This window comes from Pseudochaenichthys georgianus, chromosome 23 (assembly GCF_902827115.2).
Source record: "Pseudochaenichthys georgianus chromosome 23, fPseGeo1.2, whole genome shotgun sequence".
Classification (NCBI taxonomy): Eukaryota; Metazoa; Chordata; class Actinopteri; order Perciformes; family Channichthyidae; genus Pseudochaenichthys; species Pseudochaenichthys georgianus.
This window is the reverse complement of record NC_047525.1, coordinates 5,025,109-5,076,707: the sequence shown is the minus strand read 5'-3', so window position 1 is coordinate 5,076,707 and position 51,599 is coordinate 5,025,109. Positions and strand designations below refer to the sequence as shown.

The following is a 51,599-nucleotide window of genomic DNA, read 5'->3' as shown; positions in this document are numbered from 1 at the left end:
GACCGGTTCTGGAGTCGGAACCATTGCTGCTGGGCGCGGAGCGGAAGCCTGGACCCTGGACCCTGGCTGTGTAAGCCAGGTAATGGAGAATGGAAGCATGGCTACGTGGGCCGGTTCTGGAGCCTGAACTGGGGCTGGAACCCTGGCCTTGCGTCTCTTAGGAGTATTTTGGAGGCTTCGTGGACCTCCAAACGCCAGACCAGACCCCAAGAAAGGGTCAGAACATGAAGACTGGCACTCAGGGCTACGTGAGAAAACCCTAAGCCACTCGGACAACAAGCTCCAGAGCCAGGGCTTGCGAGCAACCTCCTGACGTGCCTCCTTCAAAGCAGCCTCTCTACCCCGTCTAGATGAGGCGCCTTTCCACGTATAAAAAATGTACTCCAGAGAGTATCCAAGACATTCCGCCTGTAGCATCAAATGGGCTGAGTCTGCTGGGTCCATAATGGTCGGTTCGTAATGTTACGGTGTGTGAAGCAGGCAGGACCCAAATGCAGAATAAAGTGAAAATTCCTTTATTTCAAGGCTAGGTGATAAACAAAGACAAAACAGAACACTCACCGACGAACTAGTCGTGACTTTTTTTTTTTTTTTTTTAAATAGAAAAATATAAACAAAGTTACATTTTAAAAACATAATAGTCCACCTTACTGATCCCCAAAAAGAAAGGACCCCAAGGCTTTCAAACAAATCAATTTCAACACAATCTCAGCTTTCATGAAGCATTCTCAAATATAGCAGAAACATGTTCAAACCATCACACACTTTTGTCACACATCACAATCATCAATTACTCTATATCCCATCTTCCATTTCCCACATCTTTCACAGTCTCAGTAATCGCCCATTCCCTTCTCTTTTCCCACATCATTCATCTCAACATCATTCCCAATACTTTTAACACATCATATTGTTTTCAATTCACCATCCCCAATTCCCTTCATCCACGTCTACCCGAGTGACAGCTACCGCCTTTACTTTCCTCTTTTCCCACATGTCCCTCCATATCGCCACGGTTTCCCCCTCCCTCCCCCCAAACGCCCTTTGCCTAACCCTGAGGTGATGCACGTCCTCCTTGCACTCCACCCAGACACCTTTATCATGTATGTTAACTGAGATGCGCTTCCAGCCCTTGAGCTCCCCCCTCCTCGCTCTTGTGGCTGCTTTCTCTTTTCCCCCCTCATCTCCCTCTCAAAGAGAAGGTCCTTTTCCTTCTGTCTCTGCACCTCCTGTTCCTCATTCCCACTCTCCTCCCTCTCCCTATCCTCACTATTCCAAACATCACTCATATTCCCCTCATCGCTCGAAGGTCCTTCACTATCTTCCACCTCCTCTTCCTCCTCTTCCTCCTCCCTCACGTCATCATTCCTCTTACTCCCCGCCAACTCAACTTCGTCCTTTTTATGCCTCAAAATCTTCATTTTCATAAGCTCCTCCTCTCTCTGTCTCTGCTCCTCCTCTTCCTCATCCATCCTATCCCCCCATCCCTTCCCCCCCTCCTCTGACTCAACCTCCTCATCCTTTCCCCCTTCCGCCCTCTTGTCTTCCGCTCTCCCTTCCTCCCTTACTTCACCACCTCCTCCCCCCCATCTCAACCTCTACATCATTCCCCCCCCCAGTTCCAATATCTTCAGCTTCTTCTTCCTCCTCTTTTTATCCTTCCTCTCAACAGCACACTCCACACTCCCCACTCCTTCCCCCCCGCATTGGCCGCACCCTCTTTTCCTTCATTTGACATCACATCCTCATCATCATCATTTATCAACTTGAACTTTTCCCCCCTGTATTCACACTGTACTCCAATCATTCTCCCTCACCATCATCCTCAACCTCCCTTGCATTCCTTACCTCCCCTGAGTTGATAAGTATCGCCACCCCCCTAGCATGTACACTTCACCCATCCACTCCTTTTTACCTCCTCCTCCACACACTCCCCATCCCATTGTGTTCCCTGCAGACATGTGATGCTGGCCCCACATAGACTTAGCGCCCGTTCTCTTCTGATCCTACTTGCCGTTAAAGGAGGAGATGGTTGCCATCAGAAGGGATGTTATTATAATATGTGTCCTTAACATCGTTACCTTAAGCTGATTCCTTTCCCGAGCTCCCCCTCTGTTGAGCTCGCTCTCCTTATCTCCATCTCCCTCTCCTTGTCCTCTTTGCGTCTAGCACTCCGCCCGGCGTTCTCCGCTGAGGTCTTCTTCTCATCCCCACGTTCTTTTCTCCTCGTGCCGCGGCCCCTCTGCTTATCCTTAGGGTGCCCGAAGACCATGGCGCCCACAGGGTCCTCCTCCAGCACTGCCTCCTCCATCTCTGATGCCTCCGAGATGTCCTCCACCACTCCAGGACTCCAACACTTCTTTCCCCCGCCGCTGCTCCCTTCGGCGCTCTGCCTTGCACTTTTCTTAGCTCCATCCTCACCTCCCGCCGCTCCTCCCCCACTCAGGCCTTCATCCTCCTCGCTGACCTCCTCAAAGGGTCTTTTCTTCGCTCCTTCCGCCCCTTCCCCGTCCTCCTCGTCGTCCTCCTCCTCGTCTTCCTCCTCGTCATCTTGCTCCTCGTCTTCCTCCTTGTCCTCCTTCTCTTCCTCCTCTCTCTCCGCCCTGAACCTGCACTCTCTGGCATAATGTCCTGTCTGGCCACACTTGTGGGCTGGATGCACAGCCGGCAGACAGGAACCTGGCGATTGTGCAACACTCTGAAGTCCTCCGCCCCCCTCACTGTGTCTAACTTTGTGGAATAGGGGAGGGAGCTGACCTTGTCATTGAACCTTACTCTCAGGAATCTGGTGCCGTCTGTGATCTCTGTGCCCGGCCACACTCTTTTTTTGATTGCCGAGATGGGCTCGACCCCCCACTCTCCCAGTCTCTTGAGTATCATCCCATCAGGTACATATACCGGCAGATTTAGGAACGAGACAGTCAGATCTTTGTTCAAGAGGTCCTGTGCGTGCACCATGACCCCGTTCACCCTCAGCCCCTCTCACTCTGCACCCGTCCACAACCCCACACTTTTGTTGTATTCCCTTTAATAAGTCCATCATTGTTACTGCGGCTCCTGCAGTTACCTCCACAGTTAGTTCTACACTGTACCTCTCACTCCCCTTCTCTTTTCTTGTTTCCTCCTCTCCTGTTTTCTTGTTTTGTCCTTGTTCTTCGTCGGTATCCTCCTTTCCGTCCGTTTTGCCCCCCTCTTTCTCGTTGTCCATGATCCGCGTTGCCGTGGTCTTGTCCATTCCTGGCTCAGTTGCCATTGAATCAGGGGAAGAACCCCCAGGGGGGCGTTCAAAGAAACCCCACACCCGTTCACCAAAGCAACGAATATGTAGGCTCCGGGAAGAAAACCTCACAGACGCTTTAAATCGTACTCTGTACACCACTTCTCCGTTCTCTACCACTCGTCAGCCGTTGGATCGCAGACCAAGCCAAATCACAAGACGAACCGACAAAGACAGATAGAAAAACCAGAACTTAAATACACACAAGACTAATCATACAAACAAGACACAGGTGAGGAGGGAGGAGAAAACACAGGGACACCAGGTGAACACATTCCGGTAAATTAGACACACCAGGGAAACTAACGACAGGGAACCACAGACAGATTTAAACAAGACACAACGCAGACAGAAACAGGCAAGACAGGGGGTGAAGACCTTTCAAAATAAAACATGAAACAAAGGACAGAAAAAGACAAGACAAAATACAATACAGACAGATCGTGACAGAACTGATCTTTTTAATAAGTTGTACTTACAATGTAGTGAGAAACATGGGCTTGTGCTTCACTGAGGATCTTTGTCATTCTGACAGGGAGGCAAACTGCAGTTATTACACTTTGCGTTTTGAAATATGTGTAACTCTGTTCATATAAAACCCACACTGCTCAAACTTCGTTACTATTCCTAAAATTGGAATATTTATTTATTTGTGGGCGTGGGGAATGAAGAGAAAAAAATATATGAGCATTTTATGAGCATGGGATTTTAACCCCTCATATAAACATATGCATAATGCTGCGCTATACTTTGCGGCCACACGCTTATTGTTAAGGTGTCCTTTGATAAGCAGGCAGTCATATCATTAGCTAGAACTAGCTAGATCTGGACATAAACGCGAGTGAAGTATAACCGGACGCGAGAGAGATCAGAGATCAGATCGGAGAACACGCAGCTCTGCATGATCACAGCTCCGCCGCGGACCGTTGAGTGGAGCAACATTAAATACACTAAGAGTTAGACCTAACACACTTACTCTGGAACTAGCTACACTAGTTATAAATATGTGTATTCTTTACTGTCGGGTCACTTATTACAGGTTCAGCGAGCTGCACGAGACTGACGGGCTGTCAGGAGAGGGAGAGGAAAAGAGAGCACACCGTTTATTTTTCCCATTTTATTATCCAGAATTACTGTAAACCTTTGAATAAAGTAGTTAATCTACTATTAGTAGTTTGTTTAAATGCATTACTTATGTTGTTTAATAAATAAATCAAAAAAAATCACGTACCCCCTGCAGTACTCCAACGTACCCCTAGGGGTCCACGTACCCCCATTTGAAAACCACTGGTATAACAGACCTACTCTCTTTATTTGCTTTAGTTTAGTAGATAACTACAAACAAAGAGTCGATATCTTTCTAAGACCATTTAGTGCTTCACATAATAACATACACAACGGCTGTATCCTGATTATGCTTTAGGAGCTGTAGGTGTGTGTGTGTGTGTGTGTGTGTGTGTGTGTGTGTGTGTGTGTGTGTGTGTGTGTGTGTGTGTGTGTGTGTGTGTGTGTGTGTGTGTGTTGTACAGTGCGTAGATGCGGCGGACTGACGGGTCTCAGTTGGTTTGGTGTCCTCTGCTTACTTTTAATACTTGTAAATACAACTTTTGGCCCGTAATTTCAATTCCCCATTTCAGCGACCATAGAGAGGGGGGGGGGGGGGGGGTTACGTTATTATGAGAGTGCTCTCATACTTTAAATTGTATATTTATATAAATAGATATATGTGTGTGTGTGTGTGTGTGTGTGTGTGTGTGTGTGTGTGTGTGTGTGTGTGTGTGTGTGTGTGTGTGTGTGTGTGTGTCTGTAGCCTGTTATTGTCTCATTATACCGCACTGTGAATGAATCAAAGTACATATATAAGTCGTCATGAACACATCTGTCCATCAGACAGAGTGCTGCTGTGCCACCTGTCATCATTAATGGACGTCTCTTTAAAATGACCGCTCAGAGGAGAGGAGTTCTCATTTCTCTAACCGCCTGCTGCTTCCCCTCCTCTCTCCTCGGTTCCCCTCCTCAGTCCTCCGCTCGCATCTCCTGTGGGCGGGACTAAGTCTCGAAGATAGGAGTCGAGGAGGGGAAATTTAAGAATTGAGAAGCCTCTACTACTGTGTCATATGAATATGACTGATATGAAAACAGCACGGCATGTGGTCATAATCCTTCAACGCCCTCCAGAGGAGGAGTGCAGCATTACATCATTAATTCCCGCTGGCTGAAAATAGTTAAGTTTCGGTTTCCAATCCTCAGAAATGATACCGAGCATTCCTACTGCAGTGAACACAGCAGCTGCTCAGAGCTGCAGTTGCTGTCTGGTTGGTCTGGTTCAGCTGGGAGCAGGACAACAGGAAGAGGGTGAACAATGGAGCTAGAGTCCGAAATATTAAAGTTGATCTGCGCTAGTCAGGGATCAGTGAACACTGAGGAGCTGCTGTGTAACCTCGGCTCAGGCGACGCTACGGCTGACATCATCAGTAACCGAGAGAAATTCGCCTTCGTTTGTCCGTTCGGTCAGCCGAAGGTGGTGGCGCGGACCTGGCTGAGGCTGTGCCTCGTGAAGGACTGTCCGGGCGCATGCACTGGGCTGCACCTGTGTAAAAAGTTCCTCCTTACCGGATCCTGTCCGTTCACCCGCACGAGGTAAACACAGTCGACCGGGTGTGTCATATGACTGCTGGGCAGACACTTGGAGAGGCCTTCCCTGCACCCCCACATACATGTCTCAGTGTTTTTAATTGTTGATTTCCTAATAACATTATTTCCCAGTGTTGTTAAAGAGATTCAACAGAGAAACGACCACAGGGTTGTTCAGGGTTATTATTAATGTGATGTGTTCGCATAATGTAATTACCTGTTTTTAAAGGACTGGAGGCAAGTGGTGCGTTCAGGCACTCTTCGCTTTTTTCCCCTTCTTCCCTTTATTCAAGAATAGTCAATTGATATCAAGTTAGAATACTAAAACTCAAGTCTTATCTGAGATTTCGTGAAAATAGCTTATAAGGTTAATGATATGTCTACAAGCTAAATATGGTGCGTAGCTAATTCCATCTGCAGTTTAGTTTAGCTCACATTTTTTCAGGGGGGAATAAGCTAGCTAGCTACCAAATCCATGTTCCAGCACTTCTAAAGAGCAATAATTGCAGCTTATCTATACTTTAATAAAGTAACATTAAAGATCAAGTGTTTAGATATATTGGCATGCATAGGGAATGGGAAGCGCCGTACATTCTGGGCAGGGGCGTAGCACAAAACTCCGGGACCTACTGTATACGTAAACTGTCTCTGTGGTCCTCCTTTCTCTCTTGATCCATGTCTCTCATGCATCTTATGAAATGTATTTACAAATGATTGAGCCAACAACTGTACACATTGATCTGAAGTGGTTATTAGGGTAGAGGTAAAGTGCTATTTTTTTACAAGTGGGGGGTGGACTGAACATCCTTTTAGATTTTTTTTTTTAAATATTGAAGTTAAAAGCTTCAATCTGGTGCACTTGGAAAGCAACATTAACCCTACCTTAAAGCGGACAAAAGGCACTGGAGAACACTTATTCATTAACACCATTTAATGAAGCAAACTAATGCCTTAACTCACTCAAATACAGTCGTTTACTTATTTCGGTGAAACGAATGTACGTAGAGGATGCGGATAGTCTCACCTTAATTCTGGCGCATTGCTTATCGTTTTATAGATCTATTCTCATCCACCATCTTTGTTTGTGACGTAAAGAGTGTAAGAGTCACCTTTCTGACTGTTGCCTGTCAGTTCCGTTGCTATGGTTCCGTTGTTATGTGTACTGAAACGAGAGCCGGTATGATTCCACAAGCGAAAACAAAATACAAATTGGAATACGTTATTTTAGTGTCTTAAAAGTAGACTGAGGTATGAAGGCTTAACGTTACATCTTAGAATAATTTTTAGTCATGTTCTGTATACATACTAACATATAAGGGTATACTTATTGTGGTTACTCCATGTTTACTAGCTATAACATTAACGTTACATCACTCTTTTTCAGCCAGAGTGCAGATATCACCATTAGATTCACAAACCTGAAACATCATCCATTTCTTCACTGCTGGTGATGACATTGTTGTCAGCTGCTGATATTGCTGCTGCTGCAGCTTGTGGCGCCTGCTTCGATGACAATAACTTTCTAATATCCATAACTTTATAGGCGATTAGCTTAAAACTCGCCAGGCACTAGGAAGGATCACTTCTTCTTCAGGGCAGCGGCTGCCTCTCTGATGGACTCCGGTACTGCACATTACTCCCGTTACCATTACCATTTTTTTTTTTTTAAGTGAAACATCCGAGGCTTTTCAGAAAACATCCGGGGCTTGAGCCCAAGTAGCCACCCCCTAGCGCCGCCACTGGTGAAGACCAGGCAGATGTTTTCCTGTTGTTTTGTATTATAGCAGCTATCGGATGGAATCAATACATGGGCTGCACAGGTTGTCATGTCCGACTATCACAAGTAGAATCATAAAGAAAAATACGCCGGCAAAAATGGCTGTAGAAAAACAGGTGATATTTTGTCAGATGGTGGATATAATGTCAATTTAATGTGAACTCTGACCCTTCTGCACTAGCCAGACAATGCAACAATAATATGTCCTTTTGGTCTAATTAAATGCATTGTTGTTACATTTTTAATATTTTCCATAACAAATCTATATTTAACAAATAATTGAACTGAAAGGTGTATTGTGTTTTTTGATGACAGGACTGGATGCAGATTCTCCCATTGCCTGGACTCTTTCCACAATGCAGCGAAGCTGACTGAGCATGGTCTGGAGAGCCTGAGCCGGAGTGAGCTTTGCACCCTGCTGCTGCAGAGCGACACCAGGCTCCTGCCTCAGGTACGTCCAGGGGCGGACTGGCCATCTGTGAGTTCTGGACAATCACAGAACGGCCAGCACGGCCCATTTTGTTTTTTAAACATCATCACTTGAGTTGCGCTGACAGGCGACATAGGTCGACAGTTTCCCCGCAGCGAGGCTCCCCCCCCCCCCTTGGCAGTCCACGAGCGTGCTCTAACAATTGGTGTGGGCTGGGTCAGAGTCCAGGGCTGATTTTCATTCCCAGTCCACCCCTGGGTACGTCTGACTTCATTCAGAAGATTCAGACGTTTGTCCAGCCAGGTGTGGAAAAAAGGTTATTTGTAACACTGATCAACAGGTCCCAAGATGTAGTGCCAACATTGAAATTGTCCCTAACTTTAGTCTGTCTGCACCCTCGCAAAGGTTCATGAGTCGATTCATCCATTTACAACAACAACAAAAAAAGTCACTGCTTTATGTTTAGTATCAAGCAGAGAGAGTGTTCGCTAAAAGAATTCACATTGTAACTTATATTTGTGTCAATCATAACACAAGCCCCTCCCAACAGGGGGGAGGGCACAGCGAGAAATAAGTCCACAGTCCCAGGAAGTGACAAAGTCCAGATAAAGGCTGTTATAACCCCCCCACCCGGTCCTCCCAAGCCCATCTTCCACTGCTGCATTAGGAAATACAATTACCAGGGACAATAAGCATCGTGGAGGAATCCACGTCAACTGCCCACTGAGCTGAAAAAAGAAAATAACAAATTGTAAATTCTTCGTAATGAAAGGCCAAATCTGATTTGTATAAAAAATAACAGAATCAGGTTCAACCCTAACATCAAGCTAATTCTGGATCAGCTTTCTATAGACTTACATTTGATCCTTGATATTAAAATAATTAAATGTATTGTTATTGTTTTATAGCATTTGTCCTAGAATTTTCTTCTTTGCATGTTTGTAACCATGTTTGTAATCATGCAACCTTTCCTCGTTACACCAGATATGTCATAATTACAACAATGGTGGTGGGCAGCTGGGCCTGTGTCAAGAGGGCGATAATTGCACAAGATTGCACATCTGCGAGAAGTACCTGAACAGCGTCTGCAGCTGCACCAAGAACCATGATTTTAGCGCTCCCCAGCCACAAAAGAGCCTGTCTGACAGAGGCGTGCCGGACCAACTCTTTCCCTCGTTGATGTCTGTCTATGCCAACCTGCTGGCTCTGAAGTACGCCGACAGACAGGCCGACTCTGATGCCAGCAGCGCCAATGGTCTGATTCCACCACAGAGAGAGAGGCAAAGAGGGAGAGGGAGAGCTGGTTTCCGGGGCAACCCAGGCAACATGGGCAACAGAGGAAACATGGGCAACCGTGGCAACAGGGGCTTCAGGGGGAACAGAGGCAACCGGGGCAACAGAGGAAATCAAGGCAACCAGCCAACCCGTTCCACTGATGAAGTCGTTGCTGACTTTGAAATCTTAGATCTGTACACCGAAGATGGCCTGAGCCAAGATCGGAGACCTACCTCCCCGTACAGCAACGTCTCTGCTGCTGCCAACGACACCGATGCCAGCAGTGACGATGGAAAGAGCAGAAAGCCAAATCTGAATAAAACCTCAGTAGCTGTCCAAGGGAGAGGCGGCGACAGGGGCAACCACCAACCGCTGAACAGGAGTCGGGCTACTGCTGCCCCTGAGTCAGTCATCGACAACGCAAACAGTGAGGATGGAGCCGGAAGAAGACCGAGGCCTGTCAAAGGTAAACTACGCCCGCTTTCATTGAGTGCTTTTGAAAGAGCTGTGTGAAATGAAACGGCTTTATAACGCGCCTCTGTCTGTTTCCTTTAGATAAAACTGAGATATGCATGTTCTTCATCAAAGGACACTGTAAACATGAGGGTGAGTAATCATTGATACATCATAGAGCATTATCAGAAACAGTAATCATTATACTGATTATTATGAAAATGTCAGAAATGGACTCTGTATCCTCAATTACCCACAAAACCACATTTTGTAACTATTATTTACATAGGCTATAATGTTAATCCATGCTAATTAATGCAACGTATGCTAATTGTGCAAATTGCCCAACATATGCAGGTTAGCATTCAGCAGTTTCCATGTGCTGGAGACCCGTACTATACATTTCTAACACAAAACTCTGGGGTACTTAAGATTTCCAGATTCACAATAGGACTCTGAGCTGATAGACTAACTCTGTAACATGGCTACCTATTCTGACAGTGTTGTGTCAGCGATTTGAAATAAACATGAGCAAATCCTGCTGGAAATGCACGTGTTTTTTTCTTTTGTTGTACTAACAGAAATTGTGATTATATATATTTTTTTTACTTTATATTGCACTGACTAAAGTAAGGCTATTATTTATATGTTCACTTTTAAACCTGCAACACTCAAAAACATTGTTCCCTTCATTTTGAAAGCGTTTTGGTTTGACTGGTTTGAGCCTTTAGCTTTTAAGTTGTGGCGTCTTGTGTGAGGAAAAGAAAAGAAGAAAATAACACAATGTGAGGAAGTACAGTTATGGTTACAGAACAATTGCTCTATCTTGATATATACTGTTACCATGATACGAAAAAATCAAAGCGTTAAACATTATTTTGGCCATATTGCCCAACCCTTGACCATGTCTTCTCAGACGAGCGATGTTATAAAGCCCACACCAAGATGCCGTACAGCTGGCAGGTGCTGCTGGATGATCAGTGGACTGCCCTACCTAATAATGAGACCATTGAGAAGGACTACTGTGACCCAAAGAACACGTACAGGTACTCTCCACTGACATCAATGGTTTCTGTAGTTTTAGGAGATGTTATTCCGTGGTGTAAATAAATGAAATCGTAGAAATGAAATGATTATTTTGCTGTTTCCAGTAGCAGCAACCCGCCTGTAGACTTCGACACGATGACCCAAGGAGCGAACAAAGTACGCCGACTCTCCACCTCAAACTCTCTGGTGGACGTCAGCTTCCTCCACACCACCGAGTGGGTTTGGTACTGGGAGGATGAGCATGCGTCCTGGACCATGTACGCTTCACGTGTGAGTAACTGGAGTCCTTTTTAGTTTGACATAGAGGTTATAATTCAGACATACGTTTAAATACTGTGACATCAGAACACATTGCACCTGTCGATTGACGCGAAGTGATGAGCTTTACATTTCTTATTTCTGTTAAAGATCCTCTTATCAGTATGTTTACAGAAATTCTGCCTGTTTTATTTTTCCATATGGAAAATATTCTGCAATAAGGATGTTCAGTCTCCCCAGCCAGCAACATTAGATAGCAGCCAATGGAGGTGTACATTTTATTTATTTTTTATTTATTTATCCTTTATTTATCCAGGAATGTCCCATTGAGATACAAGATCTCTTCTTCCAGGGAGTCCTGACCAACACGGCACACAACAAGTTTCAACATAAAACAAAGGCGTTAAACAAAAAAACATACAATTCAAATATAAATACAGAAGGCCATTTGTGCAGTGGCAAGAAGCATAATCACATCAGCAATAGCATCAGGTAAAACAGTTACATGTTTCATGAAGGGCTAATCGTAGCATACCTTTAAAAGCATTTACAGTAGGAAGTGCCTCTAGACAAAGTTTTACTTGCAGCGTATTCCATAAAAAGGGAGCATAGTGGGAGAATGCAGCTTTACCAAGCTCTGACTGCATCAAAGGAACATTTAAAAGCATCCCATTTGCTGCTCGTCTAGTATTAAAAAAGCAAGTATAAAAGGACAGAAGTCTGGAGATATATAAGGGCAGCTTACCTAGCAATGACTTAAGGATAAAAATCAACATGTGTGATTGTCTTCTTTGGTACAGAGAGGACCATCCTAAGGACTGATACAAAGTGCAGTGGTGGGTGCGAGAGCCTGCACCCGTTACAAAACGTATAGCAGTATGGTACGCAGAGTCCAGCTTTTTAAGCAGGGAGGAAGAAGCATGCATATAGATCACATCGCCATAGTCTAATACAGACAGAAAGGAACTCTGCACAATTCTCTTCCTGGCTTCAGACGGGAAACATTTCCTTAAACGAAAGAAAAAGCCCAGTTTAGGTCTAAGTTTTCTCAGTAGGTTCCCAATATGAACATCAAAGGCCATCTTTTCATCAATCCATATGCCCAGATATTTGTAGGATGCTACTTTATCAAGGCATGTCCCTTCCAGTGTAAGAATCGGAGGGACAGCTGTATTAGCTCGAGAGCGAGAGAAGGTCATGTACTTGGTCTTTTTTGCATTAAGGACCAGTCTTAGACTTAGCAAGGAGTGTTGCAGTGTATTAAAAGCATCCTGTAGAAGCTCTATGGCCTGAGTTAAAGAGGAAGCCACTGTGTAAACAACTGTATCATCGGCGTATAAATGAAACCGTGCTGGGTTTATCCCATTTCCTAGTTCATTTATAAAGATGGAGAATAAGACAGGGGCCAAAATAGAGCCTTGTGGAACACCTTTGTTTATAGTAAGAGCAGCTGAGGTATCATCTTCTACTGAGACACACTGAGTTCTTTCAGATAGATAGTTTTTAAACCAGCTCAAAGCCATTTTGCCAAGACCTCTGCAGCCAAGCCTCTGCAGTAGCAATGCATGATCCACAGAATCAAAAGCTTTAGACAGATCAACAAACAATGCTGCACAGTGTTTTTTCTTGTCTAGTGCTTCAATGATGTCATTTGAGACTAGCATAGCCGCTGAAGTAGTACTATGGCCTGATCTGAAGCCTGACTGAGACTCGCTAAGAATATTATGGTCAGTTAGAAACTTTTTCAGTTGTTCGTTTACAAGAGATTCAAAGACTTTGGCCATTACAGACAGTCTGGAAATAGGGCGATAATTATTTAGGTCAGAGGGGTCTCTGCCCTTTAACAAGGGGAGAACCATGGCCGACTTCCATGAGCTAGGTCATTCACCAGCATAAAGACTGAGATTCAGAATAGAGGTTATGGGTTCTGCAATCAGACCTGCAGCAACTTTGAAGAAGAACGGCTCTATCTTGTCTGGGCCTGAAGATTTCTTTACATCTAGGCTCATTAAAGCTTTGTGAACCTGAGAGGTCAAGATGGGGGCAAAGGTGAACAGTTGATCAGGGTCAAGTGGCGGAGGACCTGGCTCTCCTTCTGCAGCGATCATCCCTGAGTTGCTAGAATCAAAGATTGAGCCAGCAGAAATAAAATGATTATTAAAGCTGTCTGCAATATCCATTTTGCCCTTGATTTCACTCTGATTTACCCTTAAGAGATCAGGAAGGCTGTTTGGAGTGATAGAACCTGAGGAGGATTTAACAAGTTTCCAAAACTTTGCAGGGTTATTCAAAATAAATGATGTGACCAAAGGTTAAAGTCATGACTCTGTCATAAGAACCCTGTGAACATAGGAACAGTTCCTCATAGATAACAGTGAGTTAGCAAACAGAGAGAAAGGGAAGCCAATGGTTAACTGAGGATATGCATACTGACAACATGCCTCTGAAAGCTAGTAAAGCTGATATGGGCAAAGAATTGCCACTTTACCTCTATTTCAGTGACATTTTGCAAGCGTACAACAACCCTTTCCAATACAAATATTAAAACAGTAACACAACATAATTCACAAATTAAAAGCTAGTCTGAAGAGGTGTATTTTGGTCAGTGTGTTGAAGGTGGGGGGGTCGGTGCAGTCTCTGATGTGTTGTGGAAGGGAGTTCCAGAGGGTGGGGGCAGGGGCGCCGCCAGGGATTTTGGGCCCCATGAAAAGATATCACAATGGGTCCCACCACCAGGCACAGGACACGCCAACCAAGCACATTGCTGTAACCACACCTCCAGAATGCGGGATGTGGGTCCAATTATGATGTCTGATTTGTTGTTGTTCAGTTAAAGGTAGTTTTTTTGCATTTCTGAGAGACAGTTGGTGAGTGTGGAGTGAGTTGTGGCAGTGATGGTTTCTGTGGAAATGTAGAGTTGGATGTCATCCGCGTAGCAGTGATACTGAAGGTTGTGGCGGCGGATGATTTTTACAAGGGGGAGCATATAGAGGATGAAGAGGAGGGGACCAAGCACCGAACCCTGGGGGACGCCTTGGGACAGAGGAATGGAGTGGAGGAAGTGCAGTTATTGATATGGATGAACTTGTGTCTGTCGGTGAGGTAGGATTTCCGCCAGGAGAGTGCAGTGTCGGTGATGTTGAGTGATGATTCCAGGCGGGACAGCAGGATGGAGTCGAACACTGCTGTGAGGTCGAGGAGGATGAGGATGTTGAGGTTGCCGGAGGAGAGGAGGAGGTCGTTAGTGATTCTGAGGAGAGCTGTTTCTGTGCTATGTTTTGTGCGGAATCCTAATTGAAAGGGTTCAAACAGGTTATTGGAGCTGAGGTGGGATTTTAGTTGGGAGGCTACAACACGTTAGAGTAGTTTTGGGGGAGATTCGAGATGGGCCGGAAGCTGGACATGATGTCAGGTGTGAGTTCAGGTATTTTCAGTATGGGTGTGACAGCAGCCAGTTTGAGTGAGGGGGGGGGGACTGATCCAGAGCAGAGGGAGGAGTTCATGATTGTGGTTATGAGTTGGGAGATGGGAGGGAGGAATTCCCTGACAAATGGTATTGGTATGGGTCCAGAGTGCAGGTGGAGTTCATTCCAGCCATGAGGGCGGACAGTTGCATTGGGGTCACAGGGGAGAACCGGGATAGGGCTGTGAGGTGAAGGGAGGGAGCCAGCAGGGGAGATGGGGAGGGCTGCTGAGGAGGTCAGGTTTCTATAAATGCTGCCGGTTTTGCATTGAAAGAATGAGAGGAAAGGATTGCACTGTGCGGTTGTGAAGGATGGGGTGGCGTTGTCACCGGGTTTAAGGAGTGCGCTGGTGGTGGAGAACAGAGCCTTGGGGTTGCTGGAGCTGAAGTGTATCAGTTGTGAGTAGTAGGTGGACCGGGCTGCTGTGAGTGCGTTATTGTACTGATGTAGGTAGTCGGTGTCGGCATGGAGATGGACTGTTAGTGGTTTTCTCGTGAAGGCGTTCCAGTTGGTGTTTTTGTGATTTCATTTGGCGGAGTTCGGGGTGTACCAGGGAGCTGAATGTGGGAAAAAGACAGTTTTGGTTTTTTGGGGGGCCAGTTTATTAAGATAGGAGGAGAGGGTGGTGTTGTAGTAGTCCACCAGACATGGAAGGTCAGAAAGGGGGGGGGGGAAGGCAGACATCTTGCAGGTAATGCAGGCTGAGGGGGACAGGGATTTGAGGTTTCTGAAGGTTACATTTATAACTTGTTATTAGCCTTCTTAATATTGTACTTCCAACTCACGGTCTCTTCATGTGTTAACTACCTTCTTTGTCCTGTTTTTGGTTTATAGAAGATGTTCCTTTTTTCTCTTGAATAGCTTAGCTTGAGATGCTACCCTTCACATTCATTCACTTGTAATCTCTTGTGTTATGGCTCCACGTGCAGCATCTCTGAGGAAAGAGGTTAGCATAGCATAGATTGTAGCAAAATGCTACAATTAACTTTCATGAACTCAAAACCAGCAGACTTGAATCTCTCCGATTGAGACCATAATCTCATGTTTGCAATATTTACAGAGAGGTAATGAATCCAGTCAGAATTAAGGTCTGATATAATAGACTTATTTTTGTTAGCAATGGAGTCGCTGGCTGTTAGAATGAACGCAGATTTCAACATTTGCTTCACTTTTTATACCCTGAGGTTGGTCCTTGCTTGTAACTAGGGTTGGGTATCGTTTGAATTTCCACGATTCTGATTCCGATTCTACTTTTCGATTCTGGTTCTTAACGGTTCTCAATTCCGATTCTTTGAGGGGCAGGGTAAAACAATGATACATGCTTCTTCCACCAAAAAAATTACATTTATTCGAGAAACTTTTACACAGGTTAGTTTACAGTAATATTCACATTAATCAGTCTGTTTATATTCACTGTTATGTAACTGTAACCTGAAAACCACTGAAGCTACAACAGTGCAACAGTCCAACTTTTAAAGGAACCCCCCCCACATTTAAAAACAGTTGTTGTTGAGAAAAACAAGCATATCTGCCTTCTCAGGCATACTGGGAAGAAATGTTTGAACATTTGAAAGTAAAATGCTTCAATCTGGTGCACTTTACGCAGAATGACTAGAGACTAGATCTAGGGGGTACAACTCCAAACACCCATATGAAAAAGATCGGTTTACATTTGAATAATTAAATAAGTATGAACATAACCAATAACCCATAGCCAATAACAAATACATGTAACGTATTTTATATTTGTTGTTCATTCATATCTTATTTTACCATTTTATTTATGCATATTTTTTTATCTCTCCAGTTTAAAACGATATGTCTGGTTTACTGTCCTATAGTATACATTGGAATGATTTCAAACCTGTTTTATCCCAATCATTATAAAAGAGTGCCTTGGAAATATGTGTTTCCATAAATTGTGATCAAAACGTTTGAGACCCACTGAGATAACTTAGACTAAAGTGAACTATCTAAACACTCGGAGTCCTTTACCTCACTGAGCTGAAGTTATCAGCCTCTCAGTCTGACTGGAGAGGACTCTCCTCCACATCATTGTAGAAACATCTTCTTCTTCCGTTAGAGCAGCTAGCACCAGATGCTAATAACAACAGCGCGTACCTGTGCACCCTCCCTTTCTCCCTCGCTTGCTCCCACGCTCACTCGCACTTTGGCTGTGAGCTGCGGGTGCCAGATAAGCCAACATTCCCCATGTTCATCACTTGCAGCGCCCATCGTACAGGGCGAATGAAACGTGTAACCGGGAGGTAAAGGGTGTTACATTTACTTAATTATGAATCTTGTTACATCAAGGCCGAAAATTAGGATGAGCCCCAACGGTCAAAACATTTATTTTTTCTCCCAGAGCTGTCAGCGCAGCGCCTCCACAGATCTGGTGCCCTAGGCGAACATGGTTACGCTGTAGGAAGTGTAGGTACAACGCTACATTTCCCGCCCCGCCGCAGTCATACAGTAGGCTACGGAGAGCGGCGAGAAACATTTCCTCAGGCATCGAAAAGCGGAACCGAAATTCACATTTCTAAATGATACCGTTGGAATCGAAATGTTGGAACCGGTTCCGAACCGGAACCGGTTCTCTGTACCCAACCCTACTTCTCATGCTAAGCTAAGCTAACTGGCTGCTGGTACTAGCTTTAGAGTTGGTGTGTGATGTTCCCACACTGTTCTTTATAAACACCCCTATCTCCCTCCCCCCATTGCACCTCATAATGTAATTTGACGTTGACAGTATATATTTGATCAATTGTTGTTGGTGATTAGGCAGTAGTCTTTTTGCATACCATACCATCTGGCTCCTGATTGGTCACCTACCCCTTCAGCAGAGTTGTGAGGAATGGACTGTTCTGTGTTTCAGTCTGGTGGGCACAGCGCAGCAGACACTGGCAGCGCTGAGCTGGAGCAGAAGTTCCTGGACAACGCCAAAGATGTGGTGGAGTTCAGCGCTGGCTCACAGGCATACTCCCTCAGTTTCCAGGGTAAACAAATATTGCGCAATGGAGTTTTTTGAATTTTCAAACATGAAAGCAGTACAATAATCGTTTCACTGTTCCTCAGACTTGATCCAAACAAACAAGCAGTACGGCACAAAGAGGGTTGTGAAAAGACGGCCCCGGTTCGTCTCTGCAACTGATGTTAAGGCAAAGAACACAAGGTGCGTTATCCAAACTAAAATATGTTTCCAACTTATGGAACATTGTTCAAACCACCATAAGATGAAACTAACCCTTATTCTTTTTTGCTTTATAACAACAGAAGGCCTCTCGCTCAATCAGGCACTGTACCGGATCACTGGGACAAGACACAGATTGCTCAAACAGGATACAAGGTATTCATAATGTTCAGCAACATCAATCATATTAGACTATATAAAAGAATATGAAAAGTTCTCCTTTTAGGTCACAGGTCTTTGAAGGGTAAGGATCTGAGATGCAAGCACACAAAAACACCAACAAGTTTACTTCTAGTTACTTACACATGTATATCTAATACTACAGGTACTACAGGCAATTGTTTGGCCATAAAGAATACTTTCATACACAGATTACACCTTGTTTAATTCGAATCACACTAGAAATAGCAAGCTTCCTAGACAGCAACAAAACAGAAGTCAGAAAAAGCCAGTCTGGTTACTCAGATGAAAACGTATTTTGGTAAGTTTCATGCTGCATGCCCAAGGGATGCGTCCTGGCCAATCACTTATTAGTTCACAGTTCTGTATGATAAAGCCTTTATAGACTCCCATTTTGTTTACCTTGCTTTGTGGCTGTAATTTCTTTGGTGTACTATCACCTTTTACAAAGACCAAAATAAAATGGATTGGGATTACATCCATAATTACTTCATACCCCCTGCAGAGCCACAGATCCCCTCCAACCTGCCCCCTCTGCTGACATGAACCACACCTGAGACAGCTCCCTCTGCTGGACAAACTGCTTCCTGTTAGTGTTGGAATTAAAGAGGCCATATAATGCTCATGTTCAGGTGTATATCAGTATGTAGTGTCTCAACTTTAAAGAGTCCTCTCCTGCTGATGTTCAGGTGTATATCAGTATGTAGTGTCTCTACTTTAAAGAGTCCTCTCCTGCTCATGTTCAGTATATCAGTATGTAGTGTCTCAACTTTAAAGAGTCCTCTCCTGCTGATGTTCAGGTGTATATCAGTATGTAGTATCTCTACTTTAAAGAGTCCTCTCCTGCTCATGTTCAGGTGTATATCAGTATGTAGTATCTCTACTTTAAAGAGTCCTCTCCTGCTGATGTTCAGGTGTATATCAGTATGTAGTGTCTCTACTTTAAAGAGTCCTCTCCTGCTGATGTTCAGGTGTATATCAGTATGTCGTGTCTCTACTTTAAAGAGTCCTCTCCTGCTGATGTTCAGGTGTTTATCAGTATGTAGTGTATCTACTTTAAAGAGTCCTCTCCTGCTGATGTTCAGGTGTTTATCAGTATGTAGTGTCTCTACTTTAAAGAGTCCTCTCCTGCTGATGTTCAGGTGTATATCAGTATGTAGTGTCTCTACTTTAAAGAGTCCTCTCCTGCTGATGTTCAGGTGTATATCAGTATGTAGTGTCTCAACTTTAAAGAGTCCTCTCCTGCTGATGTTCAGGTGTATATCAGTATGTAGTGTCTCTACTTTAAAGAGTCCTCTCCTGCTGATGTTCAGGTGTATATCAGTATGTAGTGTCTCAACTTTAAAGAGTCCTCTCCTGCTGATGTTCAGGTGTATATCAGTATGTAGTGTCTCTACTTTAAAGAGTCCTCTCCTGCTGATGTTCAGGTATATATCATTATGTAGTGTCTCTACTTTAAAGAGTCCTCTCCTGCTGATGTTCAAGTGTTTATCAGTATGTAGTGTCTCTACTTTAAAGAGTCCTCTCCTGCTGATGTTCAGGTGTATATCAGTATGTAGTGTCTCTACTTTAAAGAGTCCTCTCCTGCTGATGTTCAGGTGTATATCAGTATGTAGTGTCTCAACTTTAAAGAGTCCTCTCCTGCTGATGTTCAGGTGTATATCAGTATGTAGTGTCTCTACTTTAAAGAGTCCTCTCCTGCTGATGTTCAGGTGTATATCAGTATGTAGTGTCTCTACTTTAAAGAGTCCTCTCCTGCTGATGTTCAGGTGTATATCAGTATGTAGTGTCTCTACTTTAAAGAGTCCTCTCCTGCTGATGTTCAGGTGTATATCAGTATGTAGTGTCTCTACTTTAAAGAGTCCTCTCCTGCTGATGTTCAGATGTATATCAGTATGTAGTGTCTCTACTTTAAAGAGTCCTCTCCTGCTGATGTTCAGGTGTATATCAGTATGTAGTGTCTCAACTTTAAAGAGTCCTCTCCTGCTCATGTTCAGGTGTATATCAGTATGTAGTGTCTCTACTTTAAAGAGTCCTCTCTTGCTCATGTTCAGGTGTATATCAGTATGTAGTGTCTCAACTTTAAAGAGTCCTCTCCTGCTCATGTTCAGGTGTATATCAGTATGTAGTGTCTCTACTTTAAAGAGTCCTCTCTTGCTCATGTTCAGGTGTATATCAGTATGTAGTGTCTCTACTTTAAAGAGTCCTCTCCTGCTGATGTTCAGGTGTATATCAGTATGTACTACTCGCGCATCAAAGCTCCGCCCCCAGCTACACAGCCTCTGCTCACTGCAGCTGTTCTGACTGTTAAAGGAGGATCAGTCATTAAATGTTTAAAGTGCTTCAATAAGAGTAAAATATATAAATCTCTTAAACGAATGAGGAGATCATACTCTATAAAAACATTAAAGTGTGTGAAATATATTTACAAGTTCAATAATAATCTTTTGATTATAAAATAATAACTAACAGTTCTTACTTGCGGTTTTTGAGGCAGGTGTGGATAAAAACCAACGGAACGTCAAACATTAAGGATATATACAAATACGGGTAGCACACCTAACTAGTCCTATTAGTGATTTGTGTCTCACTTCTGTAGGAGAAATGAAATAACACCATCCAATATGAAAGTTCATCTGAAACAAGCTCTAATGCCATCATTATCCCTACTCCTTTACGCTCAATGGTGTGTTTACAGAGACATGTTTTGTTAACAATTATTATACATTAAGTTTTGCATACCATGAACGGAACAAATACAAATGAAATGAATCCATCAATTATTATTCTTGTTATGATTGCTTTTATAACTTTAAATGACATTTTATACCTGGAAAAACAAATACAGGACCGACAATAATACATAGAAAACTATAATAAAAGAGATGGATAGAAGAGATAGACGAAATCATTTCAATGTGAAACTAAATCCCAGGTGTGAAGGCATTGATGTGGAGGGGAGTCCAGTGACAGGAGATAAAACCGCACGCACCAGAAGTAAAGGGTGTTGTTTATGATGACGCTGGAGTGAACGAGGACATCCCAACTCATCCTCGTGTCTCTCGCTCGCGTCTTACGGGGGCAGAGCTAAGACGCGAGGAAGGGACACGAGTGAGGGAAAGGAGGAGGTGAAATAATGAATTGGGATGAACCTAATGTGTTGGAGCGCTACACACTACACGAGAAAGAAAACCCCCAAAAGCATGATGGAGCCTCTTAAGATATACACGGGTGGTAACAACACATTTCACGGTAAAATACTGAAACGTGCAAGCAAAGGTAGGACCCTCATTTTGGACGTTATAAACGAGAAGACCCATACAAGGCAAGGCAAGAAAGAGAACACAAAGGCTTGAGACACTGATAGGCTGAGCTGTTTATTAGGATCCGGAGTACATTTGACATTTACATGTTTGTATTGCTCATCAAGATAGCTCCTACAATACTGGTCTATGCACATGTTTGCCATAGGTAATAACCATTTATTTTCCCTTTGTGTTTACAGACAGCCTCCCTCCATCGCACCTCAGGCGAATATATGGAGATTGAAACCCTCTTCTGTAACACCATGCGAGGCTTTGACATCGTGGCAATAGAAAGGATTCAGAACAAAGCTCTTTGGGAAGCCTTTCAGTTGTACGTATATGATTTGAGAAGATTTGTGTTTGGCAGCTGCACTTATTATCCAGCTGTGTGATTGTGTGTGTGATAGCTGGGTTTATCATGTATGTGCTCTCTGGTTGTTAAAGCCAGGCATTATAAAGAAATAAAGACACATGTGAGCGTTCCAGCGCACAATAGAGATACAATTTACGGATGAAAAAGGTCGGTTTGGAAAACAAGCAACGTTTATTTCAAACTGAGGGCGTCAACACAAAAGGGGTTCACATGAACACCGGTCTGCTCCTCTATTTCCGGACGTGGCGTGGAGTGTGATGGTCCTCCTATCAGGACCCAGTCTCCTGCAAGAGCCCAGAACCAGGTTAACAGCATGCTTCTTACTGAGAGCCTGATTACCTGATTCTGATCAGCTGTCTGGTCTCCGGCTGAGCCACTCCCATCACTCCAACTACACCCCGCTGCCACAACAGATGTTCTGGCTGCAGTCGAATAGTCCAACAATCAGCTCCTAACGTCTAACCCTATCGCCTATTCCTTGACCTCTGAGTGAAACATCACGGGGTTAAGGGATAGTGGATAGGAGAATTCAGAAGGACTTAGGAGAAGAGACTGCAGTGCTTTAGAGAATCTGACTGCACTTTCACTATCCAACGTGTTTATGATGCGCCAGCGGACGTCATTGTGTGCGTCTGCTGCTGTGGGGAAACCATGGAAACTACAGTTTTCAATACAGCGGACGACAACATGGATGTTCAATAAGAACGAGGGACTGCTGTGAACTCATCTAGAGACTCTGCTCCGTGCTCTGATGCTGCTGCTTTATGCTTCATGAACGTGGACAACAGAGAAACAGATTCTTCAGGACCAAAGTTGGAATTGAAATAAAAAAGGAAAGTGAAACTTATGCTCGTCGTCACCCTCTCCCTCCGGTCCACATTAATACCAATGATCCCAATACGTATGATTGTATGAACTAAAGATCTTAAAATCAATACAGATGTATTTATTATAAATGTTAGTCCTTAACATCTATCACTGTGTATATCACCATTCAAACATATTTTAAAAGTTGAACAAACTCCACACAGCTCAGTAAAGACTGAAATGTTGACTTTCTTTGATAATTTCAGTAAAAACTAACGTTGATATTTCTCTGTTTGATTATAATACTGATGAACGTTCAAAACAAAGCACTTTGGCAACTTACCACCTATGTTTTAAAATGCTTAATAATCACCGTAACTTTCATGATATCATTTCTCGGTCATAATCGGTTGTTTTCGTGAACGGCCGACTGTTGTGTGACGGCAAATGCTGCGGCTGCAATGCATTGTGGGGCAGCATTTTCTCCTCTCCTTTCGGTGAGGGAGGTCCAGTGGTTCCTAAGCTAAAGGAGGTTATAAAGGAAGTTTGAAACCTCCTTTCCTATCATCTAGAGAATTTGAACGGCACTTATCATGGCTGCCACTGAGGGACTTCCGGGTCATTTCACTCCCTTAGGAAGGTGAATGGACTGTTCGACCGCAACCTCTGTGTAGTGGTACAAAGAGTAACGACCTGTGTCCACACATTCTTTCCACACCCCCAACGTTACTCAGTCTCGCTTTTTACGTTAGCATGCATTCCTCAATGTGTCAACTAGATTTAAATTCAAAGTCTTGAACTTGTTTTTTTTTAATAAAGGAAGAACAAACAGATGAAGGACAGCAACAACGGGCACAACGTGACAGAGAAGAAGCTTTTTCATGGCACTAAATCTGAATATGTAGCCGTCATCTGCCACAAAAACTTTGACTGGAGAGTGTGTGGAGTTAATGGAACTGCTTTTGGCCAAGGTGAGATGAAGAACTAATCATTCCTGACTTGATAACATAACGTGCAGTTGTATTAAATAAAAAAGTGTTTGCTCTTAAGAGGATGGGAGTGTAACTCACAGTAGGTTATCCTAACACCCTACCATCACAGTCAACATGCAGACACATTTAAAGGCACAGACTATTTTGGACCCCATATCCCTTGTTATAGCTGCCCATTAGTTTTATTAAAGAGTGTTTGTTTTTGTCTCTGGTTTGGTAGTACATTTAATATCATTATATAGACCAGGGGTGGAGAACCTTTTTCCTCTCAAGGGCCATTTCAATTTTTTCAACATCCTCCGAGGGCCGTACAAATTATTGACCTCTGCTTAAAAATACTAAAATCACAACCCATTTATTTCTTCTTTCTTTCATTCTGTGCAAAGAAAAAGCAACCTCTTAATCCAGATATTTTACCATGACTCGCGCATGCATGAACGTGCACGGTTGTGGCATGACCACCAAAACAGAAATATATGGACACAAGACGTGTGCAAATGTATTTAGTTTCCTATCCATGTGGACATGATTTAAGTGGGAGGGGGGACCTAACCTCCTCTAGGGGGGTCCGGGGGCATGCTCCCCCGGGAAGATTTTTTTTTTTTAAATGTTGAAGTTAAAAGCATCAATGTCGTGCACTTTGAGAGCAACATTAAGAGATCTATGGATACATCTCTCAACACCCATATGAAACAGACCTGTAAGCACATTTACTTTTTCTTTATGGATATTTTACAAATCACTCCCCTTTTAAACTGTATTCTTGTTTATTAATAACAACTTTTTTTTACTGTCATATAGTATTTTATACCTGTTTACTTTATTCTCTTATTTTTGTATAACTATAATGATCATATAAAGATGTGCCTTTACCTCACTCTGGTTGTAGAAAAAGCTTCTTATAGTCGTTAGCATAGCTAGCTAACCAGATGCTAATAACAACAAAGTTATTGACTGTCTGATCAGTATGACAGATGAACAGATCGCCACTGGGCTTTCAACTAAAGACACAGCCACGCAAAAACTGCGGCATGTGTACGGCTCCTTATCTGAAGTGCCGAGCCACGTTCTGGTGCTCTCCGTCAGAACTCCACCCTTGTCAGACGAGACATATACCACGTGATGACACGTTAGGCTGGTGTTGTGTTCATGGACCCTGATCTTGGCCAGGAAAAACAGGCACTCGCTTGTTTAATTTGTTTGCGGTCTAGATTTCTTAATTTTTTTTCTTTTTTGCGTGTGTTTATAAATTACCTCGAGGGCCTTACGAAATTGTCTCGCGGGCCGTATATGGCCGGGGGGCCGGAGGTTCCCCACCCCTGATATAGACAAACAGGTATACGCAAGAGGATTAGGGTCACGTGTAAATAACATTTTCTTTTTAATTCTGAGATAAAGTTAATAAAGATTCTAACATTTTGATTCTCTTCTCTGTCCAATCGTAGGCAGTTACTTTGCCCGGGACGCAAAATACTCCCACAGCTACACTGAGGACTCTCATGTGAAATCCATGTTCGTGTCGCGGGTGCTGGTGGGGGACTACACCAGAGGGAGCTCCAGCTACCGCAAACCTCCTTCCAAAGACGGGGGGGTCATCAACCTGTACGACAGCTGCGTCGACGATGAAATCAAGCCTTCAATCTTTGTTGTGTTCGATTCAAACCAGATCTACCCCGAGTACCTGCTGCAGTACAAGATCACGCACCCACTGGTCTCTTTAGTTGCTGCACCAGCACCGACACCAGTACCAGCACCAAGACCAGCTCCCAAACCCAGTGTCACAGTTTATCAACCCAGTACATCATCATACCGACCCAGTACACCATCATACCAACCCAGTACATCATCATACCGACCCAGTACACCGTCATACCAACCCAGCACACCGTCATACCAACCCAGCACCTCCACAAACTACCCCTCAGTTAATAGAATACAGAACAGATTTAGTCCATCTCCCCCACCCACCCCAGTTAACAGAACATCCAGTTTTAGTCCATCTCCTCCACCCACCCCGAGCCCAAAGAAGTCGTCTGATTCCTGCGTCATTTCTTAAGGACAGGGATGAAGTGAGGGCATGATGATAATAGGGAGCTTAGTGTGTACAGAGGGCTGTGAGTCATTTGGGGAATCGATTAAATATAGTAATGACAGCCGAACAGCACCCTTCAGAGAACCTGGAAAACAGCTTTTCCCCATGTTTCCTGTCTAACTGAGAAATGGGTACATCAGTCTTTAACTGGTCTAGTGATGAGGGATAAAATGGCATTGGGATATATATGTTTTGTAATCCTCTGGAGCAGAGAGGAGCTGTGGATTATTGTTATTGATTAATGCAGCAGGGTTTCTTAGGGTCAAAAACACTAAACTCACAACTTCAAATGAAAGCGTTTAGTTTATTTAATAAAAGAGCACATGTTCAATGTGAAAAGTGACAGTAGATATAGATTAGATGCAATTTGGTGCAATATATATATATATTACAAATAAATAAATAATTAAAAAAGAAAAATAATTATAATTTTATTGTTAAACCTTGCATTTTCATTCCAATACAATGGTAAGGGAAACACTGAGGAGTTTGTTCATCGATTTTGTACCAATTAATCAATATAGAAGGAGGGCGGCGGCAGGATGACGTAATTGCAGAGCAAATCAATCGTCAAATGAAAACAACTTCTCAGCAAGATTTTAACACAGCCTTTTTGATTGTCCTGTTATTATTCCCCACTATTTTTTCTGTGTTTAAAACAAGCTTATGATTTGCATCTTACAGTATGTCATGTTGTCTGTTTGCACTTATTTAGGTAGGAAAAAATGCTACAGGAAAAGTTATACATTACAATAGCCTTTTCTCTCGTTGACTGTTATAATGAACAATATATCTACTGTATGTAGTCATTATTACAGCAGGGGGTCTGCTGCACGGCCCCCAGCCAGTCGAGGGCCACACCATCTTTATTGGCATTCAAAAATAAGCCATCAAATGTAAAGCTTCTTACACTAAGTGCAAATTAGATAATTATATTATTATAATGTGTAGCTACTTGTAGGTTTTGTGTGTAATTTGTCTTACTTCACAATTGTACTGCTTTTACTTTTCAAAAACTGCTGTTTGCAAACATTGCTGATTTTGTGAGTTGAATAAATTAAAAAACATGTCACGTGTGTGTGTGTGGGGGTGTGTGTGTGTTCCTTGGAGCTGCAGTCTCATAAGTGAATGGAAGCCACCAGCGGCCGGCTGAGGCAGCGCAGGAAAGATTATCAATACAGCTGCTGGTGCTTCCTGTGACATTAGACATTAGGCCTGCAAATCACCCCCCTTCCCCCTCCCCTCCTCCCAGCAACACACACACACACACACACACACACACACACACACACACACACACACACACACACACACACACACACACACACACACACACACACACACACAGCACCTCCTGTTTTGTCTCCTGAATGTGAATATGTTTAATTTGAAGATGAGCTTTCACTATATACTTCAGATTTGTTCAGTATCTCATTCCAAATGCATATAGATGTATTCATTAATACTAAACACAGATGGGTAAGTTATCAGTGGAAGAGTTAAACCTTGACTGCAATGACTATTATTCTATGAACATTATTTGTATACAGTATTTGTTTATCCCAAATAGATTTTTCCTTTTGCAGAAATGTTTCCAAAATGCCTGATTATTGGATATTATTATTATTACTCTATTTATATTATCAATAGATCACATGACCACAGGTCAGGTGCTTTATATATACACAGTCTATGGTTGTGTGGCAGGTGTTGCTTATGGTAACAGTTAGATGTATGTGTGCAGCTCAGCACTAGTGCAGCATGTTAGCATCTTTGAGCTGCAACCAACAGCTCCATTCCCTTTTTGTTTAAAACATATCGCCTTTTTCTCTACAAAAAAACTGCTTTCTGGGTACAGTAGCGTTCAAGACAATTCCCAGGGTGAAAATGGATGTGTCCGTCTCCACTGCATCCATTCCTCTGCCAAACCCTGCCCCTTAAGATGCAGCTGTCTATGGGAAATGCGGCTGTGGCTCCGAGGATGCAACAGCCCTCCCAGTGACAGTAAATAAGCACTGCCATTAACAGCCTACTTCCTGCCTGTGTCTTGCCCTGTTTGTCGGTAGACCGAACACATGCCAGCAGCGAGGAGCGTCCATGCCTCCACGTATCAGAACATCTGGTTTCCCTGTATGCAAGAGCTTATTCATTAAATATGACTCGTTGCCCTTGGTTTGTGCGGGCCCTCCTGGTGTTTGAGGTGTTTATATTTTTGCTGAGTCATAAGCGTTTTGTTCCAGCAGGTGGAAGAACGTTAGTGGCAAAAGCCCAGTGTGAGGGAGGTGAGTCAGATCTGTATTTGGCTCATGTCAGTAGAAGGTTTTGTTGACTTTCTGAAATATTTCCGGTGTTGCTGTGGTCAAATACAATCTCAAAAAATCAATAACACCATTGATCAGTTAGCCAGTTTGGTTTATATTCATATATCTTTACTTCTATCTGATGGATTTAAATTCCATTTTGCACAGACATTTATGGTCCCCAGAAAATGTTTCCCCGATCAGGTATTTTGTGTCCAATACTTTGGTTTATGACTAAATACCACGAGAACAAATGACATGATGTGCTCAGAGCTATTTAGCAGAAGTAGCATGCTGAAAATCGAAATCAGGTGCTTGTCTCAGTTTGCATATTTCTGTTCTTGTTCTTGCACTGTGAGTATACCTGCATGGTGCTCTCATAACGATCACAGTTAAGTGTTGAGGCTGGAATCTTCTCCCCCTCAGACCTCCATCTGAGCTACTGAGCAGTGACTGAGAGACCAGCCACAGTGGCAGTTGACCCGGGGAACACAGCACGTCACACAAGTTATACATGTGTTCTTTATTTTACCAATTTAATAAATGTACCTGCAAACTTTTGTTAAAATGAAGCCGTTGTTAATTCCATTGGGTTAATGAAGCAGTCATTTCGATGCGAATGATGACGTTGGTTGCTAGCATCCAGCTAGAGCAGGGGTGGGGAACCTTTTTCCTCTCAAGGGCCATTTCAATTTTTACAATATCCTCAGAGGGCCGTACAAGTTATTGACCTCTGCTTAAAAAAACTAAAATCACAGCCCATTCATTTCATTCTGTGCAAAGAAAAAGCAACCTCTTAATCCAGATATCTCACCATGACTCGCGTATGCATGCACGTGCAGGGTGTGGCGTGCTCCCCTGGGAAGATTTTTTTTTAAATGTTGAAGTTAAAAGCATCAATCTGGTGCACTTTGAGAGCAACATTAGGAGATCTATGGACACATCTCTCAACACCCAAACACAACTGTAAGCAGATTTTCTTTTAATTTATGGATATTTGACAAATCACTCCCCTTTCAAACTGTATTCTTCTTTATTAATAACTGTCATATAGTATTGTATACCTGTTTACTTTATTCTCTTATTTTTATAATGATCATTATATAAAGATGTGCCTTTACCTCACTGGTTGTAGAAAAAGCTTCTTGTATTCGTTAGCATAGCTAGCTAACCAGATGCTAATGATAACAACACAGTTATTGACTGTCTGATCAGTATGACAGATGAGCAGATCGCCACTGGGCTTTCAACTAAAGACACAGACACACAGAAACTGCGGCATGTGTATGGACTTATCGGTACTGCAATTTCTGAAGTGCTGGAGTGGCGTTTTGGTGCTCTCCGTCAGAACTGCACCCCTGTCAGTCGAGACATATACCACGTGATGACACGTTAGGCTCGTGTTGTGTTCAAGGACCCTGACCTTGGCCAGGAAAAACAGGCACTCGCTTGTTTAATTTTTTTGCGGTCTAGATTTCTTTCATTTTTTTATTTTTTGCGTGTGTTTATAAATTACCTCGAGGGCCGTACCAAATTGTCTCGCGGGCCGTATACGGCCCGGAGGCCGGAGGTTCCCCACCCCTGAGCTAGAGCACAGGAGGTGTGTGCGGAGTAACACTATCCAGCAAAAGAATGTACACAAATGTAAACAGTGAACAAGGCCCCCAATTCCAAGGAATTTAAAACTTCTTCTATCTTACAACCTTGGCCTTGATCAGCTACTTTGTTGCATTATTGTTTGACCAGCAATTCATATTCATATCATTCCATTCAGCTCTCTGTTGGGAAGAGCTGTCTCACATCAAGTTAAAGCAATGAAACAACTACATGTGTTTTAGGTGGATAAAACACGTTGCTGCTGCCCCCTCCCACAGCAGGACATTGCTCTCAAATCGTAACTCCTGTATCTCCACACTGACAATACGTATTCGATAGAGCCCCATGAACTTTCCCTTTAAATGTGGAATTAATTGGTGTCTCTTGCAGAATCTGTGAATGTGCTGTCTTCCTCCAGAGGGCTGGAAGCTGGATCATCGCTGCTCATCAAAATGAATTAGCTCCAACACAGCAGTATTTTAACATTCCTTCACACAGTTATCCACAGCAACAACGTGTTCTTTATCCAGCGTTGTGTTTGTGATCCTGTTGTGTAATGTGGTGATGATGAGTCATACTAAGGTAAGGTATGCTATCATTTAGACGTCAGTTAGATAACCATAGAACTTCAGCAAATGAAACCTATGATTCATTTTGTTATGAACAATGCGGTTTAAAGACGTTGGCTTTTGACCACACAGATCCACAGCAGAGTGGGTTAAATGAAATGAATGATATTGTGATTACACTCTGTTACATCAGTGACCGAGCGGGTCGACAGTGTCCTCTGTGCCTGAGTGCCGTCATGAAATATTTACCTCAGCTGATATCATCCTGACAGATATCTCTATCATTATAATCTTCAGTAATGTGTTGGCCAATAACTACTGTTGATGTTAGAGGGCAAGGACGGAGGGACAACTCAACGTTGAGGTTCTTTATATTACCTTACATGTCACTTGTCAGACGCTTTTACCCAAGGCGACTTCCTCAATACTGTGGGCAATTTGGGATTAAGTGTCTGGCCCATGGACACTGCGACAGGCTGACCCAGCTTCCCCGAAATGTATCTTTGGTGTCTGCACTGTAAGAAACGAACCGTGAAATTCACAGTATTTAACTGGCAGCAATTGACAAGTTACTTACTGTAAAGTTAATTACAGTAAGTAACTTGTCAATTGGATACAAGCGGCCGAGATGAGTTTTCTCCGCAAGGTGGCTGGTGTCTCCCTTAGGGATAAGGTGAGAGGTTCGGTCATCAGGGAGGGACTCGGAGTTGAGCCGCTCCTCCTTCGCGTCGAAAGGAGCCAGTTGAGGTGGTTCGGGCACCTAGTTAGGATGCCACCTGGGCGCCTCCCTAGGGAGGTGTTCCAGGCACGTCCAGCTGGGAAGAGACCAAGGGGTAGACCTAGGACCAGGTGGAGGGATTATATCTCTTCGCTGGCCTGGGAGCGCCTTGGGATCCCCCAGTCAGAGCTGGTTGATGTCGCCAGGGAAAAGGAAGTTTGGGGCTCTCTGCTGGAACTGCTACCCCCGCGACCCGACCGCGGATAAGCGGGAGAAGATGGATGGATGGATGGATGAACTTGTCAATTGCTGCCAGTTACATACTGTAAAGGTAATCACAGTATTTACAAGTTTTTATTTACAGTAACAGTGTAAAATGAAACACAGTAACTTCCAAGTACTGTATTTGCGGTACAGTGTTTCCCCTAGGATGGAGTCATAGCAGCGGTGCTAAGGCACGTGGGCTCAACAAAATGTGAGCGTACCACGCGTGGAATTTTTTAGTGTGTGCGAAGTGCGCCCCGCCAATATGTTTCTATCAAACAATCAGAATAACATGAATGCAATTTAATTATTTTAATCTGCTTTATTTGGGAGTGGACCTCACATCCTCTAGGGGGTTCCGGGGGCATGCACCCCGGGAAGATTTTGTTTTAAATGTTGAAGTGAAATGCATCAATCTGGTGCACTTTGAGCACAACTTTATGTGCGCAGCTCCACTTGCTTGGAACAATCTTCAGCAAGAATTGAAACTGAGCAATCTCATTCCTCTGCATGTTTTTAAAGCTAGGCTAAATGAAATGCTCGTTGATACTATGGGCACTTGTAAATGTCTATAACTATGTAACCTGTAAATATAATGTATGATGTCCTTTATTGTTTTATGTTTCATGTGGAACCTATATGCTGCAGGTCTCCCTTGAAAAAGAGATCTATGATCTCAATGGGACCAATCTGGATAAATAAAGGTTTGAAATGAAACAACATGAATTAAGATAAGATAAGATGGTGTTAGGATTTGTCTGTGTTAGTATTTTTCGTGTCCTTTTCTATCTTTGGGTTTCCTATTTTATTTTGTAAAGTGTTCACCCCCGTTTCCTGCCTGTTTCCTTTCTGTCGGTTTCCCTCTCTGATTACCCAATTGTGTTCACCTGGTACCTATGTGTTTTCTCCTCCCTCCTCACCTGTCTCGTGTTTATGTGATTAGTCCTGGGTGTATTTAAGTTCTGGGTTTTCTGTCTCTCTTTGTCGGGTTGTCTTGTGTCATGACTAGTTCGTCGGTGAGTGTTCTGTTTTGTCTTTGATTATATCTTAGCCTTGAAATAAAGGAATTATTTTTACTTTAATCTGCATTTGGGTCCTACCTGCTTCCTTCGCTCCACTGTAACATTACAACCCAACCTGAAATATGGGCCCAGCAGATCCTTTTGAGCAGGAATTATTGGATTTTACGTTTTCTTTGGCTACCTGCTCTCATCAATGGATAGGAGCGGTCAGGGTTCAGCAGCGAGATGCTGCTCTGGCAGAAGCAGTCCACCTTACACTGAGGAATCAAGGTTTGGTGAAATTCTTACCTGTCAGGCTTTTGGATTACCTCACAATTTGTTTTCCCGATCCTGACAGACCCAGGTCTCCCAACTCCTGTTTTGACACCACATGCATTGGTGTGGTCCGTCTGGCGTCAGCCCCTGCTTCTCACCCAGTGTTTGCTACTGTCCAGGAGCCATTCGCTGGTACTCGTCTGGCCTTTGGAGCTCCACGGAGCCTCCAAACGGCTCCTAAAGGAAGGGGTCGCAAGGCCAGGTTGGCAGCACGAGCCCAAAGAGCCAGGGTTCCAGAACCAGTTCAGCCCCCAGCAGCCATGGTTACGGCCCCAGTTCTGGCCCCAGCAGCCATGGTTCCGTGCCCCAGTACCATCCCACATAGCCATGGTACCGTGCTCCAGTACCACCCCACACAGCCATGGATCCGTGTTCCGGTTCCCTGCCCTGCAGCCATGGTTCCGGCTCCAGTGCCGGTCCCAGCAGCCACGGTCCCTGCTCCGGAACCGGACTTTACAGCCATGTTTCCGGCTCCAGAACCGGACCTTTCAGCCAGGATTCTGGCTTCAATTCCGGCCCCAGTCCCGGTCCCAGCAGCCTTGGTGCCAGACCCAGATGTGGCCCCAGCTGCCACAGTCCCATCTCCAGTTCCCCCTCAAGTTCCCTCTCGAGTTCCCTCCTTTAGTCCCTCCTTTAGTCCCTCCTCGAGTCCCCTCTCGAGTCCCCTCTCAAGTTCCCTCCTCTAGTCCCTCCTCTAGTCCCTCCTCTAGTCCCTTCTCTAGTCCCCTCTCTAGTTCCCTCCACTGGTCCCTCCTCTAGTCCCTCCTCGAGTCCCCTCTCTAGTTCGCCTCTCGAGTCCCCTCTCAAGTTCCCTTCTCTAGTCCCTCCTCTAGTCTCCCCTCTAGTCCCCTCTGGAGTCCCCTCTCCAGTTCCCTCCTTTAGTCCCTCCTCTAGTCCCTCCTCAAGTCCCCTCTCTAGTTCCCCTCTCGAGTCTCCTCTCGAGTTTCGTTCTCTAGTTCCTCCTCTGGTCCCTTCTCTAGTCCCCTCTGTAGTCCCTTCTCTAGTCCCTTCCCTATTCCCTCAGGTCACTTTCCTAGTCCCTTCTCTAGTCCCTTCTCTAGTCCCATCTAAAGTCCCTACTGAAGTGCTGTTGGAGGTCCCGCAGACTACTCTTCTGCCGGGGGTCCTGCCAACCCCAGGTCCTGTGCCGTTGGAGGTCCCGCAGACTACTCTTCTGCCGGGGGTCCTGCCAACCCCAGGTCCTGTGCCGTTGGAGGTCCCGCAGGCTACTCTTCTGCCGGGGGTCCTGCCAACCCCATGTCCTGTGCCGTTGGAGGTCCCGCCGACTGCTCTCCTGCCGGGGGTCCTGCCAACCCTGTGTCCTGTCCCGTTGGAGGTCCCGCCGCCTACTCTCCTGCCGGGGGTCCTGCCAACTCTTAGTCCTGTGCCGTTGGAGGCCCCGCCGACTACTCTACTGTCGGGGGTCCTGCCAACCCTTTGTCCTGTCCCGTTGGGGGTCCCGCCGTCTACTCTCCTGCCGGGGGTCCTGCCAGCTCCTTGTCCTGTCTCGTTGGAGGTCCCGCCGACTACTCTCCTGCCGGGGGTCCTGCCAACCCTTTGTCCTGTGCCGTTGGAGGCCCCGCCGACTGCTCTCCTGCCGGGGGTCCTGCCGGCCCTTTGTCCTGTCCCGTTGGGGGTCCCGCCGTCTGCTCTCCTGCCGGGGGTCCTGCCAACCCTTTGTCCTGTCCCGTTGGGGGTCCCGCCGACTACTCTCCTGCCGGGGGTCCTGCCAACCCTTTGTCCTGTCCCGTTGGGGGTCCCGCCGTCTACTCTCCTGCCGGGGGTCCTGCCAACCCTTTGTCCTGTGCCGTTGGAGGCCCCACCGACTCCTCTCCTGCCGGGGGTCCTGCCAACTCTTAGTCCTGTGCCGTTGGCGGCCCCGCCGACTACTCTCCTGCCGGGGGTCCTGCCAACCCTTTGTCCTGTCCCGTTGGGGGTCCCGCCGTCTGCTCTCCTGCCGGGGGTCCTGCCAACCCTTTGTCCTGTGCTGTTGGAAGCCCCGCCGACTGCTCTCCTGCCGGGGGTCCTGCCAATCCCGTGTCCTGGTCCTCTTCCGTGGGGGATCCTGCCGATTCCTGTCCCACCAGCTCCGACACCGGGTCCTGCCCGGCCTCCGGCACTGTCCCGTCAGCGCCTTCCTGCCCGGCCTGCGGAGCTGTCTGGTCTTCGCCCTCGAGCCCGGCCCCCTGAGTGCAGCGGTCCTCGCCCTCGAGCCCGGCCCCCTGACTCTTCCTGCCGCTGCCTTCGCCCCTCCATGGTCCCCACCTTGGACTCTGTCTTGCCCCCGGGCCGTCCGCCCGAGTCCCCCTTTTTGGACTCCGCCTTACCCCCGGGCCGTCCGCCCGAGACCCCTTCCTGGTCCTCTGCCTTGCCCCCGGGCCGTCCTCCCGAATCCCCCTTTTTGTACTCTGCCTTACCCCCGGGCCGTCCGCCCGAGACCCCTTCCTGGTCCTCTGCCTTGCCCCCGGGCCGTCCGCCCGAGACCCCTTTCTGGTCCTCTGCCTTACCCCCGGGCCGTCCGCCCGAGACCCCTTCCTGGTCCTCTGCCTTGCCCCTGGACGGTCAGTTCAGTCCCGTCCTCCTGACCCCCTCCTCCCACCCTGGTGGCTTAGTGATGCGTCCCTCCTCCGGACCCCCTCCACCCTCCCTGCTTGAGTTTTGGGATTTTTGTTTTTTGTTTTGGGACGTCTGGGATCCGTCCCTTGAGGGGGGGTACTGTTAGGATTTGTCTGTGTTAGTATTTTTCGTGTCCTTTTCTATCTTTGAGTTTCCTATTTTATTTTGTAAAGTGTTCACCCCCGTTTCCTGCCTGTTTGCTTTCTGTTGGTTTCCCTCTCTGATTACCCAATTGTGTTCACCTGGTACCTATGTGTTTTCTCCTCCCTCCTCACCTGTCTCGTGTTTATGTGATTAGTCCTGGGTGTATTTAAGTTCTGGGTTTTCTGTCTCTCTTTGTCGGGTTGTCTTGTGTCATGACTAGTTCGTCGGTGAGTGTTCTGTTTTGTCTTTGATTATATCTTAGCCTTGAAATAAAGGAATTATTTTTACTTTAATCTGCATTTGGGTCCTACCTGCTTCCTTCGCTCCACCGTAACAGATGGACCTTTATTTATCCCCGTGGGGAAATGCAGTTGTACAAGCAGCAACAGGGTGAGAGAGAAAATCAGGACAGCACAGATTCACACAGATTAATCAAATAAAAAATCAAGACAACACATTTAAATGATAATAATAATAAAAGACTATGAAATAGGAGATGAGTAAAATAACTGTCAGCATATTTGGTCATATAAATTATGAAGTAAGAAATGAGTTAAAATGGACATCTGTACATATAGTGACATACAGTATCTATCTACATATTTGGTCTACTACTAAAATATTAACATGGGTTGTGGAAACAGTGTATATTTATGTCCAGTGATTTTATTTTATTTGTTTACATTATTGACCCCTTGTTGTGCAGCCTGATGGCTACAGATACAAAGGACTGTCCGAGGCGCTTGGTGCTGTGTCGTGGAGGGATGAGTCTGTGGCTGAACATACTCCTCATCTTCACTAGCTCTGCATGGAGTGGGTGGGAGGGGTTCTCTAGGATGCTGTCGAGCTTCCTCCTCGTCCTCCCCTCTGCCACCCCCTCCAGATTGTCCTGTTGTACTCCCACTACAGAGCTAGCCTTCCTCACGAGCTTGTTCAGCCTGCCAGTGTCACTAGTGTTTGTGTTTCCACCCCAGCACACCACGGCAAAGAAGAGCACACTGGCCACCGCAGACTGGGAGAACATCTGCAGCAGCCTCGTGCACACGTTGAAGGACCTGAGCCTCCTCAGGAAGAACAGCTTGCTCTGTCCCGTCCTGAAGAGAGCATCGGTGTTGTTTGGTGTCCAGTTTATTGTTTAAGTGCAGTCTGACATACTGATAATTGATGGACACAGCTCTCAACACTCAGATGAAAGGGAGCTGTATACTTTTCAATAATCCAAAAATCTTTAGAATATGATCACAACCAATAACAAATCATTTAAACTTGTTTATTCTTATCTTATGTTACCTAGTTAGTATTCTTTCTTTTTCTTTATGCATATTTTACTAATCACTACCCTTTAAAACTGTTTTTTTTGTACTGTCCTATAGTAGACTTTGGAATGATTTCTTACTTTATTTTGTACAACTATATTAAATAGATAAAGGTGTGCTCTCGCTCGCTCACAGAGGCTGTGTGCTCCTCCGTGGCGATGACGCGAGCGCCACGTATTTTAATGTATAAAAATCTCAGCGCCGCTGCTGAATGTATATAGGGGAAACACTGCGGTAATAGTGTTTAAACTGTAAAATGAAACATAGTAATATGTCATTACTTTATTTGTTGTTACAGCAGTAGTGTTATAGCTGTAAAATAAAACACAGTAATTTCCAAGCATTGTATTTTTGTTTAAGGTAATAGTGTTTCAATTGTAAAATAGAAACTGAAATGCTATAATTTTAAGTTACAGTATCGGTATTGTAACTGTAAACATATTTCTTTATTATAGTATACTTCATGTCATGGTGGTAATTTACAGATTACTAGAAATTCTTGACACAATTTTAAAACTCACCAATAACTGCAGGGAGACCGCAAACAATACATTTTAACAATTTATTCTTAATTGTTGAACGGTATCAAGAACAAGTATTTTCTTGTGCTAAATGGGTGTGCATATACCATGGCTACCACAAATGTAGTCTTCCACTGCATATCCCATGTACATTTATCTTCCATGTCTTATAAACTGTGCTTAACTGACCAACAGCTGCAATTCCTACACTTATTACATATTTTCATCCATAAAACAATGGATATTGAAGAGTATTCTTTGATTCGCAGCCAGAAGAGAGTTAGTTGGAACAAACAGGCAAGTCTTCACAGCAGCTGTGCAGTGCACACAGGAAAGAGAGTGAGCACAAAACAACAAAAGCTTTTTGTTGTTTCGTGTCAGTTATATCTCTCACAGGCTCCGCCCTCTACTGGACTCCCCCATATCCTACTATGCACGCATTCTTTCACTGAGACTTCCCTACCCATAGCCGGCCCCCTGGGCGGGCCTACCTGAATGCGCGCGCATCCACTGCATAAGAGGCGGCCTCGCCAGCTCACTGCTATCCCTTTCTCTTTCAGCTAAGCAGCTATTTGAGTAATTGAGTGAGAGATAACAGGATAGAAAGGAACAAGGAAAAGTTTTTCTTCAGACAATCGAATATGGACTCACCTGAGGAGCGCCCGTGTCCTTCGTGTCCGGGTTCTATCGGGAGTGATGATCCCCATACTCGATATATCGAGTTCTGGGGTCTGACCACGCGGCAGCTAACCTGCCTCCATTGGCAGTCTGCAGCGCCTGTCGGATGTTGAAACGATCCAGCCGCCTGCACAGAGTGGCGGTGTTCGAGGGGCGTTACGTCGTGCAGGCTTGCCGCTTCCCCCACCGATACCTCCAAGGCCGGTTAGCCGCCTGTGGCTTCTACGGCACGGCTTCTACGGCACGGCTTCTACGGCACGGGCCGTCCAGCACAGCCGGCCTTCGAAGGCTACGGTGGCTACTTGGGCAGGGATCCTCAAGGTGGAGGGACACTCAGACACGGAGTGTTCCGGTGTGCCCCCGCTGGAGGATAGCCTGGCGGCGCATCTGCTTCCGCAGGCAGCTGGGTGTGCAGAGGGGAGAAGGCCCCTGGCCCCGCTGCCACGTGACCGAGAGATGCTTGAGTATCTCGATAAGATATTCAAGCTCGGGGCGCAGATGGCGGCGGCGGACCAATAATCTGGGTGTGTTAGGAGTGTCGCTGATTCCCCATCAGCAGGACGCTTCCGCCCCCCCCCCCCCCCCTGAGGGCGGGAGTGATTATTCGGACCGCTGCGTGGGCCAGATGAATAATCCGGTCCACGGATACCGCAGCCGGTCGGGTCACGTGTGGTTAGGTTTGACCGCCCTGGCCTAAAAAAGACCGGGATGATCTCCTTGGGGCCCCCGTTGCCACGGCAGTGATATTTGGATCGATAGCCTCGGTCACTTAGCGCTTCAACCTCCTGGAGGTGGAGAAGGCTCAGCTCAGCCGCATGTTGCCGCTGGCTCACCCTCAGGCCCCTCCGCAGGGGGGAGTGCTTCCGGCGGTGGTAAGACGGAGAGAGAGGCGTCGGGTGAGAGTCCCGAATGCACCCTCTGCCTGCGCGGTCCGTCCCGAGGTGCTGGGTCGGTACCGACCCCCGCAGGGACAGGCCGACAGAACCCGTCAGTACAGTTTCCTCTGTTGACCATAGCGGAGAAATTGTGGATATGGGCTGCAGAGGTGATGTTATCTCTGAGAGCCCTCCACATTTCGGGTCTGCCAGACGAGTGTGTAGAAGTTGTCAATACTTCTTAAAGGGAAATGGAAACACTTTTCAAACTGCTTTCCATGCGACAATATTACCATTAGGAAATGTATTTATCTAGTCTATTTCCAATGTAAACGATCGAGATACGCGAATTTACTTTTTGAAATACGTGCCTAATGACCATGGGCGCTTCCATTGCTCCGGGACTTTTCCAGTGACGTCACTGATTGGGTACGGCTTCCTGGGCCAAAGCTCAATAACAAACAACATGGCGTGCAATGCACCAGTAGTTTACATTACAAGAAAACGGTCGTCGTCAGGAGTTTATTGTATTGCCCCAGGCTGCACAAATGGATTTTATACAAAGAAGGAAGAAGTACATTTCCATAGGCTGCCACTAAAGGATGAGAAGCTGCTCAAAGTCCAGTCTGGATGCCTGGTTCAATACAAAACATTGGATTTGAAGCCAGGATCTGTTACCACAATATTCAATTTCTCAACGTATGCAGTCGGGAACACCGACCGTCCCAGCACGTCGGCCGCGCAAGACAATGACAGTGTCAACAAACGTGAAGTTCGAGCCACCAAACGAGTTGCTTCAGCTGCCGAGAGAGAGGTAAATATTGCAGCACTAACAGATTACTAGCTCACACATGTATTTACTGACACAGTGTGACCTTATTAATTAACGCAATCGCGTCCAAACTAAATGGTAGCTATTATTATGACGCACAATAGAGAATTGGGGGTGTTCTATAGCTCAACTAATTAAACTGGCATACACACGCTCATCTGTCGAAAACAGCCCTAAAAAGGCTAGTATTGCTATTGATGGATGGTATTGCAGGACCCAGAGCGCACGGAGCACAGAGCGGACAGCAGATAACGGAATTGCAGTTGTATTGCTTATAGATTATCAGAACATTTCAAAGGGGACACAGCCCCATTGGATATTAACCTATGGATTAACTACATCATCGTTTTTATCGTTGTAATGCCATTGAAGACCAGTTTAGACCAGACAATGAGGAAGGTAAGCCGTTAGCCTGGCGTATGTTAGTACCTAGCGCCACTTGTTTTGATGTACGTTTTTGTGGATAACCTCGCGAGTTTGTATCTTTCAGTGTTGAGGTGGGCACCGTTATATTCTGTGTCTCCTTGCGATCATAAACGATGTGTTGGATGTGCGGCTAGGATAAGTAATAAGGGAGCTATCGGTGCAGTAATAGGTTAGCATTTTCGCTCGGGGCTAATTCAGAGGCTCACTGTTAGCATTGTGTTTTTTAAAATTTTTTATTCCGGATCGTATACCACTCTATTCGAACGAATCGGTTCATAAGCATAGGCCATGGGATGCCTGGTAACTGTAGATGCTTCCACATCAATGTCATCTCCCGACGAATAGTCAAATTCATCGTTCAAAACGTCGATCTCATTGCAAAATTCCTCCATCGCTGCCATATCTGCTACGTTGTGTTGACTTTCGGTGGAGCAAAACACAGCCAGTGACGTCACCATTTGGGACTCCCCTAATGGCGGCGGCCTGGTCCCGGAATTCCCCACCCGGCCGGCGGATAATTAATTTTCTTTTGGCGAGTAATATCATATACAATAAATATTACGATCAATATCCATTGTAAAATGAATAAACTACCGGAATATTATAACTGTAATTGGTGTTTCCTTTCCCCTTTAATACATGCATGTGTGTATGTACAAGGAATACACAATGCATAGGCAAGTAGTGGCTTTATTTATGACCACAGCATGTACAGTGAACATGTACGTTGCATGCCGACTAACAACTGAATGCCTATTACCTTAACACGTCACCGTGTGGCGCACCAGCTACGGTGGCCTGCAAAGGACAAACTTAATCATATGAGAATGATCTACATCCCTTCTCTTTAGCTGATGCTTCTATCTGAAAGTAAATAATATTTAAGGCAGATGATATTGAACATTCCTTTAGCATTTGGTGACACAAACAATAAACCATTACTAAATACCTTACCAGGTAACAGGAAAAGGAAATGACTAAACATATCACTTTAACAAGATTGTCCAACAGTGTTACTGCACATATTTTGGTTTGCATGTGCGACCTGACCGTGTTATGTATGGTGTGTCACTGTTGTTGCAAGGGAAATGTGAAACTGTTCTGTGTCAGCCTGCTGTTTCTCTCAGGTGTTTGTGGTGTGCGGGGTACACAGTCCATCATAGAGGGGTCGGTGTTGTGAGGGTCGAAATCTTGAGGCTGCTGTTGCCGGGGCGACGGCTCGGGAACAGGAATGATGTGACGACGATTCCGTCTGTATGAAGTTCCGTTGGCTTGGATTATGTACGAGCATGGTTTCTCGCTCACTTCCTTGACAACGCCAAGCCGATCGTATCCTTTTGGGGTCTGCATCCCGATCACTTGTCCCTCTGACAGGGATTTCAGAGGAGAACTTGAGATGTCATAGTGGCGCTTTAGGATGAGCCGCTTGTTGAGGAGTTGTGTTCTGATTAGTTGTGCATCTTTTGGGTTTGGCTGTAACAGTTTGGTGCTCACAGGGATGGCTGCACGTGTTTGTCGCGACATCAGGCGTTCAGCAGGAGAGCCTAACGTCAGATCACGGGGAATGTTTCTGAGATGTACCAGGTTGAGGAAGACATCTGTGCCATCTCTGTGTGAACGTTCCATCAGCTGTTTTGCACTGCGAACTGCTCTCTCTGCTAGTCCGTTTGACTGTGGGTATTCAGGACTGCTGGTGATGTGAACAAAGTCCCACTGTTTTGCAAAGTCCTTGAAATGCTGACTGGCGTACTGTCCAGCATTATCAGAGATGAGTGTGTGCGGTGTGCCGAAAACAGAGAAATGTCTCTTCAATGTAGTTATCACAGTTGATGAGGTCACATCCCGGAGAAGGTCGATTTCAAACCAGCCAGAGTATGAGTCAACCAGAACCTGATACCGTTTTCCATGCCACTCGAAGATGTCTGTTGCCACTGTGGACCATGGGAGATCTGGCACAGGATGAAGCTGGAGGGGCTCCTTTTGCTGATGGGATCTGGTGCTGTTGCACACTGCACATGAAAGCAACTCCTCAGTGATGTCTCTAGACATCTCTGGCCAAAAGATGATGCTTCTTGCTCTGCGTTTGGTTGCTTCAATGCCGGGCTGTCCTCTGTGCACTATTTTGATGTACTCTCTGTGCAGGCAAGGACTGAGGAATGACAGTTTTGTGGCCTTTCATGACAATTCCCTCTTCTACTGTCATTTCATCTCTGTAGGGAAAGAAGAGACGGACAGCAGGTTGGAGCTGATTCTGTCGGATGGGCCATCCTCTATTAATGACTGCACTGAGGGCTTGCAGATCTTCGTCCTCTGCTGTGTGCTTTCTGAATTCTTCCAGGCGGGCTGTGGAGATGTAGCTCACAGACATAACTTCATAAGCATCATTTTCAGCAGGGCTTTGAGATGTGTGTGTGGTTGGGGCACGTGAAAGAGTGTCTGCTACATACATATACTTGCCCTTTTTGTACACCAAACTGATGTCGTAGCTCTGCAGCCGGAGCAACATTCTCTGCAGACGGGCAGGGGCTGTGTGGATGGGCTTCTTTAAAGGAGACCTATCATGCTATATTTAAATGATATAGTGTATGACCATACCTATATAAGGTATATTTATACATTTTATTTTTCAAAATACCAAACAGATCATTTTTTAGCCATGCCTCGTTTCGCTCATTTTCGCTCTATTCCAAGCCTGTCTTTGAAAATTCTGAGCAGCAGCTGACCACGCCCCCCTGCAGAAGAGCAGGCATCAGGAGTGGAGTGCACCAGCTGGGCATAAACTGGGCGTAACTCTACGTCCGACGTAGAACCGAAGGTTAAGGCCAAACTAAAGTTATGACTAGTGCACCACTTAGACTTAAGCTCTGCGTTGCGCCCGGGTGTAACTTTTACGCCTAGTATGGAGCAGGCGTAAATCGGAAAGACAGACTAGTATCCATAGTAACGTAAAATAGGCAAGAAGGATATTAACGATGGCAGGGCGTCTTGTTTACATGTTTAACAATGAAAGGGCATTAAGAAGAGAAAGAGTCGTCCGTGATGGAACAAACCCACTGCATCTATCCAGACGGTGAACTGATAGAGAGGTTTCGTTTCGGCAGACAAGCCCTTTTTGATTTAATCGAGGAGATCTCCCCTCAACTCCAGCACGGATCAGATCGAAACGCTGCGCTCTCCCCAACCTTGCAGGTGCTGATTGCGCTCAGATTCTACGCGAACGGGGCCTTTCAAAAATACTGTGGGAGACATGATTAATGTTCATCGCACAACTGCATGTCGGGCTATAAAACAAGTTTCATTGGCCCTCCAGCACCGATTTCTTTCTCCGTCAGTTCCCGCTGTAGCTCTGACAAATCCCTCTTTCTCTTTCGGGGTGTGGCCATTTTGGATTCCCCTCGAGTCATCGCTGACGCTGTGGGTGTGGGAATTCCCTCTTCTCTGCAGTCCTCTGAGTCTGTAAAATGGCGTTGCTTGGCAACAATTACTGTTTTGCGTGTATTCACGTGGACGCGCATCTTAAGACCAGGCGCAGCTACGCCCGAGACTAATCAGGCTTGGTGCACTCGGTGTAAATTCGAATCACTACGTCGGACGTAGCTAAGCCCGACGTTAGAGTTAAGCCCTACTTTTTTACGCCCATCTGGTGCACTCCACTCCAGAGCCCTAGAGACATTTGATTTAATTAAAAGGTATAATATGTGATAAACTGAAGAGCCCTTTGGGAGCCGAAAGAGCCGGCTCTTCGGTGAGCCGAGCCAAATGATCCGGCTCACCAAGAAGAGCCTGGAATTCCCATCACTAGAATGAATGACTTCTTCTGCGAGGATTTATAAAAGCAGCTGGAATCCCTTAAGTTGCTATTGGATAAAAAAAGTTAAGAAACGCCCCTATACGATGCGCCCCTATACGATCCGCCTCCTTGCTGCGGTCTGCAGCCAGACCCATCTCTACAGTTTAAGACCTGGGGTGAGATGGGTCTGACTGCAGACCGCAGCAAGGAGGCGGATCGTATAGGGGCGGATCGTATAGGGGCGTTTCCTAACTTTTTTTATCCAATAGAATAATGACACTCAGCAGAAATACATACTGTAGGTGGCAGTAATTTAATTTAAGGGATTCCAGCTGCTTTTATAAATCCTCGCAGAAGAAGTCATTCGGTCTAGTGATGGGAATTCCGGCTCTTCTTGGTGAGCTGGATCATTTGGCTCGGCTCACCAAGAAGAGCCGGCTCTTTCGGCTCCCAAAGGGCTCTTCAGTTTACCACATATTATACCTTTTAATCAAATCAAATGTAGCCCTGTTTTGACTAATGATTTATATGTGTACACATATATCACTTAAATTATTCAAGACATCCTTTGTACTGAAGTATTCAAAAGTAAAAATGACATGTTTAATATAAATGATTTGCTGTGGCCAATTGTTTTCATTGCATTTACAGACCCGTGTAACTCTCTGATACCACACAATGAATGCATTGACTTGCTTGTAGAACCACGCTACACAAAACAGATAGCAACACCTATAAAAACTATTTAAAAAAAGGGGCTACTGTATCAACCTATATAAAGTATACATATAGTTTTCTCCCTGCAGGAGAGGGGAGCGTGCTTTGAGATCAGCTGCTAGGCTGCAGCGGGGAGAAGAGGGGGACAAAAAGAGATCTCCGTCCTCCGTGTTTTATTCTTATAGAAGTAAGAAGATAAGTAATGGGGCAGAAACCCTCCTTTTTACGCAGCGGTCCAGACATTGACATCAAACGGCGACACATATTCAGTTGCCAGTTACTTTTGGCATTAGGACAGGGATATCTAGATACTTTCCAAGGTTTGACATAATGAATTGTGCTACTTTTAAAGCAAGCAACGATGTTTTCAAATCTGTAATCAAAAAGCTCCTCAAAAACACTATAGAAGCAGTTCCTGCCGTTGTTACGTTAGTTCAAACAGTAACAACGGACTACTTTTCTTAGCGGATGCATGTCAATTTAAATCAATAAATAAAACTATTTTTTAAATCAATAAAATCTTTTTCTAAATCCATAAAAGCATTTCAATTATTATTGGGAGTCATGTCGTTACTTTGTTGAGAATGTGGCCATGTGTAATAAGCGGGATAATGTCCACATTGCATAGTGTGCCTTCATGCCGATCTAGATCCCTCCGCAAAAACAAAACAAAAAACGGCTCGTTCGCCGACCGTCGTTCACTATAGGATCCGGCCCTATACGATCCGCCTCCTTGAAACTGTAATGGAAATGCGCCAAGGCCTCTGACGGCCAGCGAGGCAGCCCGAGGCCTGAGCGAGGACGCTTAGGGACGCTTAAACGGGGCTACCCCGCTGCAGTGGAAATGCGCCATAACACACAAGTGAACATGTGGTCAGAAGATCTACAAGGGAAATCAGAAAACCAGATAGACTGAATCTGTAGTTGAGAGACTGATCCATGTTAAAATGGTGTAAATGTTTAGACAATTTCCAAGTTTGTGCTGGTTAGCATTCTGAGTACATTTAGACCAGATGTTTATTTGTTATGGCATGGTAGAGAAATCAAAATGTTTGGTTAAAATTGATGTTGTACTATTTGTTTATATTACCTCAAAGAAAGGGGGATGTGTTGATTAGATAGATACACACTCCTACCACAAGGTGTCGCCACATAGTTGTGACCTGTGTTTAAATCCACATGTACGGTAAGGGACCCGAACAAGACCTCTTGATTAAACTTGGCTAACACTTTAGCACGGAGCACGAGTCAGTTCATTAATAGACTAACAAACAAAACACACCTTGCAGGTGCAACTCTGTGGCTTGTGTCCTTGATTATATGTTTAAATCATGGATGTTTAAAGCTCATATTTGTCTAATATTAGTTTACTTTTCATTAATGAAGTATGACGCTGCGCTGTCAGTACACTTGTCCCTGTTTGTGATTGGTCAAATGTAGCTAACCCCGCCCCTTTCACGTGAACGTGCTCTCAGCTGGTGAGAGAAACTCTGGCTTGATTTACCGAGTTGATATTAACCAGCGTCGTAGGACCGCTTAGCGAGATCTCGTTTGTTAGTTTGTTGTTGTTAGTTTGTTTGTTACTCAAACACATCCAGGGTATGTTGAACTGGCTTTGTAGTACAGGGCACAGGTGGCTAGCAGCGCTAATGTCAAAGACACAGACATTATACATTATATTTGTATTTTACCAGGATGCAGTGACACAAATATTTGGGAAGGCTTAGCCTTCCCTAGCCTACAGCACCCGCCGCCCCTGGCTCTATAAACATTGATTGATTGACTGCAGTGGGGATAGAACCAGTCTTCCCCTAATCCGGGGAGCAGCACACTAACCGACTGAGCCACAGCCTCCCTCTTTGTATCATCTGTTAGCAGCAGTTTACATCCTGCAGACACCGAGCTAGCATCATTAGCATGTTGGAGTTGTTTTCCTGGTGAGTGCAGGCAGATATTCTCTCTCCTTGAGTGTGCTTATTACAGGTGTTTAGCATTCTGTCTGTCCTACAGCCTGATCTGCACCTTAAAAAGGGCAACCACAAGATCATGCCTAATTGCAGCGCTAATCAAGACGATGAGGACGATCATGAGGTTGATCAGAAATATAATGGAGGATAATTGTGTGTGTTTGTAAATGTACACACCAATGTGTGACATGCATATTTCCTTATGGGATAATAAATGTTCCCTAGGGGGACCAGGTGTCCTTTCTATCATTTGTCCCGTGTCCCACACATTGAGACAATGTCCCGCATTTGATTGACACTTGCCTTTCTTAAACTTGGCTTTAATCCACTGTTCGTTTTGAAAACAAGAGAAGGCTATCTCCATTAGCTGAGCCAGATGTCAATCAATCAACAATGTCTGTACATGTATTTATGTGTGGGTGTAGCCGCTGGAGGACTTTTCCTAGAGAGTCATTCGTGACATCTGCCTGTTTTGATTTGCTATCGCTTATGGAGGTGAATGCCATTTGAAGCAACACTACATGCGAACTCACAGGAAACACCAGGCTCTTGAGATGAGAAAACTATCGATGTATGGATGCTTTCCTCCACAAAGAAGATGAGCAAACAGAGGTTCCAGCTGAATGAAAGAACCGCCGTGCATCACTCGGTGTCACACAGCTCAGCACACTGAGAGCTGAGCAAGAGGACGATCGTTTGACCCTAACCCTTCTCACCAAGTATATTTAAGTGATTTACTTGCATAGTTTGTGCAAACACATCAACCTATAGTAAAGCGTTCTTATTCATTTGAATGAGAGAATAGTTTCAATAGAGATGTTTATTTTAAAGATAGATATTATATTTAAACCGGCCCCTCTCATCGCGGTAAAACAGACGGGACACTTTGCCTCCATCAAATCCAGCTATACTAAAATAGAGCTTCACTTGGGACTTAAGGCACCACCTTGAAACCATTATGTTCTCAGAACTCTGAGATAATAATGGTTTTAATTTAGAAAAACAGGCTGGATATACTGTATCCACCCTGGATAATGTATTGTTTAAAATATTAGAGTCTCATGGCGGTGTAATTGAGGGCACATTTTTTTATATACAAACAGATACATTTGACTTTAGACACAATTCCGAGGAATTTTGCAAAATGAACAACAAAATAACGCATTAATAAGCATTTCAATGACATTTCTTGTATTCTTCCTGCTTCACATCTGATCCCCTTCACTCCCAGACACACCGAGCGGCTCCGGAATGAATCAGTGATGAGGCACGACACCCTCACGTTCCCGGCATGCATTGTGTGTGAGAGAGAGAGAATCAGAGAAAGAGAGAGAGAATAAGAGAGAGAGAGAGAGAGAGAGAGAGAGAGAGAGAGAGAGAGAGAGAGAGAGAGAGAGAGAGAGAGAGAGGGCTTGGCTGGGAGGCTGAGGAGGACCTGAGCGCAGAAGAAGAAGCAGCAGCAGCAAAACCAGAAGAAGAAGAAGAAGAAGAAGAAGAAGAAGAAGAAGACGGGCATCCTCCTCATCCTCACTGACAGCTGCTCAGGTAAAAATGCGCGTTTATCCCCGACATCCTTCATACGATGGGTTTGCAACGTTTGACAGTGTGTGTGTGTGTGTGTGTGTGTGTTTCCTACTGCGGGCTGTGCTTCGGGAGGCTCTCTCACACACCGGCGAGGATCCTCTCCTACGGTATACGGTGTCATTTGTACTGCACGGATAAGATGGGGCGACCTGTGATTGTGTGTGCGTGCGCGCGTGCGTGCGGGGGGGGGGGGATTCCCTCAGTTATATCTCACTCTGCAGTGTCATATGGGTATCCATTACATGACTGTGCCGGGGGTTACAAAGGAGACACTGGTTATTGAGTCAGTTTTTTGCACATCTTTATCACAATAATATGTTTGTATTTGTAGCTGACATGTTTTAACCAATTTATTTGTGTACATTTGTATTTATTTGATTGTTTGGTCCATACGTGTACTTTGTTCAAAAACTCATTTTGCAGAAACATAAAAAAGTCAAGAGACATGCTTTTTTCTTTACCGAAGCAGCTAAGCAGTTTTAAAATAAATAAATATATCAAAGCAAGTACATAAATCAGTAAAGAAAATGGAAAAGGACAGACAACAACAATAACAACAACAAGCAGCCCAACTGATGATACAACGAATAAATTGACAATTCATATAAATAATAATCATATAAAGGATGAATACATATCATATAATGAACATCAGCACTGACACAGTCTCGCTTCTTGAAAATATTATTAGATGTTGTTGAAATATTTAGGCCTGTTGCAAAATATATGTATTCCATCAAAGGACCAGTGTATCGGATACAGGATGGTTTATTTTCAGAATATAATATTACATAACTATGTTTAGTGAGAAGTAAGAACCGTTGTGTTTTTTAGTAAGTGAAGTCAAACATTGAAGCTGCGTACTGGAAAAAACAAAAGGATGAACTTGGAGACACTCAAATGCTCCGTAAGGTGTGTGTCCAACTGTCTCCGAGGGACTTCCTTTACATAAATAGTCGGTAACATCTTTAAAATACTAATTTAAGCCTTTTTGAGAAAATCGAACGAGACGTAGGCCCAATGGCATCCCTATCATACTGTTTTCACCAATATATTACAGGTCTCAGATATATACAAAACATGTCTCTGGACTGTTTGGCTGGAAATACCCAACAGGCCATGCAGCGCAGCATCCCATGATCCCCTCTGTTTCAGCCCTGTTTCCAAAGTGCTGATTCTCTGTCTGTTACTTTAGATGAAAATAATAATAGAATCTCTTTACACAGAGGGGACACTTGTTTATGTATAACATACATGGACAAGTGGACTTTGGACCTTTACATGTTGAATTAAAACCTTCTTACTAGATGTAAAGGGTAGGGTCTCACTAAGAAAAAGATGATGTTAGTTGAGTTATATTTGTATCAGATTAAGAAGTTTGTTGGGTGCTTTTGTTGACACATCTCTGATCTCTTAAAGCTTAGTGAGATGTCCATGGTTTGTGTTTATAAGGCAGATATCGGTGCTACAGTATGTTAACAGTGAATATACCAACATGTTCATCATCAGTGAGAGGCAGCTTGTATTCAGACACGGTGCCTTCAAACGCCGTCCGGACTTTCATAAGCCCACATGTGACTACCTCAGTGGATGCAGTCTTAAAGCTCAGCCCTTAATATTAAAAATAGTGACGCCATATTGTAAAATAAACACAATGAAATATTAATCAGGCCATCAGGAGGCAGGCATAAGTATTGCTTCCATAACCTGGTTTCTCTTCTGCCTTTGAACAGACGCTCCTCAGCATGAAAGCCAGGCAGCCAATAATCATCTATTTTTTCTCCTGAACTGATACATATCAAAATAGTAGGGTGCTTTTTTCCTGAGTCAGCAGTTTGCGTTCAGCAGACATCCAGGAGGAGAGGGTCCAGTGAGTGATGGGAGCACTCCGATACGTTGTAGTAGTGTGGGGGCCGTTTGTTGTGAATGGAGTCTGAATCAATATGCTGAGAATGATTCATCAGCTGCCCGTTAGTCATACTTCCAGATGAATGGAATGCATGTTGTACGGCATTAAGTGGGGCCGTGGCTTTGTTTTGAAGTGCTGAAAGCTAATGTTTGATTTTTCAGCATATTCAGAACTCTTAAAATGTACGCTCCAATGAAATCTCTCTGATGCCAGGCTCAACTAATGAATAACAACCATGTTATACCGGAGTTGTTGCTCCTGGGTTCCTCAGATGAACTGTAGTAAATCTGTCCCTGGGTGCATCCAGCATGTACTCACCTTCAGTAGCCCCGCCCACTTTTGTGTTCATTCTTGCACTAGCAGTGTTGTAAACAATGAATAGATTCAGGCCGTCCACAGAGAAGACGGAGTACCCGGTCAGTCAATACCATAGACTGGGTATGATCAATACATGTGCGTCTTTTGGAAACTCCTCATCACAGCTAATGATGCTACGGAGGCTAACGTCCGTCGTCAAAGTATATTGTTTTATTGTTAAAAGTCAAAGTTAATTTAAATACTGCATGAAATATAAAACACTGACAAGCCAATGAAATCCCAGTCTAAGTGTCAGCCTGCTGCCTGGCACTCATCTGCAGCTTTATCGTTGAATTGATGCCTCTTGACCATCGTAATTGGGCTCCCTGTAGATCAAAATGCACGGTATTCTTCATTTTTGATGTGATTAGCAAAAACCTCAGAATCTGTATTTCCCGCCCGTCACATTACAGCCAGTACTCAAGTTGTAAAAAAAAAATCAGGGGGGATGGTGGATTTTATGGGGACATAATTTGTGCTGATGGGTGGGAGACCAACCAGCATAAAGATAATCAGTATACTCCTAAAACAACATGCATGTTATGGATGTTCAGAACTCCTTTCCTTGCTCTTGACCAAGGCACCTCAGAATTAGAGTCGGTCCCGGGCTGCCATGGCACCACTAACATTTAGGGTCAAGTGCAGAGGACAATTAGTGCAAAATCTTTTTTTCACTTTAATTTAAAGGGGGGGAGGGGATACAAAAATGTGGTTATAATGGAAGTCTATGGTACAAATCTTGTAGGTTAACAGTCACTCATTTATTATTCAGATGGATCAGCTGATTATACTAATAATAAAGTCAACAGTTTTTAGAATATTGAATTATAGTGTATTTTTTCAAAAAAGCAGTTACTGGTATACGATCAAAACTGGTATCTAAAGGGTTATATTTTTATCGTAATGAATTAAATCATTATGAAACATTTGAGGAAAAAAATTAGAAAAATATTGATCCGTCATAATTTTATTGCAGTTCAAATACAAATATTTTATGTTAACATTCCCAATGTTACTTTTTTAACAGGGCATTAAGTGCAAATTGAAATTGTTTACACAATATGAAAATATATTAAAAGATTATACAGATAATACAAAATAGGACCAATGTTGTCAATGGCTGCCTTCTCCACTCTCCCCCATCTCATAGAAGTTTCCAAAGATTTTCATAATCATGCTTTTTGGTCTAAATTTTTCTGGCTCTTGCTTTCGGATTGTTAGCTAAGCAATGGCTTTGAAGCCAAGTCTTGACATACATCTGGTCTGAAGTTCTGAACTTGTTCAGTGGAGGGCCTTGTTCACTGCTTGAAGGAGGGGTTTCAGCTCTTCTGGTGCTGGTGGTATGATTTCATCAACAGTTTTGAGTCTTACCATGCAGCTAGCTAACACGAGAGAAAATGTAGCTAAACTCCAAACTAAGTTGTCATTGCTGCGTATGTCCATAGATTCCACCTTTGGTGACTAAAGTAGTGAGTAATGACTAAGATTACTGACTCTTGACTTACCTGAAATGTTATTTTTAGTATTTT

General features: G+C 44.6%; 2 protein-coding genes across 3 annotated transcripts in view; both read left to right on the top strand.

Annotated features, from left to right (window-relative positions):
• Positions 1–5,527: 5,527 nt before the first annotated feature.
• LOC117439103 (protein mono-ADP-ribosyltransferase PARP12) lies at positions 5,528–26,630 on the top strand. Its single transcript, XM_034074843.2, has 12 exons — positions 5,528–5,917; positions 8,004–8,139; positions 9,103–9,859; positions 9,949–9,999; positions 10,763–10,892; positions 10,998–11,163; positions 17,491–17,611; positions 17,691–17,787; positions 17,889–17,961; positions 21,491–21,621; positions 23,290–23,441; positions 24,908–26,630. Exons 1-12 carry the CDS (start codon positions 5,640–5,642, stop codon positions 25,516–25,518), a joined length of 2,703 nt encoding a protein of 900 aa, XP_033930734.1. The 5' UTR covers positions 5,528–5,639; the 3' UTR covers positions 25,519–26,630.
• A 21,012-nt stretch (positions 26,631–47,642) lies between these two features.
• Positions 47,643–51,599, top strand: part of syn3 (synapsin III) — a 185,821-nt gene continuing 181,864 nt past the window's right edge. For both annotated transcript variants that reach the window (XM_071201829.1, XM_071201830.1), the window contains exon 1: positions 47,643–47,765. The gene's annotated coding sequence lies outside the window, so the exon portion shown is untranslated. The remainder of the gene's footprint in view (positions 47,766–51,599) is intronic.

Bases quoted from the DNA above. Each gene is read 5' to 3' on its own strand.
- LOC117439103 (XM_034074843.2), top strand. From the start codon at position 5,640: ATGGAGCTAGAGTCCGAAATATTAAAGTTGATCTGCGCTAGTCAGGGA. The intron at 9,860-9,948 runs GTAAACTACGCC...TGTTTCCTTTAG, and splicing joins AAGACCGAGGCCTGTCAAAG to ATAAAACTGAGATATGCATG. The intron at 23,442-24,907 runs GTGAGATGAAGA...GTCCAATCGTAG, and splicing joins TGGAACTGCTTTTGGCCAAG to GCAGTTACTTTGCCCGGGAC.